Source organism: Euprymna scolopes, chromosome 12 (assembly GCF_053919585.1).
Source record: "Euprymna scolopes isolate OS-2025 chromosome 12, ASM5391958v1, whole genome shotgun sequence".
Taxonomy (NCBI): domain Eukaryota; kingdom Metazoa; phylum Mollusca; class Cephalopoda; order Sepiida; family Sepiolidae; genus Euprymna; species Euprymna scolopes.
The window spans coordinates 153,905,836-153,977,924 of record NC_136493.1 but is presented as its reverse complement, the minus strand read 5'-3'; the positions used below and the strand labels follow the sequence as shown (position 1 = coordinate 153,977,924).

The window sequence follows — 72,089 nt, the reverse complement described above, 5'->3', positions numbered from 1 at the left end:
TTTTTTTTTTACAGAGGAGTCAGTCACTAGTTATCAAGGCCCGGAGGCTATTCGAGAATAATGGTTAATGATCAAGAGAACATGTCGTAGCAATCGTTAGCAGTGGAAATTTCGGTAGATTGGGTTACTTAAGGGGATGGCTTATCAAGAATTTGTTCACGTTGGACTGGAAGACAATCATATTGTAGTCAGTTGGAAAGCAGGAAAACGGAACAGAGTTCCACAGTCATGCAGGAGACCGTTTGCTGACTTTTTAGAGCTACACAGGCCAAAATAAAAAATATATGAACATGTTTTATACTGTTTTTGCTCATTAATCCCCCCCTCTCTCTCTCTCTCTCTCTCTCTCTCTCTCTTTATTCTGTTGGTGATATTAATCGTAAGGAGTAGACCTCTTGTGGAGAGAACAAGATACACACTCAAATTTGTTGACGGTTCTGAATTTTTGAGGTGAGAATTGATTATTCATATTATTTGAATTCTTCAGACTACTGTTCTCGTGGCACATTTGTTAGAGTGCTTGGTAGAAAATCAGTTATAAATGTTCTCCTGAAGTTTGAAGGTTCAATTCTCAGTGTGGGCGACCAAAAAAATACAATTACGAGTTACTTAGGAACTCTATCTATGGTTGTTTCCAGTCATGGCTGATGGAATGAGAGTATGCTACCTCCGTGAAGTAAATAAATAGTTCCATTTGAAATTCTGTCTAAATTCCCGAGTTCTACAAGATACAGTTGAAGGTCAGAGGTTACATTGACCGAAATGTTGCGACAATGAAACTCAAGATGAGAACAGTTGTCCAAAGGGTCCAAATAATATGAATGTTGACATTTGTTGTGGAATCTGAATCCGATGTGTCTGCGTGATTGGCACGGATTTTGAATCGAAGGCGTTTCGTAACATGATTGAAAACATTTTGTAAAGTTATTTGAAAAATTTTTATAACACTAAATAATGTTATATAATTTTTTATTAAATGAATAAAATTATGTGCAATCTTTTTTTTTTAATTGTTGGAATTATGAAATATTGATTTAAAACGTAAAAATATACATTTTTTCAACAATGTTTGTCTCATTGAAGTAGTGCTTCAAATGGTGATCATCAACGTTTGTACAAAGCGATAAACTGCATTCTGAAATACGCGTTCTAGTTTTCTGTTATTTTGTTACAAACTCTCGTCAAATTTATATAAAAATTATGCATGAATACTTTTTATTTTACTTTTGTTTTTGACCCCCAAACAGGTCAGAGTACGACTTAGATGTGTACATTTTGGGACAAAATTTGCAGAAATACTATGTAGGGAGTTTAGCAGCAAGATATCTGTAAATATTACACTTGAACTTCTGCATGTTAGTACAGTCAGGGAAGCAGGGACCCGGAAGAAAATTCCATAGTCTAGCAGTCCTATGGAAGAAATTATTTGAGTAGAAGGTTTTCTGGCATCTAGGGATCTCTACCGTGTAGAGATTGGATTTTATGCCCGGATTGTATTTTGTTCATGCATGATGATTGCAACGTCTTGTCAGACGAGTGCCACTCCCTCTATGTCTATGAGCCCAAAAATGACTTCTTTTTTTTTTTTTTTTTTTTTTAGTCCTACTGGTGAATTCACACGCTCAAGTAAGCATCATAGTGAAGACGGTCATTGAGATCAATTATTACATACTTCCAGCATTTCAAGCCTCCACACGTCACAACTTTTCCATCGCCACAGGACCATTTTTATAGACAAATGCCTGAGGGGGTATCTATACACAGATGATGTTACAGAGTCTTAGCTTTGTACGACAGCTAAGTCTCTCTCTCCGTTCAAAATGTTGAGATCCAGCAACAAGCAAGAGCAAGATAGCCAGCAACAAGTTAAACTGCAGACCAGCTTAATGCGGGCACTGGTTAATGCATACATACACATATACATACACATATACATACGCATACATACATACGTACACGCTTGCATACATACACACATAAATACATGCAATGTCAGACGAATGCCACACTTTCATTTATTGACTGTCCATAGGTTTGCATTTGGCTCTTCAGTCCCATCAACAAATTGCATATCTTTAAGCAGAAATGACATCCATATTGATCACTGGTTAAAGTCAAGCCAGAAAGCACAGAAGATGCATTAAAAATTTTTTTTTATCATTTTGTTTTAGCTGGGGATGGGGCAACCTACTGGATGCCAGATATTAACCTACTATCTCATACATTCCAACCAAGAGATCTGTTTAAGATTCTAACCATCTCTCCCTTTTTTTTTTTTACAAAGGAGTCACCACTTATGAAGGCCCTGAAGTCATTCGAGGATAAGAGTTAATTAGTGCATGGAAGTCAATGGGACAATATCGTAGTAATCGTTAGTCGTGAAAATTTGGTAAATTGGATTACTTAAAGGGACGGCTCATCAAGAACTTGTTTACGTTGGACTTGAAGATGACTATATTGTAGTCAGCTGGAAAGCAGGGAAACAGAAGAAAGTTCCAGAGGCGTGCAGTTCTAAGAAAGAAACTTTGTTCATGGAATTTATGTTTAGGTCCAGGCACAGATAAAGAGTGGGGGAAATTATTGATAGTGATTTCAGCTAGCTTTTTGTTTCTATAATCTTTTAGATTGTAGTATTGGTAACCTTAAGTCGGAAGAGTTTATTTAAAAAGATTTTTAAGTGGTCTTAAATTTTTGATCAGCAGTATATATATATATATATATATATATATATATATATATATATATATATATATATGACTAGACTACCTGTGACCCGCTGGGTCAGCATGTTATATTAGCTATGGAATTCATGTATGAGCGTGACACTTGTGACATAAAGAAAATAAGTTTTTTTTTTACATAACAGAAACATTTCTATGAAAGCATATTAAAATGAAAAATCATGGACGGATCACTCAAACATGAAAAAACAAATCCTCCCTATTCGTGTAAAGTTACTTATTTTTCCGAATAATCGCTCAAAAATCGAAAATTAAACATGATTTTCCTACGAATCGAACGCCGACGAAAGTCATTTAGCAGCAAAAACGCACATGAACCTACCGATGAGAAATATAAGAATGAAAAACCCATATTGGAATCCTTCAACCAAGTTATAGAAACTTAAAATCTAAAAAAAAAATAATTAATAAAACCTGAAGCAAAAAAATAAAACCTAAATAAATAAAATAAAATGAAATTAATATTGGAACAGATTAGTAAATGTGTCAACAAATTCACTATTCTCACACAACTATTTTGTATCTAGAAATGTAAACAAAAAATAAAAAAGAAGGAAGGAAGGAAGGAAGGAAAGAAGTAAAAGGGACGGATAGAGACTAGTAGTAGTAGTAGTAGTCTTGGCTTTACTACAATTGTTCTTATGTTTGTCAACGGGTTAAAGTTGTTTAGTTGTAAGAAAATAGCGACAGTATAGTTGTAATAAAGAATAGTTGAAAAACACCCCCACTCTTTCAATGTTAAATAATAATTTTGAAATAATAATGTTAATATTTCAGTGCACAGGTCAAAATCTGCAAAAGAAGTGATTTGTGTTTATTTGTTTATGTTGTTATGGGTTAATGTGTATGCACGTATGTGCAACTGGATGTCGTAAACCGGAAAGTGGGTTACATCACTCGTTACAAGGTCATTTGAGTTTTATAATTATATAGATATATATAATGAAATAATTATTCATTTATACCTACAGACATTAGTGTTTCATGCTTACACAATCATCAGTGTAGGGTAACAATTCCTGACGTTCATGAGATTCGAACCCAGCCATGAAGCTGCCCTTTTGCTTTATTTGCTGAGTCTGAGTTAGTAACGACTGCTATATATGGCCGGAACTAATCTTTGGCAGAGACATTTTCATAGCAACCACCGTTTCAACGTCCACGTATATAGGAATGTGCAAACACACAATATTGAAATTTGCCCATCTGCACACATGGAATAAAGGAACTACATTACGTTCCACGTGTAGTGATACACCAAACAGACTGGAACATTCCAGAACGTCTCTATATAAAGATTTGCCACAAAAGTCGAATCAGTTTCGCTTCAAATTTCTCCAGTCCAACACATGTCTAAGAAACTCTGTCCTTGAGGCGTTAAATAATCCACGATGGATTTTATGTGTGCTACAGACAAAAATTAACCAGTTTTTACAGTCCAGGATGCAGCTCTATAAGTAAACATCATCACTGCCCCATGCATCATCACATACGCTGGACTCTGTCTATTCAGATGTAAAACAGCTTCACCAAGAATACTGTGAAAATCAAATCAGTTTCTCTTCAGATTTCTCCAGCCCAACACGTGTCTAAGAAATTTCCGTAAAAAGGAAGGCATTAAAATCCCTCATCTGGACTTTATGCGCGCTACAGACAAAATCAACCAGTTTTTCTCTTCAACACCCATCGTGGAAAATCACCCTATCGAACGAGAATTTAAATCTAATTTTCAACAATGTTAGTTTGAACTACTGTTTTCTTATGAACACACACGCACATGCATTCCGCTTATGTGGTTTAATGACTGTTTTTCTTCTCCTCAGAAAAAAACCACGTCCAAATCACACGTGACATTCTGTGCATAAAAATCAGTAATCTTAAACTTCATGCAATTTTCACAAGATCCTCATTTAGCTAAACTTGCTTAATGAAAACACTAACGTTCGAACGATTTGAATTAATATTTTTCTAACACGTAAATAAATGTTATTTCATATCAATACATCGATCTCGAGTTCTTTGTCAAGTGTCGTTATTTTCCGAAATTATTCTTATTTTTATTTTATGTATGTGAAGATGTGATTTGGTGAAATCAGTCTTTCAATCGGAGATCTGGTTAAATTTACCTTTAACGGTCCCGCAGATATTCTACTTCTTTCATCTCTTAGAGATTCCTGCACCTACAACCTCGGTCTTAAAAAATGATAGATCCTGATTATGATGGATGCTGATTTGCACCTTTACCAAAATAGTGACTCTCGGCCTATAAACCTCTATCTTAGACCCACAAAACAATTGCAACGGAAAGGAAGGGAATTATGAACTATTAAACGCACAATTCAGGCAAGTGTAATGGCAATCTAGAGTAACGCATAATTTCAGTTGTTAAAATCTATTTTTACACCTTTTTAAACTTAAATTTACATTATTTAACGAGTTTGAAATTAACATACTTAATCATTTCAAAATCTTGAAGATTATATCATCATATTTTGTGAGTTTGTACATCTCTGACAAGCTTTCTAATTTAATTCATAACTTTTATGTTTTTTCATATTTAATAATTATGTACATTTTATTCAAATAAACTCAATTTTAATTTTATTAATAAACTTAGCTTAAATCATCAATTAAGTATGTGTGTATACGTGATGTGTAATTTTTAATTAATTAAACTCCTTTTCTTTTTTATAAATTTTTATACATTTTGATGTGTGTATTCCTATTTACAATGCCTCCCCACGGGACAGAGTTAGACACCAGGGTCGTTTTTTAACGTGGAGAAAAGGAACAAAAATAAAAATTGTCTCAGTCGTGAAGAATTTCTCCTCCACTGACAGAGAACAAGAAATTGAAGTGTAGCATCTGAAGAACAGATACTACACTTTGCTCTTGACCCGAAGGCTAATGTGTTATGTATTAAAAAAAGAAAAGAAAACGAGAGTTGCCTCCCTTTCTCCGTGAAATGTGTTCGTTGACATTTACTCCAATTTTTGTTGTTGTTGGTTTTTTTAACATAGCGACACATTATTGAGCTCTTTAAATTGTCACGATACGCCTATCACAAAAAAATAAATAAATAAAAATGAAAAAAAATGAATCTTTAAATGAATATTTAACAATGCTTGCAAATGTTTATTCTTATGGGAAATTCAAAATATCAAACAATTTACAGGGATTTAGTAGAGAAGCCGACAAACGAAAAAAGGTTTTAAAAAAAAATATAATCAAATATATAACAAATAAATGTTGCCAAATGCAAGATACGTAACTTTTCTACCTACTTGGATAAGTTTTATCAGGTTGAAAATATTTTAAAACGTCTATTTAATTCAAAACACAAGTAGTGTCACGTTGGTAAGATTCAAGATAGAATGACAACAAAATGGCCGACATTAGACGTTTATGCGAGAAGTCATTATAAAATCATGAAAAATAAAATACTGATAGAAATTCACCCAATAAGTCTGTTACGGTGAGACTTATTGGGTGAATTTCTGTCAGTATTTTGTTTATTTCTCGAGTTTATTGACACTACGAAGATGCCATCTTGTCGTCTGTTTAACTTACCAGCTCGGAACTAGATGTTTTTCGAACAAAAGCTTTAAAATACATTAAAACGCATGCAACTTATTCAGGTAGGTAGAAGAGTAAGATATCTTATCTATTTTTGCTATATATTTGAAAATTTGACTCTTTTATCGTTTGTTGATTTCTCTGCAAACTTCTTCATTTTATTTATTTTTTGGCGCTGTTTGTCATTGCGCTGAGGGCGACAACATTTTTTTATCTCATAATTTAGGATGCTCAGACCAACAATAATTTTTATTAAATCAAAACATTAAAAAAAAAGAAAACTGTGACGAATTTTTTTTATGTAACAAACTTGATAACATTAATAATACAAAATGTTGTCTTTATGCAACTATTAAGAGAAAACTAACGAACCAATAATATTTTCATTAGATGAAAACATTTAAAAAAGAAGCTGCGGCAACTTTTTTTTTTTTTAACTAACATCTAGTTTTTAGGATTTATATGGTTGCGGGATTGCGGGTGTCGATGTTAGTCTCGCAAACTCAAAAATAAAAAAAAATATGTAAAATGGAGTTGAACAACCAAAACAAAAATGATCGAGGCGGAGAATAAATTTTATACAAAATTTATTTTCTCAAAATTGTAAATAAGTGAAAAGAGAAAACCAGAAAGTTTCTTCTTGATTGAGAGTCTCTTCCTGCGACTGAGGTAATAAAATGTTCTTTATGTAATGAAGCAGAAAAAGTCAAAATTCTACGTTAAAAAAAATCAGTCCTTTTTAGGAATAATTAAACAACATAAAAGTCCATCGCTTACTTCGGCAAAGAATTAGGGTAAAAAGTTCATTTCCACGTCGAGAATCAAATGATGGGTGTGCATGAGTTTAACGTCAACGACGATGGAGTCAAGCTGTTTGTTTATGGCGTGCTGTGCTGGTGTCGACTGACTCTTTTTGGTGCATGATGGTTTTAAAGATGTTAACCGGCTCCTGGAGACCGTAAAAAAACATTGCGTTTATTTTCAAACAATGATTGGACAAAAAGTCAGGGCTTGTGTCATATGGGGTGCTTACAACTACGTCCGGACGAAAAGACAAAATCTTAGTTTTTATGCCCATAGAATTTGCGTGAGTGTAGAAGGAAATGTGCGCTTAGCTGAAACGATCTTTATACAGCCACGCGTGCAACTGGATTTTATGTTTGAGGAGCAAACACATGCTGCAGTGCTGCACGCCACCATTATTCTGGTTGAGTAGGTCTCGCCGTTGTTTTAGGGCGACTGTGAGGCTACACTTATATTACAAACTAGCCTTGGTGCCTGGCGTTGCCCGGGTGTTTGGAGGTGTGTGTTGAGCAAAAAAAAAAAAGTGGTAGTAGGCAAACAGGCTCGAACCCATACCGCGAACGAGGAAAAGAATGTGAAAAAAAAAACCGACATCTTCGCGTATCACGTAAGTAATAATGTGTGAGTTTTTATTAATACAGATAACTTTTATTATAACGATATGTAAAGCTGTTTTCCACCTATAACAACTTATAACTTCGACCTATAACTTACTAGCAGGGAGACCCGACGTTGCCCAGGATTGAATGATGATCAGCAAATGTTTCACATTCCCAAAGTTTTATTGTCATCAAAATCGATGAAATCACCCATTTTCAATCAAATTGATTGATTGTCTGCTATAGTTTGAGACACATTGCAGTGCACCTGGAGGAAGCTATGCATGCCTCCCAGTAGCGACTTCCCAATACATTGCACTGTAGAGAACCTACTGCTGATTTTATAAAATTATTTTTTTTATATATATAATGGCTTGAATTAAAGATTAAAATGCAAATGTCAAGTATCATGGTTCAATTGTGCTCTAAACAGAAACATTCATTTCAAACGCACCCCTGTCATATCCAAGTTTACTGCTTGTGTGGTGATAATGGCTTGAATTTAAGTTTAAAATGAAAAAGTCAAGTATCATGGTGCAATTGTGCTTTAAATAGAAACATTCGTTTCGAATGCACCCCTGTCATATCAAAGAACCTACTGTTGATTTTATATGTTGGACTTTTCGGCTTGTGTGGTAATAAAACTTCGCAAATGCACTTGTGATGTTAGGCTGTGTAAGGTGTTAACTTTGGTAAAAATCGCATTTCCTTCTTTCATCGGATTATTTCGATTATCGATTATCGATTATCGATACTTATCGAAAATATTCTGGTACAAAACCTATCTAAGAACACTGCTAGGTACATATAGTATATTTGTGTGAAATTTCCAAAAAAAATTGGCTGAGCCGTTTAGGAGTCCATAGGGAACAAATTTGCACACACGCAGACACACACACAAACAAAGTTCCTTTTATATGATAGTAGAGTAGAGTAGATAGATAGATAGATAGATAGATAGATAGATAGATAGATAGATAGATAGAAATTCACGGCACATGTAATCAATTCGCGGCACACAAATGTGCCATGATACAGTGGCTGGGAACAACTGGTCTAGATAATCCAATCGTGTGTATGTGGGGAGGGGGGGGTCACTTCTTATCTTTCATTATTTTCTCCTTTTTCATTTTATTGTCTTTCTTTCATGGATTGCCGATTTGTTTATTTTATGTCTGAATTTCTTTGCTTACCGCAGAGATATTTGTTGGAAATGCACAACTATCTGCCTTTGTTATTTATTCAGCCGATCTTGTATCACATCTTCTCAATGGTGTCTCAATAAAAGCACTAATCCTCCATCACCTCAATGGGTTTGCATCAGGAAAGTCATTCAGTCTATTAAACATTTTCCTCAATTATGAAATGTCTTTTGCGATAATTTTGTTCAAATCAAGCTGTGCAGTTTGAATGTTAAAAGCTTGTGAGTAAAGTCAGGAAATATTGCTGCATTTCATGGGAGAAGAATTGTGTTAAATAAGAAATAAGTAGTTTAAAATTAGAAATAAATTGGGAACCGTTGATGTTGGAATTTTATTGCAGAGAAAAAGGTTGATAAAGTGAATCATGTAAGTGATCAAAGCATTCTTTTTTTTTTTTTTTTTACACAGTGATCACCACTTATCAAGGCCCGGAAGCCACTCAGGGATAAGGGTTATTGCAAGTACATTACGTTAGTATGGAGATTTGATGAAGTGTTTACTTAAGGGGGCGGTTCATTAGGAATTTGTTAACATTGGACTTGAAGACATCCAAGTTGTAGTCCGGTGGGAAGCAGGCAGACGGAACAGAGTTCCACAGGCGTGCAGTTCTAAGAAAGAAGCTTTGTTCATGGAATCCACGTTTTGATTTAGGCACAGATATAGAGTGGGGGAAATTTTTCACAGTGGATTCAGCTAGACGGGTGTTTTTCGTGAAAGATTGGCGAGGGGGGACCAGAGATTGGAGTTCAGACGAGCACCTGCCATGGAAATAACGATAAAACAAGGATAGGCTCGCAACGTCTCTTCTGTGGGAGAGAGGTTGCAGGGTAGAGAAAAGGGCATCCCCCACTAAGCCACGAAGTCTATTTTGTACTCTGTCAAGGCAGGATAGGCTGTTTTTAGCAGCTCCTGCCCAGATATGGCAACAGTATTCCATCCTTGGACGTACTTGGCTTTTATATAGATAGAGAATTGCATCAGTAGTGAGATATCTTCTGGAGCGGTAGAAGGATCCCACCATTTTCCCAGCGACTAGACTGGACTAGAGCTTGATTACTTAAGGTCTCAAAGATTTTAGCAACGAGGGGGAGGAGACTGGTAGAGTGATAATTGAGAGGGCCAGCCCTTTCACCATAATTCTTGTACACTGGTGTCACACAGGCCATCTTTCAGCTATTAGGAGGGAAACAATATTCAGCAAAGCATTTGTTGTAGAGCTTGGAAATTACAAGGACTAGCTCAGCTGAGCATTTCTTAATTAGTATAGCCAGGATGTGAACAAGCCCACACGCCTTGTCGGAGTCTGTTTTTTATGATATCGCAGACATGAGAAAGGGTGATTTTTATATCACTACTGTGTAGCTTTAGGGAAATTTGGGAAGAAGTTGTTTGTTGGCTCTAAGGTGGAATCAGAGGCGAATTGCCAAGTAAGCAGTTTTGTCTTCTCGGTTGCCGTGCATGCAACCTTCTGGTTGTTGCTCAGTGGAGGAATTACTGATTGCCCTTTATGTACTACATTATTATAGATTTTCCAGAAATCATGAGTTCCTGTCTTTTGCGTTTCTATGGGTTTCCTGTGAAAGAGCCAACCATTATGGATACGCCAGATTATTCGGCCCTACAATCATCTCGCGAAGGGCCAAGAATAGAGAACAGCTTATTCCTGTATGACATACACGAGAGACTGGACGTGGAAAAGACAGATGATGACGTAGTGATGGCAGACGACACATCCGACTGATATGGAGGTGGATAACCAAGACCTGATCAGGAACAAACCAACAAGTTCAATCCCACAATGCAGCATGAAAGTAACACGACCATTAAGACCACAAATGCGAGGGTCAACTCATGACTATACATATCTGTCTCAACAAGTGACCATAAAGCACTGGTGTTGCAGTTATAAGGTGGGTGGGGAGCATGTAGAGAATGGGGACGACTGATGAGATGGGTTGGAAAAAAGTGGAACACCAGTCGTCATCTGGTGTTATGAATTCAGTGCTAGTCAGTGTCAGTAGTTTTCTAGCATGGTAGAGAGAGCCTACTTTTTTCATAGCAGCCCTGGCAATGTTTTCAATATAATTGTTCCAACTCATGTTTCCTGTGAACGTTAGGCCAAGCAGTTTGAAAGATGTACTCTCAGACAGGGAGTCACTGAAGTCCACTTTACGTAGACCATCAGAAATGATATCAATTCGTGTATGTAAAATCAAATTACTCACATATTTTATATGAATGTTTTATTTTTCACAAACAATAAAACGTTCAGTGAAGATATGCATATGCGTTTTAAGGCAAACGCGTACTTTCTGCACCCATGCATTATCACCGTTGAGTGATCAAGTACCAATTAAATTAAATATTAATTAATCTTTCTCTCCAATAAAGCCTTCAAAACTGCCAACAAGTCTCTATGTTACGTTGTCGTATCATAAAATGAGCGTTTGTTGTATATTGGTTGAAATTGGAATGGAGATGATATATTAAAACGTGTCTATTTATAAAAGATTGAATGTTTGATTATCTTATCAGAGTTAATGTCGTTGTGTGTTTGATCATCTAGTGGTCTTTCTATTACATATGTTCATATGCTATTAAGTGTGAATATGTGTATGACATGTCATTTGAACATACCTTCTGCCATTTTGTTGGTCCATCTGGAAATTCTCGCCTGGGAGGGAGACTTGATACCTGTTTTGGGGGACGAAGATTTATTTCACACCAAGACAAGAAATTGGTTATATATTTTTTATTCACCTTCCAGTTTGTTTGCAGAAGGTTGGAAAGTGAATTTGGCCTGTGTTTTCTTCTTCTAGGTCTTATTTCTACCACGTCAGCGTTCGTTCTTCACCCCCAGCGAAGGGAAGGAGACAACGGCGAAGCTGTCCGCTCTCGTCCAAGTCGCAACCAAATCTCCACGATTCAGCTAACCTGATCACATAACTCACACGCAATCCAATCAGCTGATCTTGACTTCCGGTCAACGTGTATACACTATAATTCACACTCTCCCCCACTCTCTCTCTCTATCCATTCTTTAACATCTATGCATGAATTTTATTTGTCATAAGTTAACAGAAAATCAACAACCACTGGACGATCAACAGCAACGCATAGAAAGTGATGCAAAAGCTAACAATTATAACACATTCGCAGAAAAGACTTTTATTCAATTTAATTGTTACTTGATAACTCAACGGTGATAATGCATGGGTGCAGCAAGTATGCGTTTGCTGTAAAACGCATATGCATATCTTCGCTAAACATTTTATTGCTTGTAAAGTCTTGCTAGCCGTCACCAAATCTCTTCCCAACTCGCAAAATTCACTCGTGTAACCCATTTAATAGTAGAGGTCTCTAAGTTCCGGGAAGCTTTCTATTCTATTATCGGACTGCTAGACTTTGGAGTTCCCTTCCTGCTTCCTGCTTCCCTGACTTTACTAACATGCAGAAATTTACATCTAATGTGAACAGACATCTTGCGGTTTAATTTTCTACATCATCCTTTGTAGACATGATCCTGATTAGTAGACCCTTATGTTCAAGTGGCAATTTATTTTATTTGGAGTGAACAAGATTGTGTGTGTGTATATACATACATATGTGTGTGTGTGTGTGTGTGTGTGTATATATATATATGTGTGTGTGTGTATATATATATATATATATATATATATATATATATATATATATATACAGTTATTTATAAAATATATATGGCGATTAAGCTACACTGAATATTCCGCGTTTCATCCACTTTAGGATTCGTCAGGCTTATGCACCTAAGCCTGACGAATCCTAGAGTGGATGAAATGCAGAATATACATTGTAGTTTAATCGCCATATATATTTTATAACTTACTAACTAGCTCTACCTACGTATTGAGAACTTTTGAAGTAAATACTTAAATTTCACGCATAAATCTATACTTTTATATATTAAATTTATGTGAGTAAATGAAGTAGTTATATATATATATATATATATATATATATATATATATATAACTACTTCATTTATTCACATAAATTTAATATATGAAAGTATAGATTTATGCGTAAACTTTAAGTATTTACTTCAAAAGTGCTCAATACGTAGGTAGAGCTAGTTAGTAAGTTATAAAATATATATGGCGATTAAACTACACTGAATATTCTGCATTTCATCCAACTATAGGATTCGTCAGGCTGACGAATCCTATAGTTGGATGAAACGCAGAATATTCAGTGTAGCTTAATCGCCATATATATTTTATAAATTACGATATATATATATATATATATATATATATATATATATATATATAACGATATATATATATATATATTAAGCAAGCCATGCAAATTGAACCAGTAGCAGTCATAAATAATAATGTATTTTGCTTACTCGGAGAACTGTCCCTGTTAGGTGATTTGGTTACACACTGACCAATCAGCTCACAGGGTATAATGATTTCCTCTGCTCTCTGAAAAAAAAAATTCAGTTCCTTTGGGTATCACGATCGATCATCAGAGAGATCCCTGAAAGAAACAAATTAAGATGTCCCCTTTCTCTTCATATCTACTGAGTGCCGAAGTATCAATTATCTTTGCCTGAAGATAACTGACGGATTTTTGTCAGTCCAGAGAACTTTCTAACTTTTCCTTTCCTTATTTGGATATTGTTGAACTTTCTTCAAACTGCACTAAACGGTGTAGGTAATTATATAAAACGTTTTGCCATCATCAAAAATAAATAAATAAATAAATTTAAAAAAAAGAGGTCATGTTTTTCTTTTTGTGCGACGGTTTATATTGAAATTAATGAATTCAATGAATTGGTCTTGAGAACGAACGGCTCATTATAAATGGGGAGCCAATGTAAACATAGACCTGACAAACGAAACAAAAATAAAATCTCACAGTTATTTCAACAAACAACGAAAAACAAAATGTGTCCACAAAGACAGATTAAAATTGATGATAACCTATATTTTATGCATATTGATAATCGCAATCTTCACTCATAGATAAACATGAAGTGATTTCTCCATCTCTCTCTCTCTCTCTCTCTCTCTCTCCTCTCTCTCTCTCTCTCTCTCTCTCTTTGTATGTGTTGCAGACCAGGATATAAATATCCTAACTCGCTACAAAAGAAAATAATTAAACGAATGGAATGAAGGAAACAAAAACTCAATTGCTGAATAAAATAAACATGTCGTTTATTTTCTGTTGGTAATAAAAATGGTTTAGGTGTAACACGTGTTCATTCAGGCGTTGACGACTACATGTGTGGAAAAGAAAGGAATGAAGTCGAGGACGAGAAATGGCCGTTCCGCATGTAGAAAGGGTGTCTTGGCCTCAGCAAAACCGTGCGTTCATGATAGCAGTCGTCCACGTGGAAAAGTCTTCAAGCCAAGAGCTATAGACGCTAAACTTGCCTGGTTGATGAAACCAGGCAAAAAGGGAAGAAAAGAGGAAGTTGAATAGTGTTGCGAACTTTTATATCGGAGTGAGTGTTCTGACTGCGCATGTCCAGAATTCCTTTCAGGGGAAGTGACGTTTCCCATGTGTGCGTACATGTGCGCATATGTGTGCATACATGTGTGTACATTAGCGTGTGTGTGTGTGTGTATGCACGTGAATGTGAGTGTATGAGGATGTGTGTGTGTGTGCGTATGTGCGTGCTAGGAGAATGAGTGGCAAGTTGTCTGTTTTCGTTCATAGCCAAAGATGCTTTTAATTGTCTATGCAATCGTTCCACCATACAGTTTACACAAGGATGGTAAGCAGTAGTCTTAATGTGCTTTGTTCCCAACAAATGGTTGAATTCAGCGAAAAGAGTTGATTGGAACTGTGAGCCCCTGTCCGTTGTGATTACGGAGGGCACTCCAAAAATCGCTATCCAATCTTGTAAAATCGCTCTGGCTATTGTTGCGGCTGATATGTCTTTCACTGGTATTACTGTTGGCCATTTGCTGAATCTATCGACTATAGTAAGGATGTGGGTATGTCCTTTTGAAGTGGGCAAGGGTCCAATCAAGTCGATATGAACATGAGTAAACCTAGCGTCTGGTACACTGAAAGTTCCTGAAGGTGATTTGGTGTGCCTGTGAACTTTGTTTTTTGGCAAGGAATGCAAGTCTTGGTCCAACTACGGATGTCCGTATTCATATTTGGCCAAACAAAACGTTCCGCTATTAATTTCACGGTGGCACATTTTCCTGGGTGGGACAAATTGTGGAAGTGCTGGAAAACTTGTCGTCTGAGGCTGGGTGAAATATAAGGGCGAGAGTGCTTTTGTGAAACATCGCAATAGAAATTTGTTGTTCCGAATGGTATCGGCATTTCTTTCAGCTTCAGTGAAGTTTTGTCCATTATAGCTGGAAGCGTGGTATCGGTTAATTGCTCTTGTGCTATTAATTCCATACTTAGTGGAGTGGAATTTAAAGAAGCAATTGTTGTGCGAGATAAAGCGTCAGCTACAATGTTTTCTTGTCCTTTTACGTACCGTATATCAGTAAAATATTGGGCTATAAACTCCAGATGTCGAATTTCTCCTGAACCATATTTGTCGACATGTGTGTGTAGTGCAAATGTTAGAGGTTTATGATCCGTATAAATGGAAAATTTTCTGCCTTCGAGGAGATGTTTAAAGTGCTTAATTGCAAGGTAAATTGCAAGTAACTCTCTGGAGAAAGTACTATATTTAGTCAGCGATTTGTTTAACTTGGCAGAGAAGAATGAAATAGGGGTCATTTTGTTGTCAGAAATTTGGTGAATGACAGCTCCTACTGCTGTTTCTGATGCGTCCGTCATAAGTGTAAGTTTCATTGTATCGCTATCTTGGATATACGTAAGTTTGGTGAAGTGTGCCAAAGCAGTTTTCGATTGTTTGAAGGCCTGTGGAACAGTTAGGCAAAAAGCGTTGGTAATAGTTAATTATGCCTACTAAACGGCATACTTGTCTGACAGATGTCGGTAGAGGGAAATTTGAAATAGCACTTACTTTTTCAGGCAAAGGCGAGATTGCATCCTTGTCAATTAAATGACCGAGAAATTGAACTTCCTGGTGGCCAAAAACACATTTATTGGTGTTTAGTTTAAGACCGAAATGTGACAGTCTTTTGAAAGTTTGTTCCAGGTGTAGCCGGTGTTCTTCGAGGTTTCTGCTGGCGATTAAAACTTCGTCCAATATGTGCGAATATGAACGGCAGACCTCTGAAAACTTCGTCAATCAAACGCTGGAAAGTTTGACAGGCGTTTCTCAGCCCGAAAGGCATCCTTAAAAACTCGTAAAAGCCAAATGGTGTGGTCAGTGCAGTTTTATGAATGTTTTCTTCCACGACTGGAATTTGAAAATATGCCTTAACGAGGTCCAGTTTGGAGAAAATTGTGGCGCCTTGGAGTCCATTGGTGAAGTCATGGATATGGGGAATAGGATATCTATCTGGAACTGTTTTCGCATTTAAGCGTCTAAAATCTCCGCATGGGCGCCATGTGGTGTTGTCAGCTTTCTGTACCATGTGGAGTGGTGATGACCAAGCACTTTTCGAGGGCCATATTATTCCCATGTGGAGTAGGTTTTGAAACTCGGATTTTGCCAATTTGTATTTATCCAGTTTCAAGCGTCTGGGGGTTGAATAGATGGGCGGTCCTGTTGTCTTAATATAGTGCTTAGCGCTATGTTTGATGGGGTCCGTGTTTTTAAATGGCTGGGAAAGTTGAGGAAATTTTTGGAGTAACCGGTGGATGTGTAAATATTCGGGTAGGGCAGTGCTGATTCCAGTGGTTAAAAATTTTGAGGTAGTTCCTCTCACTGAAATCTTCGTTTCGTTGTCTGTCAATGTGTGATGAGTCATGTCAACAGATAGGTTGAAATGGCTAAAAAGTCCGCCCCCAAAATTGAAGTGGTCACACTGGCGATGGTGAAATTCCATAAAAAATTCCTTTGCATTCCAAGGTTTAAATTTAAAGTTTTCTCGCCAAAAGTGGGTATTTTTGTACCGTTGGCGGTTTGTAGGTCGAAAAATTGGGTCCCTGTTCAGTGGCCATGCGGTGTCGGTATGACGTTGATTTCCGCTCCGGTGTCTATTAAAAAGTTATATCTGTGAATTTTGTCACGAATATAAAACAGACGACCTTTTTTTATGCTCCAGCCACAGTCGTCATCGTTACTGGCTGGAAGGTTCGTTTCCCTGTGCTGGTTTTTTGAACGTGCAGGGTGTAGTGCATTTCCTCGCGTCGACGCCGAATCTCCTGTGGTAGAAACAAACATCTTGTCTATGTCGTGACGTGTTTCAGTTCCTGCTTAAACTTCTTCGCCGCATGTTGTTGTAATTTCTGGGATAATGTTGATGCATTTGAAGTACGTCGGCTAGCTGCTTCGAAAGCTTCTCAACTGCAGACTTTAATTCTGCTAATTCCTCATCTCGGTTTTGGTTAGGTTGCCGAATGTTTAATGCCATGGTTTCATTGTAGAAGTCCGTCTGTTGAAGTTCCATTTTGTTTTGTTTTTCTTTTTGCTTTTTTTTTGGTTTTTTTTTGTATTTTTTTATTGAAACTTTTATATTTCAATTTCTTGTGCGCGGTTTGAAAATGTTCCTCCTCGTGGTCGACAAGTTTTTTTTTTTTTTTAGGGAAAAATTATTTTTCGTGCATGCCGTGGATTTGTGTGGGAGAGTTTAGTTTACCGCGTGTTTCGTTCAAACTCATTCATTTCATTTTAAAATAACGGGGTCACCATCGTTTGTTGTGGACCAGGATATAAATATCCTAACTCGCTACAAAAGAAAATAATGAAACGAATGGAATGAAGGAAATAATAACTCAATTGCTGAATAAAATAAACATGTCGTTTATTTTCTGTCGAAAATAAAATGGTTTAGGTGTAACACGTGTTCATTCATGCGTGGAAAAGAAAGGAATGAAGTCGAGGACGAGAAATGGCCGTTCCGCATGTAGAAAGGGAGTGTTGGCCCCAGCAAAATCGTGCGTTCATGATAGCAGTCGTCCATGTGGAAAAGTCTTCAAGCCAAGAGCTATGGACGCCAAACTTGTCTGGTTGACAAAACCAGGCAAAAGGGAAGAAAGAGGAAGTTGAATAGTGTTGTGGACTTTTATATCGGGGTGAGTGTTCTGACTGCGCATGTCTAGAATTCCTTTCAGGGGAAGTGACATTTCCCATGTATGCGCGTATGTGCGCGCGTATGTGTGCGTACATGTGTGTACGTTAGCGTGTGTGTGTGTGTACGCACGTGAATGTGAGTGTGTGAGGATGTGTATATGTGTGCATATGTGCGTGCGTACATGTGGGTGTGTATATGTGAGGGAAAACATGTTCGAACATATGCTTCCTTATCATTTCAAAGTAAATGTCAACTTTTATTTGATTTTATGTATATTTTTTGCGCTAATGACTGACCTACTGATATAAGAATAATCAAAAAAACATATTCAAAGAACTATACATATAACAATGTCAGTACATGCTGAAACAATTCTATGCTTGTATAGTAAATAACACCAAATCTTTTTTTTCGATGAGTCTTTGTGAAGTGATTCATTATATATATATATATATAATTATTATTATTATTATTATTATTATTATTATTATTATTATTATTATTTGAGGTAAACAGTTACATATGGTTGCTACAAATTTTCATCTGTTTCAGTCAAAGAGACTTCATCAGGCGACCTGGAACCTCTCGATGCCAAAAAGAAAAAAAAATCGTTTTTTTTTTCTTTTTGGCGTTGAGAGGTTCCAGGTCGTCTGATGAAGTCTCTTTGACTGAAACAGATGGCTATTTGTAGCGACCATATGTAACTGTTTACTCCAAATAATAAAAAAAATATTTTGCTCTTTTTATTGAGCACTAATTAAACACCCTCGTTGTCTCCATTAGTTCTACAACACCTCAGGTTGGTCCTCCAACCACGACGTGACTTCAGAAATCAAGGCTGCATCATCTGGGAAACGCTTTCCTTTCAAAAACAACTTCATGGCTGGAAAGAGGTGAAAGTCGGAGGGTGCAAGATCAGGAGAATAGGGAGGATGGGGAAGGATTTCATAACCACACGTCCGTGCTTCTGATCTGGCGACATGCGAGTTGTGGACCAGAGCGTTGTCCTGCAGGAGGAGAGTACCTTTGCTGATCTTACCCCGTCTCTTGATTTTGATAGCTTCCCTTATGGGGTATGGTTTTTAACAATAATATTTTAAATTTTCAAGTGCTTTTTCATTGTATTTGAAAGATTATAGTTTAAAGTTAGTTTCTCAAAGAAAAAAGTGTGTGAAATAAAAAAAAAATACATAGAATAATTTTATCTCAAATCTGAAAAACCCTAGATTTCACGTAAAAATTCATTATGACAAAAATCGCGTTTACATTTTTCTGGCAAGAAAAATATAAGTTTTCTGGAATTATTTCCAAGTTAAGTATTAAGTTAAAGTATTAAGATGATGAATTAATACAATAAATGTACTTAACTTTTGCAAAAAAAGTAATAATTATCCAAAAATATATCACTAGTAGGTACGAGACTCGTTCATCATATCAAAATAAACACTGGCGGCAAAATTGAAATATGTATGGAAGGACAAATTAGACATAATTTATGTCTTTATTCCGGCATACCGAGCGACTTTTCTTCGTTTTTTTTTTTTTTGAGTCGAAGTCCCTCCTTCCTTCATTTAAAAATGCATAAAAGTTAATTAAATTCCTTTATTATACTACTGACAATTTATTCTTTGAAAAAAAAAAGTTAGCACCATTATTTATTAATATTAATACAGAATTACAATTGGTTAAGAAAACAATTTATAATCATTGAAAAAATTACACACTAAAAAATAGACTTACGTCAAAATTTATCATAATGTTTACGTTAAATTTAAAGTTGATAAACACAAACAGTCATGTAGTTGAAAAGAGGAGGAGGGTGGGCAAAACACTAGTTTTCTTTTCAACTCTGCGCATCCGTACTTACCCAGATGGAACGGTCGTATAATTTTTGCCATTTTTTAATTAAATTATTTTTCTATGTTCCTGTTTTTCAATTTAATTTTTTTTCTTTATTTTCCAAGATTATATGGACATTATTTTACGTTGATAATTATACGTTCTTGCATGCAATGGAAGTATTAGAATCTTACATGTAAAGATTACGTTAAAAATGTAAGCGTAAAAAAAAGTGGAAATAATTTTTGCAATTATAATTTTTTGTGTCAAAATATTAAATAAACAATGATAATATTGGTAGTTCGAGAAATTAATTTTTCTTCGAGTTATATCGAATTCATTAATGCGGGCTTCAGGGGCTTTTTTCATAATGTTCCTATAAAAATTATTTTATTTTTATTTTATTGTTACAAATTACGATGCTTTATTTACATAAAAAAAGCAAAAATAAATTCTGTCGTTTTTTATTTACTAATGAAAACCATAACTTTAGTAAAGGTATTTTGTTTAAATAAAATAATACATTTTCACTACTATTTAAATAAAAATAATTAGTTCATTATATTCCGCGATCATTATTTAATAAATACTGAAAATTTCATAAAAATTGGTTTATTTCATGATTTTTGGTGAATTTTTAAGTAAAGGGATTAAGGTCAAAATGTTTATACACTTTGAGCATTAGCATTCATTTTTCTCGTACCTATATATATATATATATATATATATATATATATATATATATATATATATATATATATATATATATAAAAGTGAACGTGTCTGTCTGTCTGTCTGTGTGTCTGTCTGTCTGTGTACATTTCCCTACGCAATAACTCTGTCAGTTTTTAGTCTATAGACTCGAAATTTGAAATACCGGGTACTGAGATTTGTGAAAATCGATGTGACGGGTGTCAGCCAGAAATTTGACTGTTAAGGGGTCAAATTCAACGATTTGACCTTTAAGAACTCTACCAAACTCCTCCGACAATTTTGGGTCTAGACACTTGAAATTTTAGATATAGGTTCCTTGAACCTGGATCTAACTTAATAAAGTGATTTGAGCCCGAAACTATAAATTTTAAGGGGTCATAATAGGGGTCAAAGTTTTTAAAAATTAACCATTTTTTTTTTGTTTTTTTGCTTTTTTTGCACAGCATACACCTCCAAACACCTGAGCAACGCCGGGCACCCCTGCTAGTATATGTATAAATAAAAGTAAACGTGTGTGTGTGTGTGTACATTTCCCTACGCAATAACTCTGTCAATTTTAAGCCTACAGATTCGAAATTTGATATACAGGGTACTGAGATTTGGGAAAATCGATATGATTGGTTTTCGGACAGAAATTTGTCGATTAAGGGGTCAAAGTTCAACGATTTGACCTTTGAGAACTCTACCTAACTCCTCCTACAATTTTTGGGTCTAAACACGTGAAATTTTAGATATAGGTTCCTGGGACATGGATCGAACTTAATAACTTTATTTGAGCCCTAAAAAATAAATGTTAAGGGGGTCTTAATAGGGGTCAAAATTAAAAAAATTGACCGTTTTTTTGTTGTTTTGCTCAACATAGACCTCAAAACACCCGGGCAACACCGGGCTGAAATGCTAGTTTATATATATATATATATATATATATATATATATATATATATATATATTCATTTTTCTTTCATATATTTTTTGTCGTTTGTTTGTATATGTTCTGCAGTTATATGTAACATACATCAAGCTTCATGAATAAAAGGATTAGTATAAATAAAGGGCGAAATATAATTGAAAAAGCATACCTCCCCCCCACATATATATTTCTCTTTTTGTTATTTTCGAGTTGTTTAGCTTTTTCAAAGTCGCTGATGAGTTGTACTGATTTCATTCAACCACAAATGGTTGATTCAATACAATGAAACCCCTGGTCCACCTTTGGAATATATGTATATATAGTTTATAAATAAATATTTGTATTTTCAGCTCTCACATTTGTGAGCGAGCACTTTATCTAATGCTCCTCATCTTAAGTTGAGCATATTGGGAAGTGATACACGAATTACCATTAGCGTATAAAGCGACGTTCTTTGTTTAAACAAATCGAGCATAAGTATTTCGGACGATTTCAAAACATCGTTAAACTCACGACTCGCACAGCAGCCGATTAGCGTAATGGTTAGGAGCCTTGACTGTCGTAAAGGCGGTCGGGTTCCAATCCTGGTTTGAACTAGTTGCCTGTCTAGCCACACTGATGAGCTGTGAAACAGTGAAACAGTACTGTATGTGGATGACTATATATATATATATATATATATATATATATATATATATATATATATTCTCTACCACCTATAGCAATGGCCAACGACTCTTTATCTGAAAGTACATCTTTCAAACCTTGGCCTAACGTTCACAGGAAACATGAGTTGGAACAATTACATTGAAGGCCTTGCCAGGGCCGCTGCAAGGAAGGTGGGCTCTCTCTACTGTGCTAGAAAACTACTAACACCCGAAAGTATCCTGTACCTCTATAAGGCCACCATTCGCCCATGTATGGAGTATTGCTGTCATATTTGGGCTGGTGCATCTGCTATTAGTCTCTTGACAAGGTTCAAAAGAGAGTCGCAAATCTGATAGGCCCTGAACTGGCATCTAAGCTTCAGCCTCTGTCCCATCGACGAAATGTTGCATCCCTCTGCCTGTTCTACAAGTATTTTAATGGTGAATACTCTGACGAACTGCAAGCACTTGTGCCCCCATGGCGTAGACACCCTCGACAAACCCGACAGGCTGCTAAATCCTACCCCCACACTGTAGAGATCCCTAGATCTAAAAGATCTTTCTACTCCAGTAGTTTATTCCCCAGAACTGCTAGACTTTGGAATTCCATTCCAGGTCCCTGCTGCCTCAACTGTACTGACGTACAGAAGTTCAAGTGTAACGTGAACCGACATCTTGCTGTTCAAATCCCTACATAGTACCCCAGTAGATGTTTCCCCTGATAATAGCCCCTACACCAAAGTGGCAATGTGCCTTGTTTGGGGTGAAAATGTAATAAAAAATTTTTTTTTTTAAATATATATATATATATATATATATATTAGATTTGTCTTTACATAAGCAGTAGTTTGTTGCTACACAGTCATGAGCATGTTTCTGTCTACTAGTATTTACTAACTAGAGACCTCATCAGGCAACACCCCTCATTTTTGAAAACGGAATTCTAAATGAAGAACGAAAATTAATCCTCAGCAAAAGGAGGCTTTTCTTCTTCTTTTTTTAACAGGTTATAAGGGTGAAGATTCAGCTTCACAGAGAACAGGGTTGAATTTGGTGCGAATTTGTTAGTTTATTTTTTCTTGTATTTGTTTATTTACTTATTTATCAGTGTCTTTATTCATTTTCGTGTTGGTGTTAGGGGTTAGGGTTTGTGAGTTGAGGGGATTGGGTTCCAAATCTAGAGCTATACAAATGTTATCTTCAACAAGCGAGAAGCTCCTTTGTCTGTAGTTCACCGCCTGTCTGAGACTTTCATGGTCAGTGTGTCATAAAATTCCCTTTTTTAAAAAGTTTATTTTAATTTAATATACTTATATCTGAGAAGAGGTTAGGAATTTATCCAGGTCTGTTGAATGTTGTTTGGGCTTCCAGTGAACGGTTGAAGGGAGGGAAGAGGGGTTAGAGGCTTAAAAAAGAAAGGAAGGAAGGTGGTAGGGGGAGATGGAATGGGGAAGAAGGAAAAGGAAAAAGGGGAAATAGGGGAATACGAAGGAAGAGGGAAGAAGGAGAGGAAAAGAGAAGATAGCATGATTTAATAGCTTTGTTTTATCTTACTTAAACAAAATCGGTTTCTTTTGGACCACCCTAATATTTATTTCTATTTCGTTTGTTCATTTAATGTTGATTTATTAATTTGTGTATTAGTAAATTTATTAAAGACTATTCATAATGATGATCATTGCAAAACTCAGGATATATGTCATTTTTAAACTTATAATGGTTAAATTTAGTCATTCTTATTAAAAAAAATTTTTTTCTTAATTTTTTAAAATTTTATGCATGTTTTTACTCAGGAAAAGTGTGGTTTTGGATTTCGTGAATGTTAGACCTGAGGAGGTTAGGATGTGTAGGTGTTCAACTGTCGGATATTGCATATGGGTCGTGTTGAGTTGAATATATTGGGGAGTAATTCGCAAGTGAAAGAGCAGATGCGATTTGTAATGTCTGCAATTTATGGAGATTTCCTGTTTCTTATTTAAGAGTTTATCCCTATCCTTAAATTTTGTGATAAATAGTTTTTCATTTAAACAAAGAAGGCAAGGTGAATTAAGTGACTGACAAGTTTTTGCTTTCTTTAGGATGTGCCAGTCAACAATAGGTGCCAAATTTTTACTCGTTAGATCATTGTAGTATGTAGCTAATGATGTTTTATCTCAACCACAAACCCTAACCCCTAACATCAACACGAAAATGAATAAAGACACTGATAAATAAGTAAATAAATAAATACGAGAATAAATAAACTAACAAATTCGCACCAAATTCAACCCTGTTCTCCACGAAGCTGAATCTTCACCCTTACGACCTGTTAAAAACAAAAAAGCCTTCTTTTGCTGAGGATTAATTTTCGCTCTTCATTTAGAATTCCGTTTTCGAAAATGAGGGTTGTTGCCTGATGAGGTCTCTAGTTAGTAATTACTAGTAGACCGAAACATGCTCATGACTGTGTAGCAACAAACTACTGCTTATGTAAAGACAAATCTAAAATTTAACTTGCTCTACTTCTGTATTGAGCACTCTTGTATAAACCTCGTTATATTTCACTGGTTACCCTACCTTTGGAAAATAGCAATGACTTTGTTCTATTTCTTTTCATTACAACAAATATATTTTCAAATATGGTGGGTCTCGGACTAGAACAGGCAATCAAATGATCTGTTTGAAAAATGGGCGATTTTACTGATTTTGATGATAACAAAACTATTTGAAATGTGGATCATTCGCGAATCTTCATTCAATCCCAGGCAACGTCGGGTCTCCCTGCTAGTATATATATATAAATATATATATATATATATATATATATATTTAAGAAACTCGTTTCTTATCATTGAGCACTTTCAGTTGAATTAAGTCAGTCAATTTAGCTCTTATGCATAGATCATCATATAACGATTAGATCACTCTGACTGAAATAAAAACACTTAAAAATAAAAATGTTTAAATTCAATATTATTTTCACGCGGTTAATGGTAGCCGAATGGATACAGTCTTTGCTAATCAAGCCAGAGATGGCTTCTGTTGCCGGGTTCGAATTTATCGACTGGTGTTAATCATGACACTCTGCACTGAAGATTCCCGAAAGGATGAATCACTAGTGTCGGTAGGTATTTAATTATTATAATATATATATATATATATATATTATTTTAAAAATGTAATTATCCACTGACACGTGTTTCGTCGTCTACAACTCATCAGAGTGGCTGTATCTAGCGAGATTCGAAATCGGGACCCAATGGTAATGAGCCTAAACCCTTACCCCTGGACCATCTCGCCGACTGTCTGGATATATCGCGATTTACTTAGATGTTGTTTTTGTTTTGGTTTTAGCGATATGTTTTGAATGAATTCAATTATTTACGAAAGTGCATTTTTACCTAAATGCGAGTTGGGAATAATTTTCCCTTTTAACCAATTTGGTACTCCCACATGGGGAGCAGTATATATATTATTTTTAAAATGTAATTATCCACTGACACGTGTTTCGTCGTCTACGACTCCTCAGAGTGGCTGTATTTAGCGAGATTCGAAATCGAGACCCAACAGTAATGAGCCTATATATATATATATATATATATATATATATATATATATATATATATATATATATATATATATATATATATATTATGTTTTATGGAACCATTATGTCAGAGTTTTTGAGAATAGCTTGCGTTACTTTAAAATTAACAGATTTTATACCACCAGTTTCTAGCTTAGTAATAAGGATGATAAAACAAGGTGGGGATAAAAATAAAATATTTAAACAGTTAAATAAAGCATTTGTTCGTTATCCTGATGCTTTTGAATCGTTTAAGATTAACCAGACTATATTAATAAAGGAAATCCAAAACTATATTAGCAATGTATAAAATGTATTTATAATTACATATAATAAATTTATATATATATATATATATATATATATAAATATATATATATATATAAAATAAAATAAAATTAAAAAAAAATGTATATATGTAAAAATATTTTTAACCTTTATATATCTAATTTTAAATAAATAAGAATGTAAATATACTAAATACTAATCATAGTGGGGGGTTTTAATTTGGAAATTGATGACTCGCACAGGTAAGAAATTCATTTTTATAGCATGAAAAGGTTAGTAATTGCAATTAAGAATAGGAAATTGGATCAAATGTTTGTAACATGTCTTCTTCCTAAGATTAAGGGAGGTGGTGTTTGATCAACACTGCTGGGGAGCCATGATGTAATATACTGTTTTGTTTTTAAATCCCCGAAACAGTGTTTAATGGTAAACAACTGATGATCCCTTAAAAAATAAATTATTAGTACTATAGTAAATTCGAGAGCGATTTGGTACAGTGATTGCAGGTGATTAAATGACTTACTGACTAGATGGTTTTCTAACGAATGATAAAAAATATTTTTTTGTATAGTTTTAAAGCTTAAAAACTTCAAAGACTATATGTGTGTGTGTATGTGCGTGTGTGCGTGTGTGTGTGTGTGTGTGTGTGTGTGTGTATTTGTCGCCTAACCAATTTGAGAATAGTTGCAGATGGCATTTTACTGATTTTGATAAAAACAAAAGAATTTATGAGAAGATGACAGCTGATCGCTTTTCACGCGAAGGCGATAAAAAAAGAAGAAAACAGTAGGACATGATTGACTATAAAAACCTGTCTTTTGAAAGCATTTTTAATTGGCAATTGTCTTTATTTGGCTGCACACATTCAATCATGCTACGAGCAATCGTTTTCGCCTGTCTCATCGCCATTGCTTTGGCAGGTAAAATATAACCTTTTCTATTTAAAAATATTTTCTGGATTTCTATCTGTCTATGCTCACTGTTTCTTGCAATCTTTAACTTTTACAATCGCTATTGCCCGTCGGGTTTGAATTGTCTTTTGCAATTTCTAAAATGCATTTTCTTGTTTATTTCTCTTATTCTTTTTTCACCCCAAGCAAGGTGTACGTTTCTACCTGTATAAGAGCCAAATATGCCCAAGTATGGAGTATTGTTGCCACATCTGGGCAGGAGCTGCTAGAAGTAGCTTATCCTGCCATGACAACGTTCAAAATAGACTTCGTGGCCAAGTAGGGGATGCACTTTTCTCTCCCCTGCAACCTCTTTCTCACAGAAGAAACGTTGCGAGCCTATATCTGTTTTATCGCTATTTTCATGGCAAGTGCTCGTCTGGACTCCAATCTATGGTCCCGAAAAACACTCGTCTAACTGAAACCACTATTAATAATTTCCCCCGCTCTTTGTAACCAGATTGTGGACCGGACAACGTCGAGTGGCCTTGCTTGCTGGATTAGGAAGTAGTCAACGTCTGGGTAGTCCTTTTAACACAAGTTGAGAGGATTTCACATTGTTGGATGTAACAGTGATGTTATATATATATATATATATATATATTATTTAATATTTATATATTAATCCCAACCAAATAAAAAAACTCAGTACGGAATCGGAAACAGAGCTTGACAAAAGAAGTATAAATAAAACCTGTAAATTAAAACTTACTATCAAAATTTATTTTTCAACAGAATACCTCAAACAAAGTTCCATCCATCCATCCATCCATTCATTCAGCGCGGCTGCAGCCAAGATTGAACTCACTACACGAGTTTTGTAGTGTAATTCAAACCTTGTCGCCACATAATGCAGTTTCATACAATGCAGTTTCATACAATGCTAAAATCAGCAATAAACAATGAAAATTTTGCATTCTTTGAAACTCCGCGGAATAAGGATTAATTATCTTAGTTTGAGGTATTCTGTTGAAAAATAAATTTTAAATTACGGTTTTCATTTAGGCTTCTTATATTCGTCCAACATATATATATATATATATATATATATATATATATATATATATATATATATGTTGAACGAATGTTTGTTTAAAATAGACATTTGTCGAGGTTATTTGTGGACACTGCTCCCGTGAGTCGGTGGGTAGACTAGGTTCAATCCTCGGCTTGGGAGATGTGCTAGACTAGCGGCACTGACGAGTTTTGATACAACGAAGCAGTACTCTATGTCGATAACTATATATATATATATATATATATATATATATATATATATATATATATTCTGTGTTTTCTTTGCAGTTGACAAAGACACTTGTGATCACAAAGGAAAAACATACAAGAAAGGCGATGGATTCATGGACGATTGTAATTACTGTTTCTGTGGCGGAAACGACGTAGTTGGTTGCACAAAAATGCTGTGCAGACCCCGTCCTTCTGGACAGTATTCAAATCTTGAAGGTAACTTCTGTAATAACACAATTTCTATAGTAATCCTGTCGCCATTGCCAACATCTGCTAGGTTGATTCTAGATGCGAGATTCTGATTGGTCAAATTAGAATTTGTGTTAAGTATGAGGTGAAATTCTTTCTTAATTCAAGTTGTTCGATGTCAACATGGTATAAAAGTGATCGTGCAGAATGCAAGGTTGCTGTGTCGTCCATCTTGAGATGGAAGCACGCAAGATGGACCATTCAATAACCTTTGAAACTTACTACCTCTCATAGTCAGAAGATTGTTAACAGAGTCGAGAAATTTATTTTTTTCGAATATAAAAAAAAAAAAAAAGAAAACGATATATTCTATAACGTCGATGCAAGAGTATTTTACCGATTTAAAATTTTATCTTGAAAATGAAAATGAAAACCTGTGTTTTGGAAAAAGAATAACGAGCTTGTATTTTATTTTTGATTTTTTTTTAAATCCTTTGAGATTTCATAATTTGTGTATTTATTCTTTTGTGGACTGTTATCCTCAACTTCATAGTTGTTGTTGCTTCACCACGTTTCGACTAATTAATCCTCTGGCCTACTTAGGTAGGATTGAAACCACTATCTTTAGACAATGTTCACCTGGAACCGTAGAGACTCAGCATCTTTATCCACTGCACCACACATAGAGACCTTTACGTCTGATCTGAAATGGAACACGTACATCAAGTCTGTTGCCAAGGTCGCTGGAAAGATGGTGGGATCCTTCTACCGCTCCAGAAGATATTTCACTACTGATGCAATTCTCTATCTATATAAAAGCCAAGTACGGCCAAGGATGGAATACTGTTGCCATATCTAGGCAGGAGCTGCCAAAAACAGCCTATCATGCCTTGACAGAGTACAAAATAGACTTCGTGGTTTAGTGGGGGATGCCCTTTTCTCTACCCTGCAACCCCTCTCCCACAGAAGAGACGTTGCGAGCCTATCCTTGTTTTATCGTTATTTTCATGGCAGGTGCTCGTCTGAACTCCAATCCCTGGTCCCCCCTCGCCAAACTTTCACGAAAATCACCCGTCTAGCTGAATCCACTGTGAAAAATTTCCCCCACTCTATATCTGTGCCTAAATCAAAACGCGGATTTCATGAGCAAAGCTTCTTTCTTAGAACTGCACGCCTGTGGAACTCTGTTCCGTCTGCCTGCTTCCCTCCGGACTACAACTTGGATGTCTTCAAGTCTAATGTTAACAAATTCCTAATGAACCGCCCCCCTAATTAAACACTTCATAAAATCTCCTCACTAACGTGATGTACTTGCAATAACCCTTATCCCTGAGTGGCTTCCGGGCCTTGATAAGTGGTGATCACTGTGTAAAAAAAAAAAAAAAAAAAAAAGAGGCGTTGGGTTTCTGCGGTTCCAGGTGAACATTGTCTGTAGATAGCGGTTTCAATCCTACGCACACACACGTGCGCGCACACACACTGTTTTTCTTTCTCTCACACACGCATACACATACATACACACACATACCGCATTTAAATAAAGAAAAAAGTAATTGCTACCTCTTTATAACAAATACGTTTTTTTATTAAAAAAGTAAATTTCACCATAATGCATTTCGGTTCATTCGTAAACAATTCATTTATTTATTTTTGTTAAATTAAAAACATAACCCGCACACCATTCTAACATACACATTGTTTAATATCTATGATTGACTGATTTGATTCTTTTACACACACACACACACACACACACACACACACACACACACACACACACACACACACACATTCACATTCTCTCTCTCTCTCTCACACACACACACACACACACACGCATTCTCTTTTTCTTTCACACACACACACACACACACATTCACACTCACACATAAAAGGAGATCGAAAAGTATATACGGATACTTTAAATGGAGATTTATCTATCAATCTATAACTATAAAAGCGAAAATGTATGTTTGTGTGTTCGCTTTTTCTGTATGTCTACAAAAGGCTTTTTTTCAGAGAAGCGGTCAGTCGGTTCACAACTTTTTAAAACTTTTTATATCACATATAAATCGTAATATCTCAGAGTTAACAACGAAGCTCGCCCGTCTATTTAATTTGCTCGACTTTGGGAAGGTAAATATTCAACATTTGTCGCTCGCCGCATGTGGGTTAGTCTTTTTCCTATAACATCTTGGGAAAATAAAAATAAAAAAAAGCGTTCCCGCAGTAAATTAAATACTATCCCGCAGTCAAACTTGACCTCATTAAGGCATTAAAACGTGCACCTTCCAAATCCAAATATTTAAATAAATTCAAACGTGTTCCCGTTAGCATCCCGCGGTACCCCAATGGTTAAAACCGTCGCACTCTTTTTTTTTCTCCACTTTAATTTCCAACTTTGCCTCAACGGTTCGGGTTTGATCCTCATACTTACCTACCAAAACATTTTTTTTAATTTTAACCTCCCCCCCCCCGGAGTTTTCACACACACCTCCAAACACTCGGGCAACGCCGGGTACCCCTCGCTAGTATATAATAAAAGGCTCTAAGTTAAAATTTAAATCGCTCACTGAAATGTGCAGATCTTGATGTTATAACCATAAGATCACTCTTGCTGTCTTAACATTTATATAAATATTAATTTCAACTGTATTTGTCGCATTAACGTTTGCTGTGTTACTTGAAGTCATAGATGGTTTCATGGTCGAGTTTGAATCTCCCGACCGCCTGTAATCATTACTCCATACACTGATGAATCCCGAAAAGAATGAAACAGTAGTGTCTGGAGGTATTAAAAATAATTATAGAAAAAATTACAGCCCCTTTAAGAAATTCGTTTCTTATCGTTGAGCACTTTCAGTTGAATTAAAAGTCGGTCAATTTAGCTCTTATGCGTAGATCATCGTATAATGATTTGATCACTGTCTGTCTGACGTAATGAACATTTAAATTAAAATGTTTAAAATTCAACGCTATTTCACACGGTTAATGGTAGCCGAATGGATACGGCCTCCGCTAATCGAGCCAGAGATGTCGCGGGGTTCGAATCGTTCGACTGGTAGTAATCGTGACACCCTGCACTGAAGAATCCCGAAAGGATGAAACACTAGTGTCTGTAGGTATTTAATTATTATAGTAAAAAGAAATAATTATATATATATATATATATATATATATATATATATATATATATATGAATGATCTTTTATGTGGAAATGTTTCTTCTGTTATGCGTTTCTTCTGTATTTTTTCCAGCTGGCCAAGACACCTGCGAACACAAAGGAAAATTGTACCAGAAAGGTGATAGATTCATGGACGATTGCAACCATTGCTTCTGCGGAGGAAACAACATGGTCGGGTGCACAAAAATGATGTGCAGACCCCATCATGCTCCAGAATACTCGAATATGGAAGGTAATTGAAATAATTATTTTTATAATGAATCTCTTGTGAGTGCCGACATACGTTCGGGTAATTCTTGAAATACAAGACTAACCCGATCCATTTTGTGTGTGCAATATTTGATGTGTTGGATTAGATCAGTTTCGACTCCAAGACTTGCATATATTTTCCATTCTTTATCCTTACCATTTTTTTTTTAAATCAGAAAATCGATGTTTGTTAGCACATAACAAAGCATATATGAATAAATAAGTCTCCGATTTCATAAGAACTCTCTCTCTCTCTCTCTCTCTCTCTCTCTCTCTCTCTCTCTCTCTCTCTCTCTCTCTCTCTCACACACACACACACACATATGAATAAATAACAAATCTGTTAGATTCCAAAGTCCAAGATTTTAAAACAAAAACTTTTGCACATTGACAAATCTGTTTCGTTTTATCAAATAACCTACTGTTGATTTTATACGAGGGGCCTTTCTGCTTGTGCAGTTATAAAACTTTTAAAATGCACTTGTTATGTTAGGTTGTATCAGAATCGAACTGTTCCTTCTTTTATCTGATGTTTTCGATAATCGATTTTTGATACCTATCGGGGACATTCTGATACAAATCCTAGCTAGGAACACTGCCAGACAAGTAAAGTATATTTGTGTGAAATTTCCAAAAATTTGGCCCATTCGTTTCCGAGTCCACAGGGAACGAACTCACACACACACACACACATACACACATGCACACATGCACACACACGCACGCACGCATGCACATCATTGACCAGGCATTAAAATTTAGCCATGTTATTTTTTTTTTCGTTGATAATTTAAATTAAATCATCATCTCCAGAATTTCGAAAGTTATTTGGAAGCATTTTAAACTGTCCGATAGAAAGCCTTCAAAATTCTTAGTAAATTCACATGTAATAAAATCCTATTTAAAAAGTAATTTAATTATGACATTAAACATTTACTTCTACTCCATCTCACATAAACTTCAGTAATAAGAAATAACGCTTCTTTTACCAATATACACACACGCGTTCGCGCACACACGCTCGCGCGAACACGCATCTACACACATCGCATTCAAATAAAAAAGTAATTGCTACCTCCCAATAACAAATTTTATTACAAAAGTAAATTTCGTCATAACACACACACACACACACACACACACACACACACACACACACACACACACACACACACACACACACACACTGATGTACGCACATACACATATATATTTTTACAATTTAACTGTTAGAAAAAAAACAGACAAATGCAAAAAGTTATTTTAATAAGCATATATTTATTAAAATGAAATTCAAAATTTTAAATTCTTAACATTAATTACTTTTTAGACAGTGGATTTCCTATTATTATTTTGACACATGCGTACGACCGGCGCTTCACGCTATTATTAAACATTTAAATGTTATTCAGTCGCAATTTCCAACTTCTGAGGACGTGCCAGGCATTACCTCTAGCATGACACACACACACACACATATATATACACACACACACAAAACTGTCTGTATTTCCTGACGAAGAATATTTTACTATTCGAAAAAATAAAAAAATAAATTTGAATTTACTTTTAATAAATAGATATGTATATTTAAATAAATTTTGCACTTGTCTGCTCTTTTCAACGGTTAAATTTTAAATTCTTAATATCGAATGGACTTCCTATTATATATATATATATATATATATATATATATATATATATATTTTTATATATATATATATATATATATATATATATATATATATATATATATATATATATATATATATAAACATTTGAATAACACCGAACGTAGTGCCATTAATTGTTGAGGGTTTAGTTTTTTGGGGTTTTTTTTTCTATAGTTTAAACACAACCCATTAAAGAAGAAAATTTCAAAAAGAAAACCAAAATACACTTCCAAAGAATACTTCTCCTAAGCTCTAATTGTAAAAACATAAATTAGATAAAAGTGATAAATAAGGGGCGGGGCAGAAAAAAACCTATCGAGACGTCTTTCAGCCAACCCTTTTCAAGATTAACGTTGGCAACGGGGGAGAAAACATCGTTTAAAAACGTGGTTAAAAGACCATCAATTATTAGCGAGGGTAAAAAAAAAACTGTACGGGGAATAGGGGAAAAGGAAACAATCTCAAAAAAAAAAAAAAAAAAGAATTCCTATAAGTTTCAAATTATGGGTATGTTCTCTTTGTTTACACAGAGATGGTTGGCGTAAATTAATGGATACTGCCTCGAAAATTTTTAAGTGAATTCTCGAGCACGCTCTGTGTAAAATCAAGAAAGTTTAATCCGTGTATCTGTCAGTACAGATCTGGCACTGTAATAAATGTTCACCAATGGCCGACTTATGATCTTGTAAACGCCCGGATGTCGGCCATTTTTTTTGTGCCTACGTATCGAAGGGGGGACATGTTGGGAAATTCTAACCTCCAAACATTGAAGAGTATGGCCCCCGTAGTCGGCTTCACACTGACCGTTAAACCAATAAACAACCATATCATATTGAGTCGTAAGGTATTCGTTGAGATGGTTTCCTTTTCTCCTATTCCCCATACAATTTTATTTTTACCTTCGCTAATGATTTGTAGTCTTTTGACCACGTTTTTAAACGATGTTTTCTCCCTCGTTGCCAATGTTAATCTTGAAAAGAGTTGGCTGAAAGACGTCTCGATAGGGATTTTTTTCTGCCCAACCCCTTATTTGCCCCTTTTATCTAATTTATGTTTGTTAAACATACAATTAGAGCTTAGGGATATATATATATATATATATATATATATATATATATATATATATATATATATATATATATATAAATGTAAATGTTGGTTCGTTCGGAATTAATTGTCTAAAAAACCACTGGACGGATAGCTTCCACGTTTTGGTATAATATGTTTACTATATTCATGTGTGTTTTTATATATTTCTTTTTTATTATAACATTATACTTAATTTTTCTATGATAAATAGGTTGATTTCTTTGTATCGAGAGGCCATTTTTTTTATTTAGGGACAATTATTTATTACCACTTCCTGTCACGTGACCAGTGTTACAATTTAGCAGTTTTCTTGCTATATCTGGAGATTTCGGTTACAATCTAGCGGGAAATTCTAGAAAATCTGGAGGTATTTGGCACCCACACACCCGCATTAGAAAAGTGCTTGAAAATATTCAATGTAAGTAAAAAAAAAAAAGTAGCATTTATTGTCTTTGGTAACAATTATTTATTGATTATTTGTTTTGTTTTTCACCTTTTTTTCGACTAACCATTCTTAAATCTCACTATAAAATCGATTTTTCCAAGTACATTTTAGGGGTGGGGTGGGGGCATTCCAACCTCCGAAGTTTGGGTTTGTATTACTGTACACATAGATTCGAAAAAGTTGTCAAAAAACAAATACATAACAAATAAATGTTATCAAAGGCAAGATAAGTTACTTTTCTGCCAAACTGGATATTTAAATTAACTACACGTGGTCTCAAAATGAATGACGACGCTCAAAGTGTATACACATTTTGACTCCTTCCTTTACTTAAAAATTCACCAAAAATCAGGAAATTAACGAATTTTAATGAAAATTGTAGTATTTTTCAAATAATGATCGCAGAATATAATGAACTAATTATTTTTACTTAACTCTTAGTTAAAATGTTTTATTTTGTTTAAACAAAAAATACCTTTACTAAAGTTATGGTTTTCAGTAGTAAGTAAAAAACGCAAGAATTTATTTTTGCTTTTTTTTAAAGCATCGTAATTTGTAACAATAAAAAATAATTTTTACAGTAACATTACGAAAAAAGCCCCTAAAGTCCGTATTAATGTATTCGATATAACTCGAAGAAAAATGAATTATCGGTTACTATTCAGGAAATTAAAGATTCAATTAGATTCCTATTTCAGTCACCTAAATTATTTAAGGTGAAATGAGTTTAGGAATTTATAGCCAAACCTAAATATTGTTTTTTTTTTGGTAAATATCCAGATACGCTACTACAGAACACCGACCACTCTAATTTGTTTGGGGGGGGGGGAACAAATATATAACAAATAAATGTTATCAAAGGCAAGATACGTTACTTTTCTGCCAAACTGGATATATTTTTCGTGTTTTTATTCAATGTAACATATTTATTCAGATCGAAAAACATACAGTATTTACCGATGTTTTCGAAAATTCAAGATGGCGTCTCACACCCTCTTTAACACCGTAAGTTTGGAAAAAGGTGTTGTAAATAAAAAAAAACTATACAAAATACTATTAAAAACCCGCCGAATATATGTCAACCTATGTCACAGTAACATGTATTGAGCGAGTTTTTAACAGTATTTTATCCGGTTTTTTATTTATAACATCTTTTCCCAAACTTACCGTGTTAAAGAGAGAATCAGACTCCATCTTGAATGTTCCAATACATCGGTAAACACTGTATGTTTTTCGAGCTGAATAAACATGTTACATTGAATAAAACCACGAAAAATATATCCGGTTTGGTAGAAAAGTAACTTATCTTGCCTTTGATAACATTTATTTGTTATATATTTGTTTTTTAACAACGTTTTCGAATCTATGTGTACAGTAATACAAACCCCACCGACCACTCTAATTTGTTTTTTTTTGGGGGGGGATCTGATGTTGGGGCACGCGCGTGCCCCAACATCACATCCGCCCCCCCCCCATGTACAAAGTAAAATCTTCGGAAAATGTTAAATAGTGTTCTAATTGGTAAATGTCGGTGCGTTACTTACGGAAAATTTGAAAATTCGATGTTCCAAGTAAAAAAAAAAACAGATAAATTAACCCCCCCTACTCAAACTTGGTGTGCTTTCCTTTTCTTATTTTATTTCTTTTTCAGCTAATTTTAAATTTTCCACCCAAAAAGCGCTATAATCTATTTTTGAAAATTGGAAAATTCTATGTCCTGGAAAAAAAAATCCCCTCCCCCCCAACGTTGGTGAAGCCGTCGTTTATGCTACAGCGTGCAGCATAAACGGAAGCTGCAAAATGGTGGAAAGAAGTTCGTGGGTTCAGGGGTAAATACCATGCAAACGGTAAATTTGCCCGAAGTTTGACTATCAGATTCGTTGTCAGCGACCTCAATTACCTATACAAAAACAAATTAGAGTGGTCGGTGTTCTGTAGTAGCGTATCTGGATATTTACCTTTTTTTTTTTTCTTGCTTAAAAAAAATAGCATTAATACAGTAAGTTAGGTAAACTGACTTTTTCGTTTAAAAAATGGAATTATTTCCCTTTCGTTATTAACTTTTTAAAAAAAAATTTTTTTTTTAATAAATATTTTGTGTTTTATATACATAAAGTACAATTGTTGAATGTTACTGTTTTGATTATATTCGTTTGGGGGGGGCACACTTAAAAAATTAAGAAAAATTAAAATGAAGCGAAATTTAAGTTTCCGTTCCATTTTTACAACAACCGTAAAACAGTGCATTCTCAGCAAGTTTTATCGTAATTTATAAGCATATTGAAACACTAAATCAACATTTTATTTATTTTTTTGCATAATTAATGATGGAAGTATTTTTCTGTTTATTTTCTTAACATCTGTTAAAAAAAAAAAATAATTTGTACATTCTCTTGAAAAAAAGAATCAAACTTTCACGTGTTCCATTTTAATAAACTGAGCCACAGCAACGCGTGGCCGGGTACAGCTAGTATATATATATAATCTTTCATGTTTAAAATTTTTTTCTGTTTTATGTTTATTCTGTATTTTTTCCAGATGGCCAAGACACCTGTGAACACAAAGGAAAACTGTACAAGAAAGGTGATACATTCAAGGACGATTGCAACCGTTGCTTCTGCGGAGGAAACAACGTGGTTGGGTGCACAAGAATGATGTGCAGACCCCATCATGCTCCAGAATATTCGAATATGGAAGGTAATTGAAATAATTATTTCTATAATGAATCTCTTGTGAGTGTCGACATATATTCAGGTAATTCTTGAAATACAAGATTAACCCGAACTCTTTTGTGAGTGCAACATTTGATGTGTTGGATTAGATCAGTTCCGACTCCAAGACTTGCATATATTTTCCATTCTTTATCCTTACCAATTTTATTTTTTTTTTATTAGAAGCTCGATATTTGATAAGCATATATGAATAAATAAGTTTCTGATTTCATAAGGAACGAACACACACACACACACACACACACACACACACACACACACACACACACACACACACACACACACACACACACGAATAAATAGCAATTCTTTTCAATTCCAAATCCAAGATTTTAAAACAAAAACTTTTGCACATTGGCAAATCTGTTTTGTTAGAAGGGGTAAAAAAACGATAATTGTATGTTAATATCGGATATTTCTTCCGTGGACTCATCAGAAACCAAAAAGTTCCCAGAGACAAAAATGCATAGCAATGCAACAGATAAAATAAAAAAAAAAGAAATAAGCAAAAAAACAAAAAAAAAAAACAAACTCGCATTAAATCCATCTTCAGTTTGTTTTTCATAAACCCTTATCCTCGAATGGCCTTTGGTCCTTGATAAGTAATTATTTTCTCGTAAAAGAATCTACTATGGGCAGGCATCTGGTTATATATATATATATATATATATATATATATATATATATATATATATATATATATATATATATATATATATATATAGTTACTTGTAACTGGCTGACCGAAAATGCTCATGTGTAGCAACATATTAATGCTTACGTAAAACAAATAAAAAGTATATATATATATATATATGTATATATATATATATATATATATATATATATATATATAGTGTTATAATGGAATAATTCCAGAGGAAATCCGGGTATGAGAGCTCAATGTGGTAAACAGAGCAATAAGATAAAAAATATAACACGGAAATTACATAATTGTCGATGCAATAATTTATTTCAACCTTATAGTATTTTCAAGCATCTAAATCAGACAATTACATTTTTGATACATTTTGAGTATCAAAAATGTAATTGTCTGATTTAGATGCTTGAAAATACTATAAGGTTGAAATAAATTATTGCATCGACAATTATGTAATTTCCGTGTTATATTTTTTATATTATATATATATATATATATATATATATATATATATATATATATATATATATACTACCAGGGAGACCTGAGGTTGCCCGGGATTGAATTAGGATCAAAGAATGTTCAATATTTTTAATACTTTTATTTTCATTGAAATTGGTGAAATTAAACATTTTCATACAAATTTGTTGATTGCTTTGCTCTAGTTGGGACCCAGCACGATGTACCAGGAGGAAGTTTCATATGGCTCGCCGCAGTGGCTTAGTCTACAATGCATTGTAAAGAAGCTACGGTTGATGTTATGAAAATATTTTTACCGGGAAACAACGCTGAAATTGGAACAGTAAAATTTAATAAGATAATAGGAGACTATAAACCTGGCTACATATACGGGAAAATTAAAACTCACAAAACAGGCTACCCTCTAAGACCCATAATCTCTCAAATCCCCACCTCATATATATATATATATATATATATATATATATATATATATATAATATAGATATAGTATATAATATCGCTAAAACAATCAATAACATTATCTAACCCTATATACCTAGTAAATACTGCATATAATCTACCACCTACTTCATAGACCTTTTAAAATTAAAGTCCCCCCACAAATGCATAACCGCATTCCTTGACGCCGAAAACCTCTTTGCTAATGTCCCGATAAATGACACAATTAAAATAATTATTAATCAAGTATACAATCACAATACATTACCCCCTCCAGCTATAAACCCCAAAACCCTCGAAAAATTACTAAAAATTACTAAAAATGTACCACAGAAGTTCCCTTCACAGACCCTAATGGGAAAATATACATTCAAATAGGTGGCGTCTTAATGGGATCACTTCTAGACCCAACATTCGCCGAATACTATATGACCCACCTAGAAAATGAAATATTCCTAGATCCAAAAAATAAACCTACTATCTATGCCAGATATGTCGATGACATATTCATTGCAGCTAAATCAATACTAGACCTAGAAACACACTCTGTCCTCAAATTCACCTACGAACCAAACATAAATAACAAAATACCATTTCTCGACGTATTCGCAGATTCAAGTGATCCCTACTAAATTCACAACTTCAACATACAAAATCCTACCAACAATAACGCAATACTCCTAATTTACCACAGCGAATGCCCAGAAAAATATAAAAGTACCCTTATAAGAAATTTGATTCACCGCGCATACAATATAGCATCAACTCGACAAATATTTTACAAAGAACTAACAAACATAAAACAAACCTTAATAAACAATAACTTTCCCAATAAAATTGTCAACAAACACATAAAACTCTATTTAAACTCACTCCATAATAAAAACGTAAACCATAACCCTAACAAAAACGACACCATCAAAGTATACTATAAAAACAAATTACACACTAACTACAAAACAGATGAAAAAATAATAACAAACCTAATTAAAAGATACACCCGACCCACTGACCAAAACAAAAAGATCAAACTAATAATATATTATACTAAATTTAAAACTTCCAACTTAATAATCAAAAACAATAACAACACTAACACCACACTAAACCAAACTAATGTAGTGTATGAATTTATTTGCCCCTTTGAAGAATGTCTCCGAACCCACTCTAAAAATTCATACAACGCATACAGAGGTCATACAACAACAACACTGACGACTAACCTATCATTTATCTGACAATAGTGCCATAAAACAACATCTAACATCCCACGATAAAAAACTTAGTCACCTGACATTAGAAATATCTTAACTAACAATACTAAAATCAGATACCTTAACAACTGCACAAGACGACTAAAATTAATAGAAGCCATACTTATAAAAAAGACGACAGCCCTTTTTGAACCGGATCTCATTTAATACTGGCACAAATTTACTAACAGTATTTAATAATTAACTAACAGTATTTAATAATTAACTAGAAACTAAATTAAATAAACTATGCAATGAGAAAATCGAAATTAAAATTAAATAAAAAATAATTCGACCTAACCCCCATGCACTCACGTCTATAACCAATTAATAAAAAAAACAAAACAAACAAAAAAAAAACTATAATTACACCAAGCCTCATAGAAAACAAAAACAACAACAATCGCTGTTTTTGTTTTCTATGAGGTTTGGTGTAATTATAGTTTATATATTACCAGGGATACCCGATGTTGCCGGGATTGAATTGGGATCAATTTCCAATACGTTTATTGTTATCAAAATCGGTGAAATTGCCCATTTTTCAATCGAACCAGATGATTGTCTGCTCTAGTTGCGGACTGACCACAATGCACTGGGAGGAAGCTTCACATGCCTTCCCGCAGAGATTTAGTTCATAATACAGTGTAATCTATATTGCACTGTAGAGAATCTACTGTTTACTTTATACAATTACTTTTACATGATGACTTCAATTAAAGTTTAAAATGCAAAAGTCAAGTATCATGGTCTAATTGTACTTTAAACAGAAACATTCATTTCGAACGCGGCCCTGTTTTTTTTAAAGAATCTACTATTGATTTTATACGCCAGTCCCTTCTACTTGGGCACTAATTAAACTTTTGAAATGCACGTGCAATGTTAGGTCGTATCAGAGTGATAACTGTTCCTTCTTTAAGCGGATTTTTTTGATTATCAATTTTTTATAGGTATTGGGGACATTCTGATACAAATCCTATTTAAAAACACTGCCAGACATGTAAAGTACATTTGTGTGAAATTTCCAAAATAATTGGCCCATCCGTTTCCGAGCCTATAGGGAACACACAGACACAGACACACACACACACTTTCTCTCTCTCTCTCTCTTTCTCACACACACACACACACACACACACACACACACACACACACACACACACACATACCGCATCCAAATATAGAAATAAGTCATTGCTACGTCTCAATAACGAATATCCTTTTTTATAACAAAAGTAAATTTCACCATAATGCATTTCAGTTCATTTAGTTATTTTTTCTTTTGTTAAATTTTAAATTTAAAACAAAACACGCACACGTTTCTAAGCCACACTTTGGTTTATATTAGTGTAAGAATCTTTGGGATTCAATGATTGGATTTGTAATTCTTTTATACGCACACTCGTGTGTGTGTGTGTGTGTGTGTGTGTGTGTGTGTGTGTGTGTGTGTGTGTGAGCGAGCAAATAGTTAATAAAACATGTTAAAAAACACTTTGAAAAAGAGTTAAAAACATTTAATTTGTTGGTTGGTTGGTTGTTTTACGACATATCAACCATTTTCCGGTTATTTAATACTGAATCCAAAGATTTTGAAGAAAAATTTTTTAATAGAATATATTTGTTGTTTTCAAAATAGTTTCTATTTAACCCATAGTTGGGACCCTAACAGGTACTACCACTCCGGGTCAGAGTGGACCTGGGAGCAATGGCAATTAAAGGGTGGCTCCACACTCCCCAAAGCCCGTAAGATGGGACCTCACCACTGGATATAGTTTAAGGTCATATCCACGACCATTTAATTTGTAAAGGATACACTAAATAAGTAGGTAGTCCTTAATCCGCAGAGTTTCAAAGAAATACTTTCCTTCTCATCAGAGGGTAGGATTTAGTAAAATGCGGGATTGGATTTTGCTTGCAAAAGTATTTGATGAAACTACAAGTCAAAGATCTTACTTGATAACAAAAAGTGCAGCAGAGGGAATAGGGCGGAGAAAAAAAGTGATTTCACGTGAATGGATAATCTGGTGAAAGTATCCAATGACGATAAAATCCAAAAATGCAAATCCAAGAAAGTTTGTTAAATTTCCATTCGCACAAGTAAAACCCAAGGGAATCGCGTAATTGGAAGATGGTCCAAAATAATCCAAAAGGCAAAAATCCGTGGAATAATTTACAAATAGGTACAAGGAAATGGGGAAAGAATTCCAATAATATTATTTAAAGAAAGATAAGATATGTGTTATCGCGGCTGTAATTAAGAAAAATTAGTGAAGAAGAAGAGAGAGAAAAAAAATGAGTGAAGAAAAAGAGAGAGAAAAAAATGAGTGAAGAAAAAGAGAGAGAAAAAAATGAGTGAAGAAGAAACTAAAAAATAAAAAAATTGAATGGTGATTGAATTAAAATTTAAAATAGAAAAGCCATTTTATTTTATATATATAATTTAACGGTTGAAAAAAAACCCCGAGAAGTGCAAACATTTATTTTAATAATCATATTTATTAAAATAAAAATTTTTTTCAACTTTTCGAATAGTAAAATATTCTTCAAGAAACGCAGACAGTTCCGTATGTGTGTGTGTGTGTGTGTATGTGTGTGTGTGTGTGTGTGTGTGTGTGTGTGTGATGCTGGAGGTAATGCCTGGCACGTCTTCAGAAGTTGGAAATTGAGGCTTAATGATAATTGTGTGAAGCGCCGGTTGTATGGGTAAAAATAATAATTGGAAATGCTCTGTATAAAAAGCATTTGATATTAAGAACCAAAAATTTGACTGTTGAAAAGATCTGCAGCATGAAACGACAAGACAAAAGAACTCTGTATTTTCTGACAGCGATTATTTTACTATTCAAAAATTTGAAAAGAAATGACATAAATTTTAATAAATAGATATGTTCCTATTTACAATGCCTCCCCACGGGACAAAGTTAGACACCAGGTTCGTTTTTTAATGTGGAGAAAAGGAACAAAAATAAAAATTGTCTCAGTCGTGAAGGATTTCTCCTCCATTGACAGAGAACAAGAAATTGAAGTGCAGCATCTGAAGAATAGATACTACACTTTGATCTTGACCCGAAGGCCAAAGATAAATAGATATGTTTATTAAAATATATTTGTGCACTTGTCTGGTAATTTCTATCGTTAAATTTTTAATCCTTAATATAAAGTGCTTCCTATATATATATATATATATATATATATATATATATATATATATATATATATATATATATATATATACACACACACACACACACACACACACACGAGCTTTTATGTGGAAATGTTTCTTCTGTTATGCGTTTATTCTGTATTTTTTCCAGATGGCCAAGACACCTGTGAATACAAAGGAAAATTGTACAAGAAAGGTGATGCATTCATGGACGATTGCAACCATTGCTTCTGCGGAGGAAACAACATGGTCGGGTGCACAAAAATGTTGTGCATCCATCCTGCTCCAGAATATTCGAATATGGAAGGTAATTGAAATAATTATTATATATAATGACTCTCTTGTGAGTGCTGACATACGTTCGGGTAATTCTTGAAATACAAGATTAACCCGAACTCTTTTGTGAGTGCAACATTTGATGTGTTGGATTAGATCAGTTCCGACTCCAAGACTTGCATATATTTTCCATTCTTTATCCTTACCAATTTTATTTTTTTTTAATCAGAAACTCGATATTTGCTAACACATAACAACAAAGGATATATGAATAAATAAGTTTCTGATTTCATAAGGAACGAACACACACACACACACTCACACACACATACACGCACACACACAAAGTGAATATATATTCGTTTATTCAATACGGACATTACACCAATTAAAGGTGTAAGATAAGTATTACAAGGATTAATTATTCTACACATTAATTGGTGTAACATTCATATTAAAAAAAAAACAAACGATTAATTGCATTAGTATATATTTTTATGCTGTTTTTTTATTCTTCATATTCTATATAAGCTACAAAGCAATCTGTTGAGCTTTGCATTATCCTGATAAGTCTCCTCTTAAAGAATCGATCTTATCTTTTAACTCCCTCAGAAAACCGCTTCTGTGGTACTAGTTTTCAAGAATTCTGGCGAAAGAACTGGCCCATTAAATTATCGCCCTATTAGCCTTCTACCGCTTTTCGCCAAAATATTTGAGTCCATAATTAATCAAGCTCTTGTCCATCACCTTACAGCTGCTAAACTCCTGACCTACAATCAATCCTTCACGACTGAGACAATTTTTATTTTTGTACTTTTTCTCCACGTTAAAAAACGACCCTGGTGTCTAACTCTGTCCCGTGGGGAGGCATAGTAAATAGGTACAATCAAACAGCAGTAGCCCCAGATATATCTAAGGCTTTTGACAGGATATGGCACGATTATCACTGGAAGAATACATAATGTAATTAAATCCTTCTTAAGTAAGAGAAAAATCCAGGTTGTCTGCGACGGTCGTACATCTAAACAATATGATATAAATGCGGGAGTATTTCATCTTGGGACGTTTATAATTCTTGATATTCATAAATGACCTACCTGATAAAATTGTTTCTGAGACGGGTAAATTTGCTGATGACACCACTCTCTATAACAGGCACGAGAGGAAAACAAATGAACACATATCTAAGGAAATGGCAGAAACACTAGAGGATGACCTCCAATCTGTAGTGGAATGGGGGCAAAAATGGATGGTCACATTCAATGCTGCCAAGACTAAGCTTGTTGATTGAGATTGTCGGACTGACTTCCTCATCTTGGTTGTTATTGTCACAACGTTTCGGCCGTTTTGCCCTCCGGGGAACGGTTTGCTAGCAGTCTCGAACCCAACCCTTTATTATTATTACAGGGGTACCGTGTTCGGACTCCAGCTAGGCTTTGGGACATAGTTGCTGATTCTCTGTTTTTCAATGTTACTTTTTCACTGCCTTCGTTCAGGATTGAACTCAGCACCTTTGGGTAACTGTAAACTTTGATACAACGTCTAGGACCACTCGGCCATATGTCACTAGGACAATTCTTAGTTGGTTTTTGCTAATGTTAAACCTATGTTGTTATTCAAGGTTTTCTCTCTCTATCAGAGGTGTCCAAATTGCATTCAGCTCTATGCTTGGTTTGCTCAGTAGGTTGTTATGTCCGAGCATGTGAGCTGTTTCTTTAAGTTTTCTCACTTTCCAGTGGGTCTCTCTGTTTATTATTTTTACTTCATCCCATAGGGGGCGATGATCCCCCCTCTCCATCCAGACATGGTTGGCTATACCCGATTTTTCCGTTTCCCCTTTAGTTACCGCTTTTCGGTGTTCTTCCACCCTTACTTTAAGGGGGCGGCATGTTTCACCCTTGTAAACCTTTCTACAACTGCATGGGATGGAGTATATGCAGTTTTTGGTCATGTTCTCATCCATGCGGGGCTTCACTCGTACCAGGTGTCGTCTGAGTGTTGACTCGCTTTTGAATACCGTCCTGATGTTGTAGGGGGCACATATTCTCTGAATCTTTTCGGAGATGCCTCGTATGTATGGTAGGCAGACCATTGGAGGTTTTTGGGTTTCATTCTCCTCTCTTATACTATTAACACGTCTGGTGGATAGTATGCTATCGGGGTAGTTGTTACGACGGAGGGTATTCTTCAACCTGACCATTTCTTGGTGGTATGTAATGGTGTCGCTACTTATTGTCTCTGCTCGATGTTGTAAGCAGCGTGCGATTCCATGTTTGATACTGTATGGGTGATGGGAGTTGAAGTTTAGGTATTGTCCGGTGAAGGTAGGCTTGCGATATACGGATGTCTTAAACCCATGCTCTGTGCGTGATATGAGTATATCAAGGAAGGCCAGTTGGTTATCTTTTTCTTTCTCCATTGTGAACTGTATCGATGGTCTTATTGAGTTCACATGGTCTAGGAGAGCCTGGATGTCTTCCTGATGGGGCCAGAGTATGAAGGTGTCATCAACGTATCTTAGTCACATGGTGAGCTTTAAGGGAGCTGAACCTAAGGCCATGTCTTCGAAGTATTCCATGTATATGTTCGCCATCACTGGTGATAATGGCGAGCCCATAGCTAGTCCCTCCTCTTGTCGATATAGGTCAGTACCCATTCTGAAGTAGGTTGTTTCTATGCAGAATGTCAGCATTTCCATTAAGTTTGGCAATGGTACACATGTGCGCTCTTCTATGGAGAGGTCCGCAGCTAGTTTGTCTTGAATTACTGCTAGTGCCTCACTAGTTGGGACTTTAGTGAACAGGCTAACCACATCTAGGCTTACCATTTGGTTTGTACTGATGGGTGCTCCCTTGATCAGTTCCGTGAAGTGGGCAGAATTCTTAACATGTGTTGCTGACTTACCTGCTAATGGGTTTATTATATCCACAAGGTACCTGCTCAGTGGGTGGCATGCTGAGCCTCGGCAGCTCACTATGGGTCTGAGTGGAATACCGTCTTTGTGTATCTTGGGGAGACCGTACATATGTGGTAGCTTACTGTAATGCTGGACCAGCTGTCTATATCTCATCGGACCAATGTGTTCCTTGTTTTTCGTAAGGATTTGTAACAGCTTTCTTTCGGTTTTCAAAGTTGGGTCCTTCTTTATTTTACCGTAGCTACCATCTGCGATTAGGCCTGCCATTTTTTCAGAGTATTCCGACATGTCCATCACCACAGTAGCATTACCTTTGTCTGCTGGCAGGATTATTATACTGCTGTCACCCTGTAGGTTTCTTATAGCCAGCCTATCTTCCCGAGAGATGTTTGATTTAGGAGGCTTGGCTTTCTCGAGTACTTGTCTCACTTTCCATCTTATTTCATCACCTTGGGTTGATGGGATTCTCAAGGCTATATCTTCCATGTGTGTTATGATATCTAAGAATGGAACGCGTTGTGACAATAACAACCAAGATGAGGAAGTCAGTCCGACAATCTCAATCAATGAAAACAACTCATCTCAAAAATACAGACAATTACTAAGACTAAGCTTGTTTCCTTCAATAATTACAAGACACCTTCTCTACTACGAATAGCAAAGGCCAAGAACACATTACCTGAAAGTACTTCCTTTAAACTCCTCGACCTAACGTTTACAGGGAACATGAACATAGATACATTGAGAGCATTGCCAATACTGCTGCGAAGAAGGTAGGCTCTCTCTATCGTGCTAGAAAACTACTTATGCCTGAAAGTATCCTGTACCTCTCTCAGGCCACCATTCGCCCATGTATGGAATACTGTTGTCACATTTGGGCTTGTGCATCTGCTACTAGTCTCTCACTCTAGGACAGGGTTCAAAAGAAAGTCGCCAACCTGATAGGTCCTGAACTGTCATCTAGGCTTTAGTCTCTGTCCCATCGACGAAATGTTGCATCCCTCTGCTTGTTTTACAAGTATTTTAACGGTGAATGCTCTGACGAACTACAAGCACTTGTACCCTCTTGATGCAAATACCCCCGACAAACCTGACAAGCAGCTAAATCCCACCCCTTCAGAAATCCCTAGGTGTTAGAAAGCCTTCTACTCCAATAGTTTCTTTCTCAAAACTGCTAGACTTTGGAACTCCCTTCCGGGATTCTGCTTTCCCAACTGTACTGACATGCAGAAGATTAAGTGTAATGTTAACAAACATCTTGCTACTCATCTCCCTTCATAATATCCCTGCAACTTATGTCCCCAATAGTAGCCTCCTACTTCAAAGTGCCACTGTGAGTTGTTTGGGGTGAAAATTGAATCAGAAACAATATATATATATATATATATATATATATATATATATATATATATATATATATATATATATATATATATATATATATATATATATATTGTGGAAATATGTTTTTTTCAATTTTTGAAGCTCAATGTAATTACAGAGCAAATAAATGACAAAAGTCTATATTCCAAGTTTCATGATGTTGAGCATCTTACAATTTATTCCTTTAAGTACGTTGACATTCACAATTCTTGACAGTACCTGTTTCGTAGCACAAAATCATGTATTAATTATTATATCAATCAATGAATCTATTTTGCCCTGAACTCCGCAGAAGAAATAGCACTTATCAACCCATCAAATAAAATACATATGTGTATAACTACAAAATCCGAAAATTGGAAGAGAAGTTGCAATTACCTTTATTTACAAAGTAATATATATATATATATATATATATATATATATATATATATATATATATATATATATATATATAATATATATCAGGGAGTGGCACTCGTCTGACAAGACGTTGCAATCAGTCATCATCATCATCTTATATATATATATTCCTGTCGAATAATGTATCCATATTATGTTTTTTTCTATTTTTTGCTATACATTTCTTCTGAGCAAAGAATAATCAAATCAAAAGCAGAAGTTTTTACTATGAGAAACGTTAAATTTATGTTGAAAAGTAAAAAGAAAAACAACAAAGAAACAAAGAAACCAAAGTTTGAAATAAGGAGAAAGTAAACAGTTTTTTTGCCTTTAGAATCGCTACTTATCAAGTCCCAGGGGTCATTCAAGGATAAATATTAATGATTGTAAGGTGAGACAACACATTGATGATCGATGATGATGGAAATTGCATAGGAATTAATTTATTTTAGAGGACGACTCATCAAGAACTTGTTTACATTGGACTTGAATACAACCATGTTATAGTTAGTTGGGAAGCAGCTTCATAATATTGTTTTCCACAGACGAGCAGTTCTGACAAAAAAAGCTCTGCACATGGAATTTTCGTTTAATTATAGAGAGTAAGAGAAATTTTATTTATTTATTTATTTTTACTATGAAGGCCAGGAAGCCAATTAAGGATATGTTTAATAGTTAGTAGAACAATAATGTGATGATCAGTAAATGGTAAAAATTGGATGAGTTAATTTATTTTAGAGAACAGCTCATCAAAAATTTGTTTACGTTGGACTTAAAAACTACCATGTTATAGTCAGCTGGGAAGCAGCTCTGTAGTATTGTGTGCCAGAGACGAGCAGTTCTGGGAAAAAAAGCTTTTATTCTAGGATTTTCGCTTAGCTTTAGTCACAGAAAGTAAGGGAAATTGTTGATAGTGGTTGTAGCTAGTCGGGTGTTTACTTTGAATGCTTTACTGGGAGGACCATAGAGTGAAGCTCAGTCGAGCACCTGCTATGAAAATAACGATAGACATTGCGAGCCTATCTCTGCTCTCTGAGAAAAAAAAAAACAGAAGAAAAAGACATCGTCCACTAGATTTCAAAGTCGATTTTTTACTTTGTTCAGCATTTCTTTTTCATATTAATGTTGATTTTTTGTTTTTTGTTTTTGAATTTTCTCTGAAGTGCGATGCTTTTTTGTAGCTGTTACTAATTTTTTAATTGTCTTTTTACATGGTTTACTGCACTTTGCTATTTTTACTAATAAACCTTATGATTTCCTTTGGAAATAAAACACTAACCTGATGATTTCCTTTGGGAATGAAACACTAACCATTCTGTATAACTCCGTACCCTCAAAGGAGGAGACAATGCCTGAGAGAATGGTCTCCTGATAACAGAACAAATACTACCTCTCAAAGTAAGAGTTCATATCTAGGAGGACAGTGCTATGACATCATCAACAGAAATTCAAATTTAGCTTTCGAGTTTTTCACTCCAGCACTAAATCAGCGTTTTCATGAGATCACGTAAAAGATGTATTAGGTTGAGAAGAAAGTTCTTGCGGAATTTAAAATTTTGATTTCAAATGATGTATTTTCAAATAAGTTTTCGTTATAATAACTTTACTTTATATATCATTTTAAAGAGTGATTTTTTGCTTTATCAAATCGTTTAAATTACAATAGTTTTAAAACAATTATGTCTTCTTTGCAGAACGTTGAATATACAATAGAAAAAAAGCAAATTCACACGATTTTCTTATTTCAATTCAAGCTAGGCCGAAAAACTGCTGAAACAGCTTGCGATATCAATGAAGTGTTTGGCCCAGGAATCACTACTGAACGAACAGCACAATGGTGGTTTAAGAAATTTCGTGGTGGCGACGAGGGTCTTGAAGTAGATGAGCGTAGTGGTTGGCCATTAGATGTTGGCAACGATCAATTAAGAGCCTTAGTCAAAGCCAATCAATGCATAACTGTTCGAGAACTTGCTTCTGAATTAGACTTGACGTATACAACGATTTCCAACCACTTAAGAGAGATTGGAAAAACAAAAAAAGCTTGATAAATGGGTGCCTCACGAATCGAATGACAACCAAAGGAAACGCTGTTATGAAGTGTTATCTTCCTTTACACAACACGAATGACCCGTTTCTCGAGCAGATTGTGACTTGCGATGAAAAGTGGGTTCTTTATGACAACCAGCGACGCTCAGCTCAGTGGTTAGATGCCAATGAAATTCCATGACACTTTCCGAAGCCAGAGTTGCCCCAAAAGAAGGTCATGCTGAGTGTTTGGTGGTCTGTGACTGGTTTTATCCATTTTTGACTGCTGGCGAAACCATTACGACAGGGAAGTACTGTCAACAAATGGATGAAATGCATCAGAAACTTCGACAACAACACCCAACATTAGTCAACAGAAAAAGCCCAATTCTCCTTCATGACAATACCCAACCGCACATTGCTAAACTAACCCTGAACAAATTGAGCCACAAAACTTTGCCTCATCTGCCATACACTCCAGACTTCTTACCTACTGACTACCACTTTTTCAAGCATCTCAACTTTCTGCTTGAGAAATGCTTCAAAAACCTAAGCAATCTCAAAAACGCCTTCATCGACTTCATCGTCAACAGAACGCAAAATTTTCACGTTACTGGCATAAATACACTTGTTTTGCGTTAGTAAAAGTGTGTTGATTCTGATGGTGCTTATTTCAATCAATAAATTTTCCTTTGAGCTGAAATATGTTCATCTAAATTTAAAGTTGCAAAACCGCAAGAACTTTCTTGTCAACCATATAGCATTGGTTTCATGAGAAGAATGGCAATGTCAACCATATAGCATTGGTTTCATGAGAAGAATGGCAATGGTTTGTGTTTCTGCTTCTTAGAACAGTTTGCCAGAGGAAGTTGTGCACAAAACATTCAATATATAAATGTACACATCTGTTCTTTTGTATGGCTTGTTGCATTTTGCTATTTTTGGCCGAAATTTTTTATTTCATTTGATTGATACATTCTAGACTAACAACAATTTATGAAAATCCATGCATTTAAACTGATGGTTTCCTTCGGGACTGAAACACTAATCATTCTATATAACTAACTTACTATGAGTGTATTTTTATACTTATATATATATATATATATATATATATATATATATATATATATATATATATCTTCTGTGTTAAAAACTTCTTATTGCTTTGCGTTTATTCAGCTTGCCAAGACATCTGTGAACACAAAGGAAACAAAAGTTTAGTCCGCAATGAAAATTATCCAGGGATCCACAATCACAAAAATCAACAACAACAACAACAACAACAACAAGAACAAAATTTATAAGGTCACATCACGTGTCATAAGTAATAAAAAAGATAATAATATTTAATACAGGATGACAAAAAAAAACGGGCCCCAACTCTAATTAGTCCCCGTTTCCTAGTGTTTTGTCAGAATGAAATGAAACTTTGGTCATAACTAGTTTTCAAAACATCACATCAAAACACTGGGGTCTTTGCCCTTTTTTTCTCCGTTGACTGTAAAATGCTCAGAAAAACAATTGAATGTCCTCTGTTTTTTTTTTCTTTGGGGGGGGGGGTCACCCTGTATATGTGAAGAAGATGGGGAGCAGGGGGGGGGGAAGAGTAAGGTTTGTATCAAAATAGAAAAAAGAAACATAGGGAAAAACATAAAAGAAAAAAGAAAATAATAAAAAGATGGAAAGAGAAAGAAAAAGAAGGAAAAGCTGGGAAGAGAAAGAAAGAGAAAAGGGAAAGAGGTCAAATGAAAATAATACATCAATCAATATTACTGATAATAAAAATAGAACTAAAATAGTCCACAAAGGTGAGGGATTTAAAAATTAAATAAACTTTTAGATTTGTATTGAAATAAAAAAAATCCGTCTTCTTCAAAAATATTAAAGGCTGTTGTTTATTTCATTCTTAAGGACACATGATGTGACCTCCTCATAACTTTTTTTGTGAATACCTGAATAATTTTCACTTCGAACTAAACTTTTGTATGAGCAATATCGCCTGAAGAGGTCTAGTTACTCGTAACTGGCCGAAACATGCTCATGAATGTGTAACGACATATTAATGCTTATGTAAAAACAAATAAACAGTATATCTTGCACTACTTCGGTATTGAGCACTCTTCTATTAACCTCTATAAAACTTAATTGGTTGCTTTACCGCTGGAAAATTTTAACCTGGAATTATAATATATATATATATATATATATATATATATATATATATATATATATATATACATTCATTTAGCTGGCCAAGACACCTGTGAACACAAAGGAAAAATATACGAGAAAGGCGATAGATTCAAGGACGATTGCAACACTTGCGTTTGCGGAGAAGACAACGTGGTCCGTTGCACAAAAATGTGGTGCAGACCCCACCATGCTAAATCGTACGAAAATCTTGAAGGTAATTTTTATAATAACCAGCTCGTCCGTACCAACATATATGTTCACGTGATTCTGGATACAAGACTCTGATTGGTCAAATTAGGTTGCCTGCTTTGATGTTAATGAGCTGTATTTAATCACTGACTTCTGATCTTATGTTTGATTTAGAAATCAATCCAGAATAATGGAATTCATAAATATTAAACATCCACAGTGTTTAATATTTATGAATTCCACTATTCTGGATGGATATATATGATATATATATATATATATATATATATATATATATATCATATATATATATCATATATATCATATATATATATATCATATATATATATCATATATATATGATATATATCATATATATATCATATATATATATCATATATATATATATATCATATATATATATATCATATATATATTATATATATATATATCATATATATATTATATATATATATATATCATATATATATATATCATATATATTATATATATATATCATATATATATATCATATATATATATTATATATATATATATATCATATATATATATTATATATATATATATATCATATATATATATCATATATATATATCATATATATATATATATCATATATATATATATGATATATATATATCATATATATATATTATATATATATCATATATATATATCATATATATATATTATATATATATCATATATATATATCATATATATATATCATATATATATCATATATATATATTATGTATATTATATATATATATCATATATATATATCATATATATATATCATATATATATATCATATATATATATATCATATATATATCATATATATATATCATATATATATATCATATATATATATCATATATATATATATCATATATATATCATATATATATCATATATATATATCATATATATATATCATATATATATCATATATATATATCATATATATATATCATATATATATATATATATAAGTTAAGTTACATTATTGTTTTCAGCTACTTGGTCGTTTTTTTTTTGGCCGTCTGTAGCATCCTCAGACTTTTACAGAAATGTTCGCTATTTTGGGAACATTTCTGTAAAAATTTGAGGATGCTACAGACGGCCAAAAAAAAACGACCAAGTAGCTGAAACAATAATGTAACTTAAAAGAAAGATGCGGTAATAAAAAATAAAACGCATATTTGCTCTACAACAGTATTGAGCACTTTCTTCAGTTTTTATTAATTACCATTTCTACTAATATATATATATATATATATATATATATATATATGTGTGTGTGTGTGTGTGTGTGTGTGTGTGTGTGTGTGTGTGTATTGATATTCATATAAAAAAAAACCTTTTTCTATTTATTTATGTATTTATTTGCTTCCCCACGAAAGCAGATGTGACACAAGGTCGTTTTTAATGTGTGTGTGTGTGGGGAGGGGGCAGTTCCTCTAAAATAAGAGCAAAAAGCAGACAGTCTAACAGTATCCAAAAAAATATAATTGTCTCAGTATGAAGAGTTTCCCCTACATTGAACAAGGACCAATCAACTTAAAGTGAAGCATCAGAACAGATACTACACTCTGATCCCGGCCCAAAGGCCAAAAACAATAGAAAAAAGCAAGCTTATATCCCTATGCGCCTAATATCTGCCATCGGTAATGCAACACACAAAATTGCATGGGCCATATCCAACATCCTAACCCCACTAATGGGGACTATCAGCAGATCCTACAACAAGATAAAAAACATTAATATACATAACAAGATTATACACAGCTTAGATATAACATCGTTATACACTTATGTCCCCATTAAAAAATGTTTAAATTTACTCCATACGTACCTAAAATAATAAAATCCCGAGTATCTTGCATGTGAAGCGAGTACTCTACCACTTGTGCCACCGAGTCACACACATGAGAGATTCTATTAACTAACACAGATCAAGCAAACCGCGGCGAAATCCGACCATAGAATGAACCTACTTCATCTTGAGCAAAGGGTTTTGTTAAGTGGCAGAGTACTCGTCTCGCATGCAAGACACTTGAGTTTTGAATCTTGAGTTCAGATGTGTCTAACTGATAAACCCAAATGAGGGCGAAACTTGAGTCTTGGACTTCCGATTTGTTGGCTGTCATGGCTTTTGAGCTGCAACGTTGCTTGACTGTGGAAATAATTATATCATCTTTCACATTCTGAATATATATATATATATATATATACTAGCAAAAGTATCCGTCGTTGACTGGGTTCATAAACAACCTACAGAAAATGGACTCTGATTTATGAAAGTATGATAGGTTATGAAAAGGAAGGATTGTAAAGAGATAGCTTCGAATTTGGGGGTATCAAAACCAAAGCAAAATATGATGAAAGTAAAAATAAAATAGATAAACCCCATAATTTATTATACCATACCTGTTCACACTGAAACACTTATCACAATATTCTGTGGATCTATATTACAAAACCTTGTAAAATTTTGTGACATATTTCCATTCTATGGAGGTCAGGCGCGAACGAACACCACATAATTTTATTATACCATATTTCTTCAAATTGAAACATAACTATCAAAGTACACTTACGCAGATAGATATGAAAAGTCTTCATTAAAGTTTATGCCTATTTCCATTCTATGGAGGCCAAGCGTGAATGCAGACCCCACAATTTTATTGTACCATACCTATTTAAGTTAAAACATACTTATCAAAGTATTCTTATGTACATCTATATCAAAAACACTTGTAAACGTTTTTTTTTTAATTTTAAAATTTTTTATTTCCATACTTTGTGGACCAGGCGCGAACGCAGACCCCACAATTTTATGAACCACTGTTCTGCCAGATCAAACATACCCATTCCTGTGTCTCGATACATCTTCTATCATTATATATCAGCTTTTTAAAATAGTCAACCATATAGGAGCCTATTCGTGACCAGACAAACACACACACACAGCTTTAGATTATATATATATATATATATATATATATATATATATATATATATATATATATATATATATAAAATACTAGAAATGAATGAATGAAACATAAATTTTTTGTGGTTTACTTTCCATTATAATTGTATTGTGCAAATCAATATCAAATGAAATTCTGTTCTTTTCTTAACAGATGAACAGAAAACTTGCACCCAAAATGGAAAAACATACAACATTGGAGATCACTTCATGAACGACTGCAACAAATGCTTTTGCGGTGCTAATGGCAACATTGGCTGTACCCAAATGCTGTGTATTCACCCGGAAAAAAGTAAGTTCTCTGTCTGTCTGTCTGTCTGTCTGTCTGTCTGTCTCTCTCTCTCTCTCTGTCTGTCTGTCTGTCTCTATCTATCTCTATCTATCTATCTGTTGTGACGTGACTCGTATCATATTATTTCTGAACCACATAAATAAATCCAAAATCCACCTTCCACTCTGCTAAAAGATGTGCAAAGTACACAGGAGAAAGCATATTCCATTAAAATGGACTTGTAGCTAACACATTCTATTATTGTTATTGTTCCACTACTTATTGGAGCAGTTATCAACATTTTGTCTGTGTGTCGTTCTTTTCTGTGATATAACAATATCTCTATCAATCTTCCCCTTTCTTCCAATTTCATTATCACAGAAACACATAACAATACTGTTATATTGCTGTATATGACCTTTTTTAGTTATTAGTGTAGATATAGTTTGGTTCGTTCTTTATGTACTAATATACAACCCCATCAATAACGACAGAAAAATACTTTGCTTCTGTTCTAGTTGAATACATTTATTGCAAGTGATTAACAAGAAAAATAGTTTTCTAACGAACGAATGGGATTTTTAAAAATTGAGATTTTTTTAAATATAGCATTAAAGGTTGAAAGACTTCCAAGACTATATATATATATATATATATATATATATATATATATATATATATATATATAAAAGTGAAAGTGTCTGTCTGTGTGTGTGTCTGTCTGTGTACATTTTCCTCCGCAATAACTCTGTCAATTTTTCGTCTACAGACTCGAAATTTTATATACAGGGTACTGAGATTTGGGAAAATCTATGTGATCGGTTTTCGGCCAGAAATTTGGCTGTTAAGGGGTCAAAGTTCAATGATTTGACTTTTGAGAACTCTACCAAACTCCTCCGCCAATTTTGGGTCTAAACACTTGAAATTTTAGATATAAGTTCCTTGGACATGGATCTAACTTAATAACTCGATTTGAGCCCCAAACAATAACTTTTAAGGGATCATAATAGGGGTCACAGTTAAAAAAATTGACCGTTTTTTTTTTTGCTAAGCATACACCTCCAAACACCTGGGCAACACCGGACACCCATGCTAGTATATATATATATATATATATATATATATATATATATATATATATATATATATATATATATATATAAGATGAAATACTGAAAGGCAGTAAAAATACAGGTTGTAAAATACTGTCAATATAAAGTCCAAATAAATCTTAATATCAATATTTATAAGACGATCCCAAGCAGACAAAGAAAGTTTAATATAGAGCAAAAGTAGTGAGATTTTGCCACTTGGGGGTTTGTCGGAGGTATTTACATCTGGGGGGTACAAGGACTTGATCGTTGGAGCATATACCATTAAAATATTTGTAGAACAGGCAGAGGGATTCAACATTTCGCCGATGGAAGAGAGGCCAAAGACTAGCCGACAGTTAGAGAACTATTAGATTGGCAACTCTCTTTTGAACCCTGTCCAGGAGTAAGAAATTAGTAGCAAATGCACCAATGTGACAACTTTTTATCAAAGACATTTACCATCTCGATTATATTAAACAGTAAGTCCATATTTATAGATTTATATATATGAACGATTTTGAAACATAGATAAACGAAGATCATTATAAATTAATTTTTGTTTATTTTTGTTCACACGTCTCTTCAATATTTCTACATTGCTAACAGATTTCTTACACACACACACACACACACACACACACACACACACACACACACACACACACACACACACACACACACACATGTGCGCACAGATATACTGATAGGTAGATTAAGATTATATCACTGATTTTAATTGTGATTAGACTTGCAATTTTGATCACTGCTTTAATGACGTCCAACCAAAGAAGTGGTGTTTGCAATAGGATTTTTCTGTTTGGATTCTTTTCAGATCAATATTCAGACAGTGAGACCTGCACGAGGGATGGCAAAGTCTACAAGAAAGGAGATCACTTCAGTCTGGACGGTTGCAACATGTGTTTCTGCGGAGGAAACGACATGATTGGGTGCACAAAGAAACTCTGCCCTCCGAAAGGTATATCCGATATCTGATATATATAAGAAAGATATCCCCCCTCCTTTCATTGAGCTTTTTTTTTTTTTTTTTACATAGGCATCACCACATTATCAAGGCCCAGAGGCCACTCAAGGATAAGGGTTAAAGAGTGTACAGTAGAAATTGGACAATATAGTAATCATTAGTAATGAAAATTTGGTAAATTTGATAACTTATATGGAACGGCTCATCAAGAACTTATTTACTTTAGACTTGAACACAACCATATTGAAGTCAGGAACACGGAAGACAATTCCACAGGCGTGCAGTTCTAAGAAAGAAGCTTTGTTCATGGAATCTACGTTTAGGTTTAGGCACAGATAAAGAGTGGGGGGAATTATTGATAGTGCTTACAGCTAGACGAGTGTTTCTTGTGAAAGTTTGGCGAGGGGGGACCATAGATTGAAGCTCAGGCGAACACTTTCCATGAAAATAACGATACATCAGAGACAAACTCGCAACATCTCTTCTGTGAGATAGAGGTTGCAAGGAGGAGAAAAGGACATCTTCTACGAGGCTACGAAGTCTATTTTGAACTCTATCAAGGCAGGACAAGTCCTTTCTAGCAGCTCCTGCCCAGATGTGGCAACAGTATTCCATCCTTGGACGTACCTGGCTCTTATATAGATAGAGAATAGCATCAGCAATGAGATATTTACCGGATCGATAGAAAGATCCTACCATTTTTCCAGCGGCCTTGGCAACAGATTTCTTTTCTTCTTTTTTCCTCTGACGTTTTCTAACAACCTATAATCTCAGTCTTCAAGCAGTTTTGAGGATTGATTTGATTCCAATCTCTAAGACTTATTGTTAGTTTGCATCTTTCTTTGGATCGTCCAACTTTCCACCACCTTTCCATCTCAAGATCTCTGCATTTTATTATTGTCATGAAGCTGATCAACCTATTTCAGGAATAAATGAACTTACCCATTAAGAATAAATACAGTTATATCTAAACGTTTCAATTTGTGGCAGTTATTGCCCCAGAATCTTGACGCATACTTCTGTAACATACTTCTGTAACATACATCTGTAACATACTTCTGGTAATGCAATCTTGACGCATTGATTATTACTGACCTGCAAGATTAAAGGGAAGTAACTCTTCATTGATTTTATTTTGAAATATTCTATTTTTCATTTTGTTCCTTTCGATTACACTTAGTCTAGTCTGTCAGGGTTCATATTTACTATGCCTCCCCACGGGACAGAGTTAGACACCAGGGTCGTTTTTTAACGTGGAGAAAAGGAACAAAAATAAAAAATTGTCTCAGTCGTGAAGGATTTCTCCTCCACTGACAGAGAACAAGAAATTGAAGTGCAGCATCTGAAGAACAGATACTACACTTTGATCTTGTCAGGGTTAAGTTGCTTTTAATTAGTCTGTCAGGGTTAAGTTGCTTTTAATTAGTCTGTCAGGGTTAAGTTGCTTTTAAATAATCTTATTAGCTATGCGGCTAATCTTTATGGCAATTGTTACATGTCGATTCTTTGAATTTGTGCTCAGAATTTCAGTTGGATTGACTCAGGAGTTCTGAAGTATTTAATAGGATGTGATTTATGGTCTGTCACGCTTTATTTTCAAATAGAATCTTCTTTGATCTGTCACTTTTCACTTTGAATTTTTACAATTTTACTTCAGATGCATCCAATCATCTCTATCAGGAGCTCTGACCGTCAGTTGGTTTGTCACATTTGAGTTTCTAATACTGAATGCATAGAGTAGATGATGTTAGACGCTTTTTAAACTGATTTTATTTTAAATTGAATTTAAATTGAATTTAAACTAACATTAATTGATGATGTGAAGTTTGCAAATCTGTTGTTCAGATGGAGATTTGCTGATCTGTAGTGAATGTATACACTCTCTAATTGCTTTATTATTTTTATTCTGTGATAGGTACATTAATTCTTACATTGATAACTTCTAAACAATTATCTTCCTTATGTAGTGTCTTTCGAAGGAAGGAAGGGTTGTTGGAAGTAGAAAGAGCCATAACCCAGGACAATAGTAGGAATTGATTCAGCAAAGCACACAAAGTAGTCTGAAATTGGGTGGGTAGTCAGCTGGGATTGACCAAGAAGGCGAGTCATTTTCAGCTTATCGGTCTCTCTTAGACAAAAACAGAACGTTTAGGATTTCCTATTTAAAGTTAATAAATTTAGGAGTCAGAGTTAATTTACTCTCTAGTTGCTTTACTCTTTCCATTCAACAATAGGTGCACCGAGTTTCGTATCGATAATTTTGAAACAATTGCTTTGTCATCATTAATCCATTTTTATAATCGTTTTCCTTTCTTTTTTCTTCCAGGCTGTTTTCATGATGGCAAATTGTACAAAGTCGGTGAGACCTTCAAGAAAGATTGTAACCGATGCATGTGCACTAAAAATGGTGGCATCTGCACAGCAATGGCTTGCTTGCCAAAGAATCACTGAATCTAATGCGTAAGGAAAAATTATTACTTTTTTAATCACACAAACTATCGATACTCAATTCGTCGATGATGAAAACAAACACAACGTTGATTCTAGATTTTTAAAAAAATGTATAAATTTAACCTTTTCAATAACTGGCAATACGTTTTAAAATGCAAACTTTACACATTGTGTTAAGAATTTATGCTTAAAAAACAAAAATCTTAACTGTAACTTGTTCGGTTAAAAAGAAAATATATATGAACTATCTATGAGGGTATTTAATGCCAAATAAAGTGGTCAAATAATTCTATACACAGGATAATTATTTAAAGTCGTAGAATATATTGTTATTAGAACACGTTACTCCTTGAAAACATTACACCCTGAAAATATTACACCTTTAAAATATTACACTTTGAAAATACTACATCTTGCAAATATTACACCTTGTAAACATTGCACCTTTAAAATATTACACCTTGAAAATATTCACACTGAAAATATTACACACTGAAAATATTACATCATGAAAAAATTACACCTTGCAAACATTACACCCTGTAAATATTACAGCCTGAAAATATTACACCTTGAGAATACCCACACCCAGGCTGTAAAAGAACTTTTAATATAATTCTATAAGTCGGATAATGTTCCTAGAAAACACTGCTCTCAGAATCCATTGCTCGTAGAAGGAAAGTTCATAGTGAAAGTATTAACATTACTTTGAAAATTCTACTAAGAGAGGAATTACTTTCAGAAAACATCATTCCAAGAAAAACGTTCTTTGCAAACATTACTTTTTACTAATCTGGTCGTACGTCAAAACAATATGATATAAATGCGGGTGTACCTCAGGGGTCGATCCTTGGACCTTTATTATTCCTGATATTCATAAATGACCTCCCTGATAAAATTGTTTCTGAGATGGGTATATTTGCTGATGACACCACTCTCTAAAGCAGGCATGTAAGGAAAACAAATGAGCACATATCTGAGACAATCACGAAAACAATAGAGGAAGACCTCCAGTCAGTTGAATGAGAACAAAAATGGATGGTGACATTCAATCCTGCCAAGACTAAACTTGTTTCCTTCAATAATTATAAGAACCCTTCTCAACCACCAATAGGTATGGTTAACGATACATTACCTGAAAATATTTCGTTCAAACTCCTCGGCCTAACGTTCACAGAGAACATGTGTTAGAACAGATACATTGAAGGCATTGCCAGGGCTGCTGCGAGGAAGGTGGGCTCTCTCTACCATGTTAGAAAGCTACTTACACCTGAAATATTGTGTGCCTTTACAAAGTCACCATACTTTCATGTATGGAGTATTGTTGTCACATTTGGGCTGGTGCATCTGCTACTAGTCTCTCAGAGTTCAAAAGAGAGTCACCAACCTAATAGGTCCCGAACTGTCAGCTAGGCTTCAGCCTCTTTCCCATCCCTCTGTCTTACAAGTATTTTAATGGTAGATGCTCTGACGAACTACAAGCCCTTGTATTTCCTCACCGTAAATACTTTGATAAACCCAACAAGCAGCAAAATCCCACCCCTACACAATAGAGATCTTCAGATGCCAGAAAGCCTTCTACTCTAATAGTTTCTTCCCCAGAACTGATAGACTTTGGAATTCCTTTCCGGGTTCCAGCTTCCCTTACCGTACTGACATACCAAAGTTCAAATGTAATATAAACAGATATCTTGCTGCTCAACTCCCTACATATTATCTCTACAATTATGTCTGAAATAGTAGACCCCTACATCAAAATAGCACTGTGCCTTGTTTAGGGTGAAAATGCAAAAAAAAAAAAAGGTCTTCTTTGTTCTCAACATGATTGACTAGCAACCACGACATTCGTGTAACAATGTATGGAGGAAAATAAAAAGGAAAAATAAACATAAAATAATTGAAATTATTGAAAATTTCTTCTAATCTTGTCATTATTCTTTTATATGCAAACTCGTGTCTACAGTGTTTCCTACAAACCACATTGATATAGACTTCAAACACAACTCCTTTCACACTACAAACAATGTTTCAAGCAAACTAAAACATCCTTCTGAATAAGGTTTTAATTTTTTGAAGAATTAGATGAAATAATACAGCTGAGAATGAACTTATTGATACTAGGGAATGGCGAGACCAGCCAATTGATCAGATCAAGCCTCTTTGACATCAATTCTAGCCAAAGTAAAAGACGAAATGGACTAATTGGACGGATACCGAACCACCAGGATTTTGTCCTACAGCAGCACAAGTCACCACTTACAGCTTACCCCTTTGTATGGGGTTACAGTCGGCCTCACTGACTAACAAATTAGTGCTTTGTGCAGATTCATGTTATAAGGAGTTTTTTACAGAATGTGTTTTGTTGCATGAAGTTTTGAAATTGGAATAGTTTCATTCCAATAATGATTATTATTATTAAATATATCTTATTTTTTTTACATTTCAGGATTTACAAGATTTTGGCAGCAAAACACACCAACTGAACAGAGAAAGAAAATTCAATTTTTGTAACATTGAATAAAAGCACTAATTTACCAATTGAATCTGATGTCTTTATTTTGTAAATTGAATAGCCATTCTTTTTTATTCGATTGTTTATTTGAAGTATGCTTCAAGAAATGCAATAATATTGTGGCTATCATAGCTTTTACAAAGTTCAGTTTGTAATATTAAACCAAAAGATTTACTTAGTTTTGTTTAGAATAGATTATCTCCCTTAGTCTATTGTATCAATGAAAACCCTCAATTGTATTTTAAAATAATCCCAGCAGATCGGGCAAAAACAATTCACCTTGATTAATCACCAGATACTGACTTTTGGCAGAATGAAGTGGAAAAACATTTTCTCTTCTTCTGGATGTGCTTTAATTATCCACTCCTGTCAAGACGCTAATTAGCCTTCAGTTGAATTGGGCGCATTTAGAAAACAGTTCAAACCCATTTTCATGAGTCAGTCTTTTAATTAAACTGCAAACACAAGTAGTTTTGCAACAAACATTTCCTGTAATCTTATTTACTATAGAAATGAGAATGTGTGTGTGAGGACAATTCTCAATCTATATACTCAACAAATTTTTGATTTACAGACTTGAAATTTAGTATATAGGGTATTCAGATATGTGGAAAACGTTTTAATTGACTTTCATTCGGAAAAAAGGGCTGCTAAGATGTCCAAATTGAAAAATTGGTACGTGGTGGGGGGGGGGGTCATAGGATGTTTATGTGTTTGTGAACTGCTTCATAAATGCACAAGCATGAATCGTTCACGTGATAGATTCTTTATGTTAAGAATAAGTAGGTTTGAAAACACTTATAAAATCCGTGTCAAGCTGGCCTAATGGTTATCGTACTTGACTCACTGTCTTTATGTTTGGTTTTGATCTCATCTCGATTTTTTTTATTTCCAAAAAGTGAACTTTTTAAGCAAAACAATACTCACATGCACATGTCTTAGTTTCTGTATGAATTGAAATATAATATTTATGCGTATTTTACGATCAGGCAATATATGAAATTATATTTACAAAAAAAGTTAATAAAATAAGTACCTTTGTGGGGGAGTTGTTCCGTATTTTTTTAATTTTCTTTTCTTCTTCTATCTACTTCTTCTATGTGTGTTTGTATGTCTCGCAAAAACTTTCGACATGGGTCACAGATTTTCACCAGATCGGTATCATTTTAAAGTTCCAACCTTCACCCGACAAATATTGAAAAATTGGCCAAAAACATTAATTTCTTCACCAGGTCAGCAAAAACCATCTTCTCATGACAAGTTTGCTTCTACGCATACGTAAATGACGTCGGAGCATGATTTAGTTTAAATATTTAAAAAAAAATAATCCAATTTTGTCGACGTCGACTTAGCTCAGTTGCTTAGAGCGTGGCCTCATTATCTAAAGGTTTTGGGTTCGAATCGTGGTGTGAGGTGTCTTTTTTTCTTTTTTTTTCGCTTTTTTAAATTTTAATATTAAAACAGGATTATTTAAGCCAGTGTTTTTTTTTTAATTTTTATTTTTCACATTTTTTAAAGAAGTTTTAACGTTCGTTTTTCTGTTTTATTTTTCCATCACCTTCGCGTTTTCTTTTTTTGTTTTTCCCATTTTTAGGGGATGTCATGTGGTTGTAGAGTTTCCTTTGGTTGTGCTGGAAGATTTTCTTGACATATTGAACATTTCTTGATCATGTTTTTGACATCAGAATTAATCTTCTCCCAGTATACAGCATCCCTGGCTTGAAGACGTGTCTTTTCAATACCGTGTAATGAAGCTGGTCTAAAATGATTTTCTGTTGGGTTTCTAGGATAATAATCCTTGACCCCTTCATAATGATACCATCATTGACAGATAGTTCATCTCTGTATGCCCAGTATAACCGTATTGCTGGCGGTACTTCCTTTATTGAATCTGCCCATCCTGTTGTTATGATTTCTTGCAGCTGATCAAGTACTGGATCAGTTTTTGTTTCCTTTTTTATCTCGTTCAAGCGCTCACTCCTGAATCTCACCAAATCGACTCGCATGTCTAAGTCAATTGTGTCTGTGTTTTCAGTGCTAGGGAGACGGCTCAGAGCATTAGCTAGAGTCATTTCCCATCCTGGTATGTACACTATTTGCATCTGATATCCCTGTAACTTGATCAGCATTCGGTGCACTAGTCTTCTGTAAAATCATGATGAGTGGCTTATGATCGGTGAGTACCTTAAATTTACGGCCGTATAGGTATATGCGGAATCTTTGGACCCCAAATACAATTGCGAGAAGCTCTCTTTCTATGCATGCGTAACGATTTTCAGTGTCTGTTAGAGACTTTGATGCATATTTAATAGATTTTTTGTTTTGCATTAATGCATTTCCAAGTCCTTTTAAATTTGCATCCATTTGTAGTGTTGGTATTTCAGTTGTGTTAAAATATGTTAACATAGGATTTTGGCTAATTTCTGTTTTGAGTTTTTCAAAACATTCCTTGTGGTGTTCTTCCCAAAGAAAGGGTGCGTCCTTCTTTAATAGTCCTCTTAAAGTATGTATCTTGTCAGCAAGGTTAGGAATAAATGGTGACAAGTATGTGATAAGGCCTAAGAATTCTTGTAGCTCTTTCTTACAGGTTGGGTATGGCATGTTTTGTAGATCTTTGAGCTTTTCTGGATCTGGATTGACACCATTTTCACTATAGATCATCACAAAAAATGGTTATGCTTTCTGATTTGATTTCACATTTTGTTGAATTGAATACGAGACCATTATTAGCAGCTACTTGCATGAGCTTTTGTAGAATCTGGTCGTGTTCTTCATCTGTTTTACTATAGACAACATCATCGACAGCGATTCCCACTGCACCATCAACTTGTTCAAGTGTTTTGTCCATCTTCGTTTGGAAAATATCTTGCAATACACTCAATCCAAATAGTAGTCTCTGAAAACAGTACCTACCATAAGGAGATTGGAATGTTGTTAGTGGTTGAGACTCATTGTCCAGGTGTATCGACCAATAACCAACTTTAGCGTCCAGTTTAGAAAATAGCTTGACACCTGGAAAATTATGTGTTAGCTCTTTACTGTAGGAATGACATGATGTGGTCTTTTGAGTGTTGCATTCAGGTGTCTTGGGTCTAAACATATTCTCAGGCTCCCATCTTTTTTATATGAGTATGCTAAACTCGAAACTCAGTCTGTTGGTTCTGTCACCTTTCTGACAATATTGTTTTCAACCATGTTCTCAAGTTCCTGCTTTATCTTGTCTTTTAGAGCAATTGGTGTTTTTCTAGGTGCATCGATGTGCGGTGATATGCTTTTGTTGAGTGATAGTCGCACAGACCCTGGCATGGAACCAATTTTATCAAACTGATCTGGGTGCATCTGCATCAGGTCTTTTATTGTATTGACTGGTGTTGCAGCAGGAGGTTGATGTCTATCCTCTTTCCTGATTGTGCAGTGAAGGGTGACTAATTTGAGCTGTTCTAGTGAGAACTGCTGGCCCTTGTACGTCTACAATGTAAAAAACACTGTTTTGCCAGTCTGTTCCATTGTATTTGCATGGAATATTGATGCTACCATAGCGTTTTATCGGAGTACCATTATATGCTATTAGTTTGTTGTTCCTTGTTTTGCTTTCTATGTTTGGGAAACCATAGGCATCTAATTTCTCCGGGAACATTCTACGATATGTAGAGACTGGTAATGTGTTACCTTGGGCTCCTGTATCAATTTTCACCCGCAACCTGTGGACTCCATTTCTATTAGGCAATTTAATATTTACATAAACAAAAGTTTTGTCTTTCTGGGTGATAGACAACGTTTTGATGCTGTTAAAAGTAAGGCTTTCAAGTTATTCATCTATTCCTTGTGCATATTGCATCAGCTTGGATGGGCTGTCTTTTCTTGGACTTGTCTCTCCAATATTGTGGTTGATGCTCCGGCTTTGACTTTTTGTAGTTTCTGCTTCGTGACTTCGATCTTTGCCGTGGTTTTGTTTTGCTTGATAAGCAAACTGCTGCCCAGTGGTTATCTTTACCACATGTTTTGCATTTTGATCCATATGCTGGACAAGCTTCACGACGAAGTTCATGGCTTCTAATACAATTAAAGTAGTTGTTAAATTTCTTAGAACGTTTCGATGTTCTTATCGGCTGGATAGTGGTGCTACTATTTTCGGTGCTATTTAACATAACGCTGAGTTGTTTTAGATGTATGTTAGAAGCTTCATACATTTTTCCGATGCGAATAGCTTCTTCTAATGTTAGGCTATTGTCTTTTCCAAACAACTCCTTTTGGAAATCTACAATTGGAATGCTGACGATAATAAGCTCAATTAAACGTTGTTGTTGATTAGACTCGCATAACGAACATTTTTGTGTGAGTCGTATGTATCTATTTGCGAAATCATCCAACGATTCATCTTGTTTTTGTCTGTAGGACATTAATTTTAATCGATTCACTCTAAAATTCTCTTTTGGCTTGAGCTGTTCTATGAATCGATTAAATATAAATTCAGGAGAGTTTTTCCTTCTTCCGATAATGTCCAGGTATTAAATCTTCTAAGCTCTCATCAGTGGCGTACCTATGTAAAATGGCGCCCATGGCAAAGTTTGAATGTGCGCGCCTTCTTAATAATTTATACCTTAGATATACCTAACCTACATAATATTATAATACAGGCACAATTTTAACGAAAGATAAACCATGAAATGAATGTTTTAATAAAGTAATTATATGGTTATTCTTGCTTTAAGAAATAAAATTCTAAATTATCCAAAAAGAAAGGACGACAACATACTTCATTTATTTTTATTATGAAGAAATTGAAGGATAACAAACATACCACAATAAACCTCAATAAATCCAGCCTTTTTTGTTTCAATAATAACATTCTAAAATAACACTTTTCGTGCCTTTATGGAAGCAAATTCGTCTATGATTTTATCAAAGTTAGTTTTCTCTAATTCTTCCCTTTCTATACTCATCAAAGCTAGATCACACAATCTGTCCTGACTCATTGAGGCTCGGAGACATGAAAGAATTAGTTTCAGTTTACTGAAACTTCGCTCGCAGCTTGCAATAGATACTGCCATTGTCAACATTATTTGCAAAGCAATTCGAAGATTGGGAAATACGCTCTCATCACCATATTCAACTATGAATGTCAGAAGGTCTTCAGGACACGATAACTTTAAGTTGGCACGACTTGATATCAACATTTTGCAATCAATAATCTCCTCATATAATTGCTTGCCATCTATGTCTGAACTGTACACAGCTCCTAAATATTCACACATAGACTCTAATTGTTCACAGTCAGATGAGTCAGGACCGTAACAAAGGCCTTGGACATCCAACAGAAAGCCAAATTTGGAATCGATGTCAAAACCGGGAGAATCGATCATCCATCTCTTTGTGCAGGCGGTCTAGAGCTCCCTTCATGACTCGTTTCATTTCATTTGTTCTTGATAACTCGGCATCTCGTGCATTTTTACCAGCCATTCTTATTTTTCCCCTTGTCCTTCTTTTGATTTCAACGTCCCATTTTTCACAAAGGTTCTTGCCATCTTCCAAGCATTCATCAACTAAATTTTCTCTTGCATCATTGAAATGATCTCTTAGGCCTTTTATGTCTAGGGCAGCATTGTGAAAATTCATTGTCTTGTCTTGCAATCGTTTTTGCACTCTATCTATTGGCGTAAGTATTTTGTGCCAAAAACCCAACAATGTTAGAAACTCGTATGTTAGTATGCGATTTACTAGTTGTTTAGCGTCACTCTGGGTATCAATTGTTTGGCTGACATCTTCTATCATGCTGTCTAGTACATCAACGATTTTGTCAAGATACATTTGTACAGGCTTCACTGCTTCTGTTCTAGAACTCCAACGGCTTTCTGCTTCAGCCTTTAAAACCAGTGGGACAGCATCTTTTTATTTCTCCCACCGCTGTGTGGAACGGGAAAAGAAGCTATACAATGAGTCAATAACTCCAAAGAACAATACCATTTCTGTGTCTTGCCTGGCTGCCTGAACACCTACAAGGTTAAGTGAATGGTTATCACAATTTACAAACACTGCCAGCTTGTTTTTTTCATTTATTCTTTGCTGCATACTACTTCTGTGTCCCTCCATCACAGCAGCATTGTCATAACATTGTGACCGACAATCTTCTATCTTCATCTGGTCTTTCTCCAGTTGTTGCATGATAACTTAAACGAAGCTTGCAGCATCCTTCTGACGTAAATGGAGAAAACCCAGAAAGGACTCTCTAACACAAACTGTTTTCCTTTCAAAATCAATATCCACAAATCTTACAACTTCTGAAATCTGCTCACGATGTGCCTGGTCCGGGGTTGAGTCGAATAGAAGACCATAATACTTAGCTTTTTTAATGCTGTCTAGTAAATTCTTGCGAACGGTAGATGCCATAATATGAATAAATTCATTCTGAACACCTGGGGAAATGTAAGATAATGCGTAAGGATGACTTTCAATAAGAGCGAGGTGCTCTCGCATCACAGGATCAAAGACGGCAAGAAATTTCATTAAACCAAGGAAATTACCCACATTTGAGTTACCATCTGCCTGAAGTGATTCCCTGTGTCCTCGCAAAGCAAGGTTCTGTTTTGTCAAGTATTTGATACCGTGTAATATTCTCATGAGAATGTCACGCCATTTCTGTTTTTCTTTTTCAATTTGTAACTGGAGTTCTACGCCAAGAATCCCTTTTTTTTCAGTCAGATTTCTTTCCAGTTCTTTCCACAGTGTAAAACACTCTCGATGATTCTTAGCATTTTTATGAACGGTCATCCTTTCAGGTGCTTTCCACTGACTAAATCCACCCTCCTGCTGCAATGTGGATTGATGCTCTGATCGGGAATAGAGCAGGCAGCAGATGCAATATGCAGACTTTTTGGAAGGTGAATACACTAGCCAAGAGCGAGTCACCGCCTCGCCATTTGCTAATTTCCTCTTGAACCAGTTACTACTCATTTTATATAGTAAAAATATCTACTTAAATTCTACATTTAGATTAAAATATAACTTACATTTTTATGGTAACTGACAAAATTTCAATCTTCTAGTCTGTATTTGTGGGTCTTGTCAGTTCCAAGACAAACTCAACTGGCAAAACGGTTTCAGTAAAATTAATTTTTATTGCTTTTTATCTTCACTTATCCCCCTGTTATATATTTAGAACTTGGTTTTACAAACCAGTAAACAGAGAGCAGCCTCAACCAATAAATAGCCAGCAGCTTAAAAACCAAAGTTAAGACCTTTTAGCACCTTCTTGTTAGATTTGTCAATGCTGAAGGACTGGATAGAAATCAAAAGGTCATGTTTTATGGTTGTTTTTTTTTCCTACACAGCTAAAATAAATCCACATCATATATTTGTTATTAGGTTTTATTTGTACTGGTAGCTTAAAAATAAATATTCCTCATTTTATCTTTTAGTACCAGCTATGGAAAAGTTTAACATTTTTTTTTTTTTTAGAATCGTTTTTGAAATTGGAAATTAGGCTAATAATTTAGATCATTTTAGGTCACTTTTATTATTTTGGAATTTCTTAAGAATTTTATAGGGGTTACTCTCTCAAGGACATCCCTGAAAAAAATTATTTTGTAAATTTATGATTTTTTTGACACTATATGATAGGTTAGAAATATTCAGGAAGCTGGAAGATCGGAGCAAAAAATCGCATTTTCAGGAAGATATAGACGAAAGTTGTAAAAGTTGGATCAAAATACCGTGGTATTTTGAGGGTTAAAAAGTTTCTGAAGAAGTTTTCTAATAAAAATTGTTGGATTGAGATAGTACTAAAAGTTTAAGATTTTTACCATCCTATTACTAGTTTCTTATTTTAAAAAATAGCATACTTTTATCATAACTTGGTGTTTCCAACCTTTATCAATTAATTTTGAAGACTATAGGCCTGTGAAATTGTTGAAATTGTTATCAGAACTTTTTAGTATCTGGCTTACTTGCAAATTTATTCCAAAATTAAAGTGTGATGTCAGTTTAGCAAATGTCTAAATTAATTATTACATCTAATAGGGGAGGGAATATTTTTCATTATCATCGAAAATAGACCCGACTTTCAACAGAAACTGTGAGTGAACGGAACAAGAACTTTTTACCATTTTTGGTCCAGAGGTAATTTGTGTCTAGAAAAAATATATGAAAAAAAAAATGCATTACCATATCAGCCACACCCTTTTTTATTGGATATTTGTGCATGTGGGTAAAAAATCCAAAAAACCTCAGTATCTTTATAAGGATTCACTTTTTAGCAAATCTGATGCCATTTTTTGATTCCTTGTGTCAAAATACTTACCTGTGCAAATTTTCAGAGCCACACGATCTTTCAATCAGAAAATATTCAAAGAAATGACATCACAAAATTTATCCCGGGCGCCACATTATGCAGCAAAAACGAAAACAAAAAATGCTCTAAATCGGAAACCGCTTGGAATTAGATGCTCAAATTTTCAGGATTTCTTAGTTTCTATATTGTCTACCTGCACTGCAAATTACAGCCAAATCTGAGGGTATGGGTGTCAAGCCCTGGATGATTTGACATGGAATGCATAAAAAAGGGTGGTGGCCTTCCGTTTATTCCGGTTTGAATATATCGGAATTATGCAGAAAAACTCG

General features: G+C 34.6%; 2 protein-coding genes across 5 annotated transcripts; one reads left to right on the top strand and one right to left on the bottom strand.

The window, feature by feature from the left end:
* The first annotated feature begins 26,755 nt into the window (after positions 1-26,755).
* LOC145291566 (kielin/chordin-like protein) lies at positions 26,756-63,504 on the top strand. Of its 4 annotated transcripts, XM_080137632.1 has the most exons (10): positions 26,759-26,915; positions 28,251-28,409; positions 31,641-31,799; positions 37,562-37,720; positions 43,905-44,060; positions 53,008-53,166; positions 56,318-56,455; positions 58,361-58,504; positions 60,837-60,970; positions 63,408-63,504. In XM_080137632.1, the coding sequence occupies exons 1-9, from the start codon at positions 26,789-26,791 to the stop codon at positions 60,959-60,961; spliced, it is 1,326 nt and encodes a 441-aa protein (XP_079993758.1). In that variant the 5' UTR covers positions 26,759-26,788; the 3' UTR covers positions 60,962-60,970; positions 63,408-63,504. The 4 variants fall into 4 exon arrangements, with proteins under 4 accessions (XP_079993759.1, XP_079993758.1, XP_079993760.1 ...); XM_080137633.1 differs by lacking the exon at positions 28,251-28,409 and having other exon boundaries at positions 26,756-26,915; XM_080137634.1 differs by lacking the exon at positions 53,008-53,166.
* Positions 63,505-69,641: 6,137 nt separating this feature from the next.
* LOC145291127 (zinc finger MYM-type protein 1-like) lies at positions 69,642-70,424 on the bottom strand. The gene has a single exon (XM_080136642.1). The coding sequence runs from the start codon at positions 70,422-70,424 to the stop codon at positions 69,642-69,644; it is 783 nt and encodes a 260-aa protein (XP_079992768.1).
* Between the last annotated feature and the right edge of the window lie 1,665 nt (positions 70,425-72,089).

What these genes read in the sequence shown, in the direction of transcription:
- LOC145291566 (XM_080137632.1), top strand. Translation starts at nt 26,789, where the DNA reads ATGATTGACTATAAAAACCTGTCTTTTGAAAGCATTTTTAATTGGCAA. An exon ending in AGAATACTCGAATATGGAAG is followed by an intron (nt 31,800 to 37,561) that starts GTAATTGAAATA and finishes TATTTTTTCCAG; the next exon opens with ATGGCCAAGACACCTGTGAA. An exon ending in ATCGTACGAAAATCTTGAAG is followed by an intron (nt 53,167 to 56,317) that starts GTAATTTTTATA and finishes TTTTCTTAACAG; the next exon opens with ATGAACAGAAAACTTGCACC.
- LOC145291127 (XM_080136642.1), bottom strand. Translation starts at nt 70,424, where the DNA reads ATGAGTAGTAACTGGTTCAAGAGGAAATTAGCAAATGGCGAGGCGGTG.